This window comes from Neofelis nebulosa, chromosome 3, assembly GCF_028018385.1.
Source record: "Neofelis nebulosa isolate mNeoNeb1 chromosome 3, mNeoNeb1.pri, whole genome shotgun sequence".
Taxonomy (NCBI): Eukaryota; Metazoa; Chordata; class Mammalia; order Carnivora; family Felidae; genus Neofelis; species Neofelis nebulosa.
This window is the reverse complement of record NC_080784.1, coordinates 184,943,503-185,015,591: the sequence shown is the minus strand read 5'-3', so window position 1 is coordinate 185,015,591 and position 72,089 is coordinate 184,943,503. Positions and strand designations below refer to the sequence as shown.

The 72,089-nt window shown below is 38.4% G+C and overlaps 1 long non-coding RNA gene across 1 annotated transcript; it reads left to right on the top strand.

The window, feature by feature from the left end:
- The first annotated feature begins 44,072 nt into the window (after positions 1–44,072).
- Positions 44,073–65,413, top strand: LOC131507717 (uncharacterized). Its single transcript, XR_009259645.1, has 4 exons — positions 44,073–44,382; positions 47,547–47,706; positions 48,528–48,627; positions 63,562–65,413. It is a non-coding gene; the product is annotated as an uncharacterized LOC131507717 (long non-coding RNA).
- Positions 65,414–72,089: the final 6,676 nt, after the last annotated feature.

Sequence of the window (72,089 nt, the reverse complement as noted above, 5' to 3'; positions counted from 1 at the left end):
ACCCTGGAATTCTAGTTGCTTTATCTTTAAAAGACATTAAAAATATTTCTCAGAAACTGGTCTGCATGCATCAAGCTTGTAACTAGGATAAAACAAATTACTTGAAAACATTTTGTAAAGTATAAAGCTGCAAGTAAGTGAGTAACATATTATTTAATTTATTCTTGGATTTACGCATTGCCTGAACAAGAAAGGGACTTCACAAAATGACGCTGTGTAAACCTATTAAGCTTTTTTTTTAAATGATAAAATTTTGCAAACACATAAAGACATAATGGAACCAATGTTAATTCCTAAAATTAAAAAAAAAAAAAAACAACATAGCTGCATGAGGAACATCCAAGTGAGAAACGTGATTGTCTGAGAAGGGTTGCCTAATAGGATGTACTCCAAGATTAAAAGTGCAAACACAATGAGAAAAAGTACCACCTGAACTGGGAAAATTGAGATCAGATGATTCGAATGGCTCATGGCAGAGGCAGGTTGATAAAAAGCAAGCAAGATAAAAGATCACAGAATCAAAGCAGGAACTTTTGATTCTCAAAAGTGAGGTGCAGAGGCATTTGGAGCATGAAAGATGCGGTTGTTATATTAAAAAAAAAATCTATAAAGGCCTTTAAGCCAATGATGTTGTTGTAGGACAAGAGTGAAACAAGTCAGCGAGTTTTATTGTCAGAGGTTGGGAAAAGGAAATCGATGTTTTCTTTATCAAGGGCTGGTTCTCCCTCCTTTGAATTCTGTGTGAAGTCCTAGTCATATGTATAAACTCTACCCAGGGTTGTAAAAAAGAGATCGGGCTTCAAGTACTGGTGCGGGTGAAAAGTTGAGCAGATTTGATTTTTTTCTCAATTCAAAGTGAACATTGTCCTGACTAGACGGGATTTGGGGAATCGAGCGTCCATAGCTCGATCAGAGCACATTCAGTAACTTTGAAAAAACGATGCAGAATGCAAAATGCCATGATGTGTTTAAGAAGTTTTGAGTTGAAATGCTTTGGAGATTAAAACTCAGGCCTCACAAGCAGGCAGAAAGATGAGTTTATTATTTTAATGGTTAAGAAAAAGTACTCCCTGGTGAATCAAAACTCAGCTAACGTGTGACTGAAATGATGCGGCTGTTTTATCATGGATAGAGTATCAGGCTAGAAGAAAATGTTCAAAAGGGCATTGTTTTCAAAAATAATTTTGAGAACGACTACAAATACCATTTTAACCACTCATATAAATTATTTTATAATGCTGTATCAAAAATAGCTGATTTACCAAGTATCTTTTGGGTATAAAATTTACAAAAATACTTTGGATATCCTATTTCTATTTATTAAAACAACACCGAGAGCTTCTTACAATTATTTTACAAACTAGAGATCTGGGGCTAGATCCAACAGGGGTACACAGCTGGATTCTGTAAATGTCTGAGCAAGTAATCAAACCTTCTTTATGCCCAAGGGTTTTTTTTTCCCCTTCCTTTCTCCCTTCTCCTCCTCCTTCTATAGGACCTACTTCCAAAGAAACGCATGACCTTGTAAAGAAAGGAGCAACCAGGCAGTGTATGGAAAAGGCCCAGGGTTGACAGAAACCCTGAATGCTAGTTTTGCTTCTTTCTTTTAGTTAATGTATATTTGGGGAGTTCTGTCATTTCTCTGCAAGAGCGACAATTAAACATGATGCCCTCTTCCCCTGAGCAGTGGAAGTGCATAATTTGGGGGAAGCCTATTGGAATCATCACATGCAAAAATTCACATTTCTGAAACAGGACTTAGTGATGAAAATATGGCCCCAATTCTCAAGCCTTGAAGTTGAGATAATTCAGAACCACTGGTTCTAGGTTTATGACAAAAATGGAAGCCCTCCAGAATCAAACCTGCTAGTACTTAGAAATACTGCATAAATAACATTTTTAAAGCATACATCATTCATTTAATACCAGCAGCCTTCTCAATTCAAAAATGTGACATACATATTAAAAATAGAGGGGCACCTGGGTGGCTCAGTTGGTTAAGTGTCCGACTTTGGCTCAGGTCATGATCTCATTGTTTGTGGGTTCGAGCCCCACATCAGATTCTGTGCTGACAACTCAGAGCCTGGAGCCTGCTTTGAATTCACTCTCTCTCTCTCTCTCTCTCTCTCTGTCTTCCTCTGATCATGCTCTGTCTCTGTTTCTCTCTCTCTCTCAAAAATAAAATAAAAACAAAAAAAATTAAAAAAGTAGGAAGTCATTGCGCTACTTATTAAAGCATTAGTAGTAACTTTCATAAAATGTACACACTTTGTTAATATCTTTTAACAAATTTTAAAAGAATTAATGACAATTAAATATAATTTGAGGAAAAGACTGAGCAAATTATTTCAGAAAACGTTCCTATAAGCTTTCATAATCTGAAACAAACTTCAAAATGAGGTAACCAAATGTACCAATGAGGGGAAATGGCTTTTTAATGAAGACCTAAAGATATCTGTGAAAAATATCTTGTAGGGGTGCCTGGGTGGCGCAGTCGGTTAAGCCTCCGACTTCAGCCAGGTCACGATCTCGCGGTCCGTGAGTTCGAGCCCCGCGTCGGGCTCCGGGCTGATGGCTCGGAGCCTGGAGCCTGCTTCCGATTCTGTGTCTCCCTCTCTCTCTGCCCCTCCCCTGTTCATGCTCTGTCTGTCTCTCTCTGTCCCAAAAATAAAAAAAAAAAAAAAAAAAAAGAAAACGTTGGAAAAAAAAATATCTTGTAAAAGAGTTGGTAGATTTTATCCCAACTATTACACGATGCTCAAGTTTAAGAAACTTAACAAATCAATTAAATGTTACTTGAGTTAGATAGGAAGGAGAAAGGGAGGAAGGATGTGAGGGAAGAAGAAAAGAAGGGAGGGGGGGCGCCTGGGTGGCGCAGTCGGTTAAGCGTCCGACTTCAGCCAGGTCACGATCTCGCGGTCCGTGAGTTCGAGCCCCGCGTCAGGCTCTGGGCTGACAGCTCGGAGCCTGGAGCCTGTTTCTGATTCTGTGTCTCCCTCTCTCTCTGCCCCTCCCCCGTTCATGCTCTGTCTCTCTCTGTCCCAAAAAAATAAATTAAAAAAAACGTTGAAAAAAAAAAAATTAAAAAAAAAAAAAAAAAAAAAGAAGGGAGGGAGTGTGGAAGGAAGGGAAAGAAAGAAAAGAAAAGAAAGCAAGAAAGAAAGAAAGTGCAGCAACTAGAATTGGAACTGAACCTCAGAAGCTTCTGGAGATGGGCATGCATGCCACACACAGCATCGTGATCCTGCAAACCCCAAAGTCAAAGAAAACATTTTAAAAGCAACCAGAAGGGAATGACAGTTTATCTTTAAAAGAGCAATTATTATTAGACTGATAGCAGACATATCGAGACCACCAATTTAAGACAGAGAGGCCATACGATATGCTCCTCAAAGGGTCAAGAAAACAAAACAAATCTGTCTGCAGCACCTAGTAGAACTGATGTTCAGGAACAAGTGCTGTCTTAAGTTGATTTTTCTGAAAAAGCAGACGATGGAATGAAGATTCATTTGAAAATGATTTGTTAGGAAATCTTGCTAGGAAAAATTGGTAGGACTGGGAATGGAAGGGAGATTTAATTTTTTTTTTTTTTTTGAGATTATTTATTTATTTTGAGAGACAGAGAGAGAGGGAGAGAGAGAGAGAATGAGTGAGGAGGGGCAGAGGGAGAGGGATAGAGAGAATCCCAAGCAGGTTTCATGCCCACGGCAGAGCTGATGTGGGGCTCTATCCCATGATCCCGGGATCACGACCTGAGTCAAAATTAAGAATCGGACACTGAACCGACTGGACCACCCAGGTGCCCCTAAAATTTTTAATAAATAGTGTTAGAAAATCAAGTATCCACGTGAATGAAAATAATTAATCTAGAAGGTCTATACCTAAATATGAATTTTAAAAAGCTTCTAGAAGAAAACATAGGAGAATACCTTTATATCTTCGGATAAATTCTTGAACGGAGCACACAATGCACTAATCGTAAAAACCAACTTTAATACATTAGACTTAATAAAGACAGAAAGAGTATCTGTTCACCAAAAGACCCCGTCAATCAAGTACACATACAAGCTACACACTAGGAGAAAAATATTTTCAGCACATATATGTCTAATAGAGAATATGTAAAACGCTCCAAAAACAGTTATTAAAAAATTAAAGCTATTTTTGTAGGGTCACGTTTGGAAAAGACTGCTTCCAGAAGAGTTTTCAATAATTTCACTAGGAAATATCTTTTTTAAACATTTTTTTAATGTTTATTAATTTTTGAGAGGGAGAGTGAACACAGGAGGAGCAGAGAGAGAGGGAGACACAGAATCCGAAGCAGGCTCCAGGCTCTGAGCTGTCATCACAGAGCCCGACGCCACAGGGCTCGAACTCAACAAGCTGCGAGATCATGACCTGAGCTGAAGTCAGACGCCCAACCGACTGAACCACCCAGGCGCCCCGGAAATATCTTTTAAAATGGAGGAAACTCATTGACACAGTCATAAAGCTGGAATATTTTAGGTACCATGGAAGAAAATGAGCAGTTCCATTTTCCTGGAGAAGCATGAATGTAGCAGACCTTAATTGTCAGATCTGGGCCTTTACGTATTAAGGAAGGAGAACCACTAAAATTCCTAAGCCATGATGGATAAATTATGTGTGTGCATGTGTGTGTATGTTGAGTTGTCTATTAATCTGGGTTATATCGCATTCTTGAAGTCACGTTAAAAATACTTTTAGAATTAATGATGTGGTAGAAACAGACTAATGTGGTCTCTAAACTTCCAATGATCATTATAGGCTAGGGTTAGAGATAGACCATTTTTATACCAACTTCTCTTGTAAAAACATTTCATCTGAAGTTTCAAGCAGACCTTCCCCCTAAAGACGGTGTATTATTTTATGAATCTTTTCCCACCTTCCTGAAACTACGTGAAGTCCATAGTAAGATTACTAAATCATAGTTTCGTAAAAATAAAAGTACAAGAATGAGAGAGAAGGAAAAGAGACATTTCAAAATGATCATGGAACTTAGAAAATGCACAAATGAGCACAAAATAATATGGCGGACTTCAAAACACTGAACTCTAAACCAGCAAGAGGAAACTTGAGCACTGACTTACACTGCAGGGCTACCAGAAGGTTCGAGGATTCACAAAGCCAGATAGCTTCCACAAGTGGGATAAAGAGCTGAACATAGTTGCATTGGTCAAAAGTTGCCTAAAGAAATTGGATACTCACGTCCTTGCCATCATTCTGTGTAGCGCAATTCCTGCACTCTCTATTACTTTCAAAGGACTAAATGCTTAGTCTCTGGAGAAAGTAAAATAAGAACGTTTCTGGAGTAGATGGCAGATCAGCCATAAACAGTTTGATGGGAGCTAATAACACAAATTCCAAGTTGCTTCTCCCTGGAAAGAACATTGCCCAAGACCCTGATGGATACTAGAGCAAAACTCTAAATTCTCCATGGAGGAACGATCCTACTGATGGTGCCGGTTGCTCTCAGTCATCTTTGTAATCTCCCACATCTAAGTCTGAGGGTGCAGCCCAAGGTTCACACACAAGCGAGGAAAGCCTCACTAGGAGAGATAAAATCCACAAACACGTGGAAAGAGAAATCTACTTGGAGGAAATAGTCTGTTTACGGAAATAAAACTTAAAAAAAAATAGTATCGTCAGGAACGGAAGACTTTATAAACTATAAAATTATGGAATGTACTAGAAAGTAGAGCTACTAGATAGATTGATGGAAGAAAATAAGAAATGAGAGATCAGAAAATTATGGAACTAGTCCAGGAGGTTCAAAATGAATAAATGCATTACAAACAAACAAACAAACAAACAAATGACAGAGGAAGAAAGAATAATCAACAAAACAAGAGAAGGAAATGTCCAGGAAAAAGGAAAGCCATATATTTCCAGATTGAAATATTTGAATACTGAATATTGAAAGAGACCAAGTGCGCAAAACAAAATTAGAAATTCGGCCCACGCAAGTATATTATGATGAAATGTCAAAACTTTGAAGCAAAGAGATAATCTTGTCAGCTGAAATGGAAGAATATAAAACAATTATAACCACAACAAAGAAATAATTCACACAAAAATGGTGAGGAGTAAAAAGGATATCAAGCTAAAAGCTTGGAGAAAATGTACACTTCAAAAATTGAAAGGAAAAAGATACACATTCTAGAGTTCTATTCCCAGTGAAATTATCGATATGGCATGAGCACAGAATAATTAACTCTAGGCACATACATAAAAAATCTGAATCTAAATCTGCATCCAAACCTATACCTATACCTGTACCTATATCTACCTCCCAGTTGTCCTTCATCAGAGAACTACTATAGATGTATTAAACCAAAACAAAAAGGTAAAACAAAAAAGAGAAAGGGACTGACTACAGAAAATCGGTCATTTATATACAGAAAAAGCAAGTAAAAGGAATACTCAGAACGAAGGTGAAAAGAGAGACCTGTGAACTCTCCTTAGCAAGGAGTCTATCAAGATAATGCACAGCAGGTGACACCCATGTGAGTCTTCTCTAAGAAGATGTGATGGATAGGACTCCTGTGTCATTAGAGAAAACAATTGGACAATAGACAGTTTGGGATCAACTCAGTGATTATGTTGAAAAGTAAGCTAACCAATGTGGTTTGATTATGTATAGCTTTACATAGGCATTGTTAGGTTAATATTGAGTAAATATGAAATCATAGCATGGTTATGTTGTGAGACTGAGAAGGGGACATGAGAAGGACGTGTATGTGCGATGGGTGCAGCTGAAACCTCATTCTCCATTATGGGACATCAATAGCTCGTGCTTAACACAAAATCATTAGATAGCAATATAGGCATGCCCTATAAGCAAATAAAGGTAAATTTCAAAAGAATTAGAACCCAATAGAATCAAAGTGGTTGTCTTTGGGGAGGGGGGATCAAGCTGGGGGATGGATGGCAGTTACTCTTTCTAAAAACAAACATTGTTAAACTGACTCTAAATTATATACATGCACAGCTTTGATACAAAGGACAAAAACTAAAACTGAACTAAGACATTTCAGAAAGGACTTTAGGTAATGCATGGTTATCATCAGTTAGCATAACATGGGGAAAAGTATTCTAGCTTATGAGCAAGATACCACTGAGTTCAAATACCACGTTCACCACTATTTAACTACGTAGCTATGAAAAAAACGACATAATTTATTTAGCCAGTATTCACTGAATACTAGACACCTTATAAAGTTATCATTCTTATCACCCTTAGTCTTTATAACTACACTATTAAATAATTACTATTATTGCTCATATGTTTCAGAGAAAATGCGAGCCTTTAGAGAATTTCTTTTTGAATTGAAGTATAGTTCACACACAATATTGTGTTAGTTTTAGGTGTACAACATAGTGATTCAACAACTCTATACATTATGCGATGCTCATTGACCATTAGTGTAGCTAACATCTGTCCCCATACAATGCTATTAACATACCATTGACTATAAAGCTAGGAAGGGAGAGTTTCAGGCCATATTGGTCCCATGTGTTTCCGGATATAAAACTCTATAGCTGTCTGGAACAGTTAAATGTTTGCATTAGTTTGGGTTTTCACAAAGCAGACTCCAGGCAAGGATTTGAGTATATGTGGTCTGGACAGGAGCAAGGATACAAGAGGTAAGGGTGGCAGGCATCCAGCAAAGGGTATTATTTAGCCAGCAGCCACACTGGGTCACTAAAGCTTAATCCTGCTCTGGAAATTCAGGGATCAGGGGGTAAGACTTGCTTCAGAGGTATCCCACAGAAGGGTCCACAGAGAGGGGGAATTTTGTGTAAAATTCCAGCTGTCATTCGTTGAGAGGTTCTAGGGAGATGGGGTTGTTAATTCCATAGAATTTCTGGGCAGGAAGTGTTTGGTGGCCAACCTTCTGTTTGAAAAAGAAAAGGAAAGGAAGGGAAGGAAAAGAAGGGAAAGGAAAGGAAAGGAAAAGAAGGGAAGGGAAGGGAAGGGAAGGGAGGGAAGGGAAGGGAAGGGAAGGGAAGGGAAGGGAAGGGAAGGGAAGGGAAAGGAAAGGAAAGGAAAGGAAAGGAAAGGAAAGGAAAGGAAAGAGAAAAGAAAAGAAAAGAAAAGAAAAGAAAAGAAAAGAAAAAAAAGAAAAGAAAAAGAAGAAAAGAAAAGAGAAAAGAAAAGAAAAGAAAAGAAAAGAAAAGAAAAGAAAAGAAGAAAAGAAAAGAAGAGAAAAGAAAAGAAAAGAAGAAATGCAAGTTTTGGGCAGTTAGAAGTCAGGCTGGAGATCTCTTACATGGTAAAGGCTGGGGACATGGGCAAGGCACTGGCAGCATTTTCCAGAGGCTACTAAGAAATAACCCCAAATCTCAGCTGATCAACAGAACAAAAGTGTGTTTCTTGTTCCCATCACAACTTAATACAGTAGGGAGTTGGGGGGTGGTGGGCGCACGGTCATTCATAGCCCAGGTTTCTTCCATTTAGGCGTTCTGTGGTCTTTTGGTTTTAGTCTTCTGGATTCATTGCATCCAGCCAGCCAGTGAGCCAAAAGAGGGAATTCTGCAGGAAGTTTTATGGGCAAGTTCTCTAAGAACCTCAACACTTCTGCCTGTACACCTTTGGACAAAACTCAAACACAAGACTGAATCTTGTCAGGAAGCATCAGAAATGTAGTCTCAATGTTTGTCCTGGAAGAAAAAAAAAAAAACCCTCACATTTGGTGAGAGTCGATCACTGTCATCAAATACTACTTCTCATAAGCTCACCTTGATATACTTAATAAGCATGTCTGTGCACACACACACACACACACACACACGTACATATACATACATCTATCGCTCTACCTGGCAATTGCAAGCTATTCAGTAAAAATTTTCCCTCATAGAAACCAGTTTCACACATAGACTCAAAATTTGGTTTCATTTCATATTAGAAATAAACACATTGTATTTGACTGTCCCTGGGTTGCATTTACCTTAGGGTAAGGTAACTCATAGGTTTCATTTGCCTTAATTCATTCAGCAAATTAAGCGACGGCATTCTATAAAGGTATTTAACAAAATTTTATTAAATTTTTATCCCATTAACAAAATTTCATTTGCTATTTTGACTTAAGAAATCAACAAAATATTATTGCACGCGTTTCTCCTAAACATTAAAGAATAATTAAAAATATGTGCTAGCATGAACATTTTCGAAGAGTGGTTCTGTGAACATTTTAAAATGCTATCTATATATCAGCAGAGGCACATTTCCCTGTATTGAGAGTGTTCCCACACGGCAGATCATTTTCACATTGCACAGGACGTATTTTGGCTGTTGCTGTTGAATTCACCTTGCTGTGCTGAAAGCCTCATGTGTTTGAGTATAAAAATATCTGTGGGGCACCTGGGTAGCTCAGTCGGTTGAGTGTCTGACTTCGGCTCAGGTCATGATCTCATAGCTCATGAGTTCGAGCCCCGCATCCGGCTCTGCTGACAGCCCAGAGCCTGGAGCCTGCTTCGGATTCTGTGTCTCGCTCTCTCTCTGCCCCTAACCCACTTGAATTCTGTCTCTGTCTCTCTCAAAAATAAATAAACATTAAAAACATTTTTTTTAATTTTAAAAAATCTGAATTTCAGTGAACTAAAGTGTTGACCTAGAATGTTTTTTTTAGTAAGGATATAATAAAAAAAATTAAAATATATACAAACCATGACAGACTCTTGAAATATTACAACTATAAAGTTAATTTTGAAAAGTGAGAAGGTAGGGCTGTATAAGGTTTAGACAAATCTTATAATATTAACTTCCTGATTTGGCTGCCAAGGACGCAAATTGCACAAATGGAACTATTACTTATACAAAATTCTTCATTTTTTTTTTTCAACAGAGAGAGAAAGAAAGAGAGATCCAAAAGAGGATAGAGGATAGAAATATCAAAATTTGGGCCCATATCATACCTCAGCGAGTTGTCTTTTTCCTGTTTTATGAAAGAAGAGGACAAACACAGTGAATTTTCTCTTGGGAGAGAATCTACTTTATTCATTACCTATGACAGTCTAGCTCTGCAAATGAATGTGGGTGCCATTGCTAAACTCAAACTCAATATTTTTCTAGCCTAATGAGCCATCAGGCCAACACATAAATACCTAGTAGGGTATATATTATTATTACGCTCCGATTTGCTATGGGTGGACAATTTGATTGTGGTTGGAACACTTTGTATGCTCATTGATTTGGATGACCTAGACTAGTGATCCTCAATCAGGGGTGAGTTTTTCCCCCAGGGGAAATTTCTGGAGACATTTTTGGTTGCTAAGACTGTAAGGGGTTGCTTGTGGAATCTAGTGGCCGCGGCCAAGGATACTGCCAATCATCCTACAATATGCAGGACAGTTCCTCACAGCAAAGAACTACGTGGTCTCATGTGGATTTAATGCAGAGGTTGAGAAACACTGACATAACTCTAATATTTCCTATATGTAATGTGTGAAAAGAGTCTCTACTTCATGAAAAGATTAAAACTCAGAGTCAGGCATAAATTCATCAGGTCCTACTTCTGTCATAAAATAGCCGATAACTGATGATGCATGGATTTGGAATTCATTTCTCCCTGCTCTAATCCCTCCCATTGAGAACAAATTACCTACCACTTAATTCTCTTTTGTTTTGCTCTGTTTATTTGTGACCGTCAATTTCTACACACTCTCTAGGCTCGACCCCGCCTGGCACCAATCCCTCTCACAGGTGTGCCGGCCCCGTGTATAACTCAGTGACCATGAACCCTTCAACGTCAGGAGATACACAAACCAGTGGAGTGAGTCCCTTGCGTAGGGAATGTGACCTTTCATTTCTCCCCGGCCCTTCCCCCAATTCCCTCCAGCTTATTTCACTCCATCAAGCAGCCATGGTCATGGGAGAATGAAGGAGACATCAGGCAGGCCAGATGGTTTCGCTTGTTGCTTCCTACTCTCCTTCCTATAGCTTCATCACTTGGCTTCAAAGTCTCACCAGGGGTTCTGATATGGCCGGCTGAGTATTGCATCAGTTCGTTTACGAATGATGAACTTGGTACTTGGTACTAATGTTTCTTATGAACCATGTTGCCTTGTAAATTGGGCAGGTTGTGAAGCTGGAAGTTTGGCTTAAAACCAGCTGGAGGGGCGCCTGGGTGGCTCAGTCGGTTAAGCGGCCGACTTCGGCCCAGGTCATGATCTCGTGGTCCGTGAGTTCGAGCCCCGCGTCGGGCTCTGGGCTGACGGCTCAGAGCCTGGAGCCTGTTTCGGATTCTGTGTCTCCCTCTCTCTGACCCTCCCCCATTCATGCTTTGTCTCTCTCTCTCTCAAAAATAAATAAACGTTAAAAAAAAATTAAAAAAAAAAAACAGCTGGAATGGTCCTATTTTAAGGGTGTTGACTTTGTGTTACTGAGAACGTGGAGAGTTTTGGATCAGGAGCTATCTTATCTGTTTTAATGTGTTGTAAAATTATTTCTATTTCGGCTAGTTGGTTCAACTAGTTGAGGTCAACACCCATGAACTGTTCTGGAAAGTAGTTTCAAAAGTGGGGAAAACTTGTTTAAGTCCTATTTGCAGTCACATGATTACAGAAACACAGCTCATGCTTGTGCCATATAGAGAGTCACATCCAAAAAGTAACCGGAACCTGAGAACTCGAGTTTTATCATTTGAGGAGGGAATATATTGAAAGAGAAACAAGATGTGGGCTTTGAAGTCAGATAGTTCTGACTTCAAATCATAACTCTGCCGCTACCTCTAATCACTACCTATATTCTAGGGAGGGTTATTTCATCTTTCTGAGCTTCAGGTTCTGCATCTGTAAAACAGAGAGGGTACCTCCAAACTCATAGTGTTATAAGCATTATAACGTGAGTGTATAATATTTAGTTACACATCTAAGCATATATAAATATATGCATATGCATATAAATGTGTATACAATATTTACATACATGTTTATACACATGTATATGGACGTGTGCACATGCATGCACACATCCACACATGTCTCCTAGTATAGCTACAGGTGCCTCCAAAAGACTTTGGTCCATTTTCACCTCTATAACAAAGCAAAGTGCAGAACGGTAGAATTGAATAAACATTGGTCTAGCATTAAGACTTAAGAAAAACCTCAATTTCGAGCTTGGGTCTTTTTCTTTCTAGTTGTCTGAATTTAGATAGCCAGCCAACTTCTCTGGGACACAATTTCCTGAGTAGTAAAATAAGGCTACTGGAACATTCAATGGCTTCATACCATTGCATGCTTTTGGACGACTAACCATGGGGCTATATCTTCAAATTGAAGCTCACTTAGAATCCCAATATGTAAAAGAGATAATTTGTGGAACTCTCTAATTCATGGGGGTTGAGAAAGGCTCCTCTGCGGGAGCTGCAGAGTACAATTTGGAAATCATTAAGCTTTAGGACCCTCCAGGGTCTTTCGGTTCTAAAATACCCTAAGTAACAAGTGTTAGCTCAGACTTGGTCCTGCTTAAAGGATTGATTCATGTTATCCTTTTTTTTTTTTTTAATTTTTTTTTCAACGTTTTTAATTTATTTTTGGGACAGAAAGAGACATAGCATGAACGGGGGAGGGGCAGAGAGAGAGGGAGACACAGAATCGGAAACAGGCTCCAGGCTCTGAGCCATCAGCCCAGAGCCTGACGCGGGGCTCGAACTCACGGACTGCGAGATCGTGACCTGGCTGAAGTCGGACGCTTAACCGACTGCGCCACCCAGGCACCCCGATTCATGTTATCATTCTAACTTGACCAGTTGATGTTGTATATGGTGAAGGCTACTTCGATAGCTGAAATGCCTCCATGTTGAGTATGACCTAAATTTTAGACGTTCAGGGACTCTGTGTCTGACATCATTCAAGCCAAATGCTAGCTGCAAAAAACGTACAGAATAATAAACATAGAATGTCTTTGAAAAGTCTGATTTTCTGTGCTGACGCACGCATGAGTTTGTTCCTGGTATTCCTCACTTCCACTAAATCCCCTGTTATCCCCCTATCCTTCATGAAGTGCTTCTGCTTGATTGTAAAAACAGAACAAAAATACTAACAACAAAAACCCCATCGGGTTTTGCTGTGAGCTGAATTCTGTATCCGCTCCCAAAATTTATACGCTAAAGCCCTAACCCCTAGGGCCTCAGAATATTGGAGATAGGGCCTTTAACAAGGTGATTGAGTTAAATGAAGCCCTTAGGGCGTGCTGTAATCTAACCTGACTGCTGTCCTGTAAGAAGAGAAAATTTTGCCACACAAAAAGAGACGCCAAAGATATGTGTGCACAGAGCAAGAACTGTGTGAGGGCCCAAGAGGAAGTGGCTATCTGGAAGTTAAAGAGAGGGGCCCAGAAGAAACAAACCCTGCCAGCACTTTGATCTTGAACTTCCAGACTCCGGAACTGTGAGAAAATAACTGTCTGTTGTTTAAGCCACCCAGTCTATGCTATTTTACATAGTCACTAGCAAAGTAATAAACGTCTCACGTGTCACCTTAAAATACTACTTGAGGGTGGGGCACCTGGGTGGCTCAGTTGGTGAAGCAACGGACTCCGGCTCAGGTCATGATCTCACAGTTTGTGAGTTCGAGCTCCGCGTCGGGCTCTGTACTGACAGCTCCGAGCCTGGAGCCTGCTTTGGATTCTGTGTCTCCCTCTACCTCTCTACCCCTCCCCTGCTCATGCTCTGTGTCTCTCTGTCTCTCAATAATAAATATACATTAAAAAAATTAAAGAAAAAATACTACTGGAGGGTATCCAGAGTGAGGTTTCAAAGGTGACAATTTCTTGTGTGAGTTCTTGGATATAAAAGTAGAACTTAAAATTCAGAACAGATTAAGATTGAAGTCAATTAATGCCTTGTTTTCTCCACATCACCATGCTTATAGTCACTATAGGTCCTCATCAGAATCTGAAATTTGAGTTTTCCTTTATTTTCTACCACTCCATCAAACTAGAACATAATCTTAACGAAGGCAGGACTTGAGTAGTTTTTTCAATATTTTACCCATAACTTACAGGAGAGCACCTGGTGTAAAATAATTCAATAAAAAACTGCTGAATTATCATTGGATCAAACCGTAGAATTTGGAGTAACTTACCATCATAAATTAGTAGGGATACCATGACTTAACTTCTTCATCATGAAGAACTAACCATTGAAACAATCAAAACACAACCCCCAGCAGCCAAGAATTATTCATGGTGGTGGCTTGTCACCTATAATATTCTGCCTTATACACACAAAGAAAGATTGTGAAGAGTTAACAATGGTTGATATACGCTTGGTATTCTTTTAGAATGCAATGTGTTTATCACACATTTGTGAAGTGTGAAATTCAAGGCCATTGCATGACAACCCCAAAACACTTTAGGGTTTTTATAAAGACATCTGAGTTTTAGTAAACATTTTTGTTCAGTCTCTAGATACATTATTTAACTTAAGTCATAAGAGACCTTTGGACCCAACAAACATGTCTCAAGAAGTATATTTTAGTTTATTTGAAGTAGGAAGTAAATGAGTGATAAATTTTGTTTATTTTTCAGCTGTGAGAGAGATGCAAGTTCGTAGCATGATGTTAATTGGCTGGTGAAAATTTAGACTGGGTGTTCAAAGAATTAATATTTCAGCAAGCACACAATATATCAAAATGTGACTATTTTTGAGATGCTGAATTTAAAACCCTCCAAGTACATAAATTACTGGTAAAAGCAATTACGAACCTCTGCTTTTGTCTTTGTAAGATAAAAGGCTTCTTGTGACAAATTTTGAAAAATAATTCATAAACTTCATAAACTGAATTGTATATACAAGTGTACATTGTATTCTGTTGGATTGCAGAGTGTATATATTTCAATTATTTTTTTTTTCAACCGTGAATTTTATTCAATAACCTAATCATGGTTTTCTGGGTTTTCTATTTTAATTATTTTTATTGTATTGCTCTCTCTCATTACATTTGCTGTGTAAGAGTTCAAAGCATGGTTCAGATTTTGGCAGGCTGCAATTATAATGTTAGTTCTGTTACTTGCTAATTGTATAACCTTTCTGATCCTCAACTTTCTTTCTTTCTTTCTTTCTTTCTTTCTTTCTTTCTTTCTTTCTTTTTTTATCTTTATTTTGAGAGAGAGACAGAGTGTGAGCAGGGGAGGAGCTGAGGGGAGGGAGACACAGAATCAGAAGCAGGCTCCGAGCTGTCAGCACAGAGCCCGACCCGGGGCTTGAACTCACGAACCGTGAGATCATGACCTGAGCCGAAGAAGGACGCCTAACCGACTGAGCCACCCAGGCGCCCCTGATCCTCAACTTTCTCATATATTTCACTGTTACCCTGAAGAATAAATAATATGATTTATGTAACACTTTTAGGTGATATTGATGGATACATGTTACATAGTCGATATGTTGTAACTATTTTTATTTTTGTGGGGGTTTCCTGTGTGTGCACGTGCTGCATAAAGGCTTAGTTTACACATTTGCATGACCCCAGTCCTGGGACTTGTAGATGCTAATCAATGTCTAATGTGTTTTAAATTCAAAAATTTGAGGGGCGCCTGGGTGGTGCAGTCGGTTAAGCGTCCGACTTCAGCCAGGTCACGATCTCGCGGTCCGTGAGTTCGAGCCCCGCGTCAGGCTCTGGGCTGATGGCTCAGAGCCTGGAGCCTGTTTCCACTTCTGTGCCTCCCTCTCTCTCTGCCCCTCCCCCGTTCATGCTCTGTCTCTCTCTGTCCCAAAAATTAAAAAAAAAAAAAAATAAATAAATAAATAAATAAATTCAAAAATTTGATAATTTACTCCTCATTAAACTAACATTTTAAAGGGTACTACTTTACAAATTACTTTCTTTGTAGAAGATTGCATGCTATTTTTCATGCCTACTAAGAGAATAACTTGTTTATACCTGTAAGTAAACAACACGACAAAGTTATTTGCTAGTTTTTTTTTTAAATTAAAAGAATTAATACTTTATTTAAAATTTTAAGGCTCTTTTTTTGGGAAACATCATCATAATCTACGCCATAAACAAATCCATCATCTCCAAAAATTTCCTCCTCCTGCCTTCGTAATTATTATTGTCATATTACCTTTTTTATGTTAAGAACACTTAAGATCTATTTCTTAGAGGCTAAGTATTTTTTTTTTTTTCCTATGAGTAGGTTAGGTAGTTTTGTATAGGTCCACTGTAGCAGATTGGGTTTTCCAGGAGGCAAACTTTGAGATAGAAATTTACATGCAGCAACGTTATTCAGTGTCACTCTTAGAATCACCGATGATGAGGAAGGAATAAATAAAGCAAGATTGGGCAGGGGGGGAGATGTTGGGCTGTGATGAGTGACAATAAAGTTTTAGCCAGCCCATGGGTCTTTGTATTCCTGCACAGACTAAAGGCTGCCCTAGGAAAGGAGTATGACCTTGGAGGAGGTGACCTCTTTAGATGAGGGCAATCACTGGGAAGGTGGCAGCTTCAAGGTGGTAAAGCATGTGACAGGAACCTGGATTCCACATTGATGTGCCCATGTCCAACTCTTTGGTTAATGCAAAGGTATTTAACATCCTGTGATAGTAGACTATTAGTTTTTGAATAGTGATCCGTTAGTCTTTGAATAGTGGTGCTGGATTAGGCCCTTCTGGAAGGAAAGGCAAAATCATACTCAGTATATGTATTGTGTCAGTCAAAAAGAACTGATGCTCCTTCTAGAGTAGAATACGTCTAATGGAGTCAGTCTTTTACCAAGTGGCTGTCTGGACTCGTGGAGAAATCATGCCATATTGGGGAGTTAGCATCTGTCTTATTTGCTGGCAGTTGGACTTTTAGCAGCAGCAGTGACAGAGGGAACCCATGTTCTTAGACACAAACATCCATGGTGGCCATGGCTACTCAGTTCCTGGGCACATTGTGCCAGCACCGAGGTGGCTGATGGACAGTGCACGGATGCTGACAACTGACTCAGTCAATCTATTTGGTTGTTTAGCACTTTTCGAGGGTAGATATTTTCTGATATGTGTTGACATGTGATAAAAAAATGGTCACAGTTCATGCCTATTTCCCATATGTCTGAAGTCACAGACTTCATCGTGCTCTCATCTCAAACCTTCCAAGTCCCTTCTTCCTTAGCCAAGCTGCCTACCAATGTTTTTAAGTCTATATACACTATAAAAAGTGGACACATCTCTTTCTACATAAAGCAAATGCTCAGGTCAACCATCTGAATAATTATCCAATGAGAGAATTTCCCCCCTCTGATGTTTTTTAGAGCCACAGTGGGATTACAGGCAAATTCCTTTAAATGTGAGATGCTGATTAAATAGTGGTAGATGACATAGAGGTCCTGGTCACCTGCTCATGGGTAATTCTGAATGAAGCATGTCTATACTATAATGGATTACTGTTAGATACACTTGACCTTATGAAGCAGTGGGCCTGGCAAAAGCCAAGCTTCATGGTCAGTTTATGCATCAACTTGGCTAGGCCACAGTCCCATATTTTTCAATCAAATTCTCGTCTAGCTGTAGCTTTGGGAGTATTTTGTAGATGTAATTAACATCTATGATCAGTTGGCTTTAAGTAAAAAAGATTATCCTAGATAATCTGGGTGTGCTAGATCTAATTAATTCAAAGGCTTTAAAAGCAGAACTGAGAGTTCCCTGGGGAAGAAGAAATTCTCCTGGAGGATTGAAGCCACAGCTTCTGCCTGAAAGTTCTGAGTTATCCTTCCTGATGGTCTGATAGCCAGCCCCCAAAGTCATATAAGCTGGTTTCTTGCAATAAATCTCCTCTCTCTCTCTCTCTCTCCCTTTATCCAGAATGTTAACATTTTATACCGATTCTTCTTTTAGGCCTTGCCATTAATGCCACACACAACCCTTTTTTCCCAGCACAGATACCTCTAGTACTATTCTTCTAGGTCACATGATCATTTTGGTCATATTGGCAGGTCTTCGTGCACCACAGTCCGAGAGCATACTCTTTCTAGGCTTTCCTCAAAGTTGGGGCGCATTTATGGATTGGAATAGTATTCCCAGAGTTGAAATATCCTACCTCTACAACCCAAGAGTATAACAAGCATTATCCTTTATACTGGAGATGATGTTGTGGCATGCCCCAGAACTCCAGAACTTTCCTAAGCCTCGCTAATATAGCCCACCTCCAAATATTCACAGGAATTATCTCATATCACCTGCAGTATATTTGCCTGCCAAGAATTCTGACCTCTTGTCACTTCTCCATCTGGTCTCATTAGAATAAAGTCATTTATCTGTGAGATTTCCACTCTGTAAAGCAAAAAAATTTATATGTTTTTTTTTTTTTTTTTTTTTTTAGTGTTCCCAGACTCCAAAAAGAACGCTTCTTAGGCTTTTCTGGTACCTTACAACATACCTTGCTAACAGATGCACAAAGGAAATCAAACTAAAGCTCAGAGGCTCACAGACACAGCTCATAGCTATGGCAGCTTGATGTCGAGATGCTGAATGTAGTTCCTAGGGAATAAGCTTGGGTGCCACTCTTGTTGTTCCTGGTGTGGGCCTCCTCTATAATGGCTCGCTGCAAAACTAACACTGAATGCTATTTTTGCTTTTCACCCTTTTACATAAAATACAAATATTTTCTGAACTTCATTCAGTTAGCGAACATAGGTAGTAATGTAGGTATTTTGTCAAAGCAAAATGGCATCGTGTGAACTTTTGAAAAGTAGGGGATACCTGTATACTATTGTCGATTCTAAGTGAACACTTAGGAATACTATTTCTGGTCTTTATTCTTGACTGGGATAGAATAGAATATGTTTGCAGGATCCCTGGTTGCATACTCTGTACCTAAGGTTGTGTTACGAGGATCTGGCAAAGCTTTCCTCACACCATACAACTGCAGTTGAGGTCGGTACATGGTTGAGATGGCAGTATTCAATGCCATCTTCCAGAATCCCCCCGGAACTTGAGAGAGACGAATTACGTGGAGACAGAATGGGCATCACTACCCACAGAATAGCACCAATCTCTACCATTCCCTCCAAAACATGATATGGCTTTAAATTTGTCTTGTTTGGCTGGGAAAGGGATGCTTTTGGAGGGTACCATTTGACTATCCCCATAATGATCGCTCTTATTCCACAGGGCAAGGAGTCAATGTGAGACCTGCTAACTATCACGTATATCCATTGCATTTTATATTTGGGGACATAGTAAACTATACTTGTATAGGGAAATGACTACCAGGTGGGCTCATGGATGAAATGGACCCACTGTGAACCAGACTGGGCCAAGATTCCACGTATTATCTGGGCTCCATAACCCTCTACTCTAACACAAGGGCTTGATGATATTTTAGGTCCTTGGTTATTAATGCTGGTTTGGACCTTGTATATGACAGTCCTCAGTATCATTGGGTATTCTGCTTTCCCTACTACATAATTTCTGAAGTCAGTTCTGAAGGTGCCTTTGAAAAAGGAACAGGGGAATGATGGCTGCATATTCTTGTCATAGTGTTGTAAGGTCCTTCCTTCTGGAAACTAGACAGCTTCAGTACATGTTTATCGGGCCCCAAAATGGGCTTGAATTCAGAAACTAGGCAAAGTACTGCAACTTTTTGCTGGGACAGCTACTCTCAATTTCCTGATCATCAATCCCTGATTTCCTCTGTTTGCATAGATTGAGAAATATTCTCATATCTCTATCTTGTTCATAGGGACAACATGTTCTTTTACTGAACTCCATAGCTCTCCGTATTTTATATGGAAACCCCATTGGAACAGCAAGCCTGTTGGGAATAAGAACTCAACCTTCTCAACCTTCTCTGAGTTTCTGCTTTAATTTTAATTTTAATTAAATTAATTAATTAATTAATGTATTTATTATTTTATATTATTTTAGAGAGAGAGAGAGAGTGAGAGAGAGCATGAGTGGGGGAGAGAGGCGGTGGGAGGGAGAGAGAGAATCTTAAGCAGGTTCCACGCTCAGCACAGAGCCTGACATGGGTTTGATCCCATGACCCTGGGATCATGATCTGAGTTGAAACCAACAATCAGATACTCAACTGACTGAGCCACCCAGGTGCCCTCTGCTACTTTTAAGTTACATTCGAGTTTTCTGTCCTCTGGTTTTATAAGATGGGACAATTTTTACATATTGCCAAAGATCTCTTAGGATTTTATTGCTTACCCTTAGGTTTTCATGTTTTTTCTTTCTTTCCGAATCATCAATTTCCCTCAAAGTAGTAATCCAGTTCTATTGCCTTTATAAATACTATTTCTACGCGTCTTAAAAGACTGGTGCATTCCTCCATCTGTGCATTCTCCCTTCCAGCACATACCAGTCCCCAGCAGTAAAAAGTTTTAACAAATTTCGCTGCCACTGTGTGCCAAAATCTATCAGTCCTCTGCCCGCTGCCATTGAAGAGCTTCTAGTTGACAGCTGGCCAGTAGGTGATCCAGTTTGCTTCCTTGGACCTTCTGGCATTAACTTTTCAGATCGTGTTTCCTAGCTTCTGAGACAGAGATTTGTGTGCAGGAAACTTATCAGGTAGTGCCCTCGATAAACCAACATCTGTGATAAAACGGACAGTGCGAGAATGGGTAGAGGGAGAATTAGGCTGCGTAGAGGTCCAGCCAAGACCAACTCTGGAGCTGGAAGAGCCCTGCAGAGTTGTTTCCTCATTGGATGTGGGATGCATCCAAAAAGGGGGTGTTACCTTTAGGAAGGTGGCTCTCTTTATCCTGGGGCAATTGTTGGGAACAGAGGTCACAAAAGGGCTGTCAGCTGTTAAATCCCCAGCAGTCAGAAAGAGGATTATTTAGTCCCAAAACTGCAGGGGTGTGTGTGTGTGTGTGTGTGTGTGTGTGTGTGTGTGTATGTGTGCGCGCGCGTGTGTGTGTGTGTGTGCTCCTGCGCGTGTTTGGGGTGAACTTGATGGTTTGTGTCCACTACATCCGCTTTTGTGTTTCATTCAGTCAGTGGAGTACATGATGATTTACTTTCCACTCTGACTTGTTTCCTTCTTGTTCCCCAAATTAACCCTTCTAGCTACAGTAGACCAACTAGGAAATTAGAGTTTATTTATTTTGAAAGGGAGAGAGAGAAAGCACAAGTGGGGAAGGGGCAGAGAGAGAGGAGAGAGTGAGAATCCCAAGCAGGCTCCGGATGAACCGCCAGCATGGAGCCTTACGCGAGGCTTGAACCCACCACTGTGAGATCATGACCTGAGCTGCGGTCAGGCGCTTCACTGACTGTGTCCTTGGAGAAAGAATTTGAAACCAGGAAAGGCAGTTCAATTTTCCCGAGATGTTGCACAATGTGTTGAGGTAGCGATGCCCTTCTCACTTGAATGAATACGAGGGTATGGACAAGAACAAGGATAAGGAAGAGAAGGTAGTCCCTAGATTTGATGGGATGTCTTGAATACAATCCCATAAAATATTTGATTTGGAACTTTGTGAATTTCCAGAAGGTGATAAAAGCTCATATGTAAGTGTAAGTGCTCACTCCAAATCCAGCTAGAAACATTTTTTTTTTTAAACCCCTGTATCTCAATTCCTTTCCCTTAGAATGGACTATTAAGTTCTGACTGAATGGAGAGAATAAGGTACCGGCAATGGGGAGGAAGATTTAAAACTTGTAAATATGATCTTCTGTTACCTTTCTTCAGTAAACAATAAAAATGGCTAATCTTAAAAGTGATTGTGACATAACAGGGCATTATACCACCGCCTCCTAAAAAAAGGGAATATTTTCTCATGCTTGGAGTTTGTGGATTCAGGACAGTCTGTTTGGTGCTAACCTGTGAAATAACGTGGATAGCATGCATGAAATGGCTCTAGACCTCATCTGGACCAGTTTTGTACTGAGTGAAGTTAAGGGCGAGTGTGTACTTTTCTCTCTTTTAATGCAATCAATGCACAAACTATCCACATTCAGGACGAAGATTCGCTTGCATTCACTCACCATGGGAAATGACACCCACCGCTTCCCAGTTTCCATATGTGATACCTGAGTAGGTGAACACTTTCATTTCAAGTGCTGTCATATATATTTGCCCCTGTGAGCATCTTTTAGGTTGCTGCCACCACATCGGCAAGTTGCCTTCAACGTGTGGTATTTTATCACGTTGCTTCCCCACAGTAAATTCCAATTCTTCCCTGGCTTGGCTGTGACCACCTGTTCTCCCACACCTGTTTCGATTTATAAACCATATGCTGCAGTCACAGCTGAGAACCGCTGTAGACATGATGTGATTTCTCATAAATATTTCATAAATCCAAAGTTTCCTGCACTTCAAAATAATTTGCAGGCGCTGATTTTACCGAAAACTTCACAGAGACTGGCATGCACTCTTTATTATCATCATCGTTATGTAGGCAAAGAAAGATGAAGTTTATAGCCTTATAAAATAACTTGCATCAGTACTAGGATACCGCTACGTCGTATTTATGCTTTTCAACCAACGCAACGGCAGCCTATGGTAAAATAATTCAAGTGCAGTAATTGGTCTGAAAACTACATATGCTCAGGAAGTCTAGGGAAACAGATGTTTTCACACTGCGTTTCCTACATGGAATAAGAGACACGCTTCACAAAACGAAGATTCACCAGAAAATCGATGTATGGTAATTGACATGATGTTTTCATTATTTTGAGAATTTAAACCAAGTGAATTTTTACAAATCATAATTTTCAAGTAACAGAAACCTAAAATCAAATGTGCTTAAAAACAAACAAACAAACAAACAAACAAGAAAATACCTGGCAAGTAACTGAACAGACAGGTGATAGATCTGTTGAATTATAAGCTTGGATTGATTCAGGAATAAAAGAATTGTGCCCAGCATTCTATTTTTTCTATCTCCACTTCTCTGCTCAGTTTCTACAGCATAGTTCTAAGTTTATACTTAGAAAATGGATGCTGTTAGTTCCTCAGAATTCACTCTTTTCCTATGCAAGTCAAGTGGAAAGCGTTTCTCATGGTAGCACCATAAAAGTAACAAACAACAATAAAAGCCAAGACAACAGCAAAGAAGAAAACTCCTTTCTCTTCAGAAGTCTCAAAAAACACTTCTTCTCCTGGGGCACCTGGGTGGCTCAGTCGGTTAAGTGTCTGACTCTTGATTTCTGCTCAGGTCATACCCTCATGGTTCCTAAGATCAAGCCCCATTTCTGACTCTGGGCCGACAGCATGAGACCTGCTTGGGATTCTTTCTCTGCCCTCCCCAGCTCATTATCTCTCTCTCTTTCTCAAAATAAACAAGCATTAAGAAAAAGAAACATTTTGTCTCATTTTATTGATTATAATCAAAATGATTACTTACAAAATAAATATTTTGAATTGAGGACTGGGGTATGTTAAGCCAATCAGGATCTAGCTCTAGGAATTAATCCCTCCGAGACTCGATTGTTGATAATAGGAAAGTGTGAATTCCCCAGTAGAGGATTAGGATACTTTTGTAGGGAGAGAAAAGGTGGATATGAAAGAAGTCCATTTGTTTCGGGGTGCCTGGGTGGCTCAGTCGGTTGAGTGCTGGACTTTGGCTCAGGTCATGATCTCGTGGTCTGTGGGTTCGAACCCCGTATTGGGCTCTGTGCTGACACCTTGGAGCCTGGAGCCTGCTTCAGGATTCTGTGTCTCCCTCTCTCTCTGCCCCTCCTCTGCTCTCTTTGTCTCTTTCTTTCAAAAACAAATACACATTAAAAAAAAAGAAGTCAATTTGTTTGTGCATCTGTCTGTCTCTATGCATAGGTATAGATATATACATATACACACACACACAATATTGAGATGATTCTGTATTATTCTTTCTTGTTCTGTAGACTTGGGATTTTACCAATGAATGCTTTTCCATGTCAATAAATAGTTTACAAAAATGTTATACTTCCATATGAAGAGAAGACCAGGTTTTATTCTAAGTTGACTGGTCTTCCATTTTATGCATAAATAATATAGAACATTTTAATCTTACCCTAGAATTTTTTGAAGAGAGCAGCCCAAGAGTTTTGAAGTAGCATGTTTCTTAATGAAAAAGGACTTGATCAGAGTCGGTGTAATGGCAATTCAGCACTTTCATTTTCCCTTTATTGTAGTATTTCTTTAGTGTATCAATTCCTCTTTTGTGGCAGAAATGTAATTGATGTTATTTCTTTCTGATTTAGTGCTCTATTTGCTTTATTTCGTTATTTGCTCACTATTTTTTTTTTTTTAACTATTGAATCAATCCAGGCCTGAAATTAGACAGCTCTGCCTCTTGTCTGTTCAATTAGTAAGGCAGGCAATTTTCTTTTATTTCAGCCAGTTGGATTTGAGGGTTCTGTTACTTGCAAATCATGATTTGTAAAACTTCACCTTATTTACATTCTCAACCATGAAAAACCTGTACTTTGAATAACACTTATCACTCTGGCAAGGGTATGCCAGAAGCCTGGTATGCAGGCTTTGAGTCTTTTGGCAGATAAGAATCATCATGGAATATTGGTTTTGGATCGTTTCCCCAGAGATCATCTGAGGGTGGGGGGTGGGGAGCCATATTGAACTCCTTGCAGGCTATGTGTGGCCTTGCTAATTCCTTTACTCATTTACATATCACCTATGGCTGCTTTCACACTACAAAGGCAGAGTTGACTAGTTGTCACAGAGAACATATGGCTTGCAAACTCAAAAATATTTACTGACTGGTTGTTTTCAGAAAATGTGCGCCAACACCTGATCTAGACTATGGGTGACAAATAGACTTCCTGTTGCTTGAGTACTGATGTAAACTGTTTTGTTGAGGGCTATTTGGAGAACAGGGGGGGAACCCCATGAAGGTCTGCTCATGTCTGCTAGAAGTGTCCGAAGGGCCAGGGTTTGCACTTAAGTTGCTGTTAGCAATCACCCTCTGTATAAACATAAAGGAGGAAACTTTTGCATGAAACCAATTGTGTTCTAAGATGGAGAATTTGTTTCTATCCATCACTAACTGTGCGTCTTCAGGTAAATCCTCTAACTTCTTGGTCATTGTTTTTCCTCTATGGGGCACATGTGTGGTTCAGTCAGTGAAGCGTCTGATTTTGGCTCAGGTCGTGAGCTCACGGTTCAGTTCGAGTTCCAGCCCCGCATCGGGCTCTGTGCTGACAGCTCAGAGCCTGGAGCCTGCTTCAGATTCTGTGTCTCCCTTTCTCTTTACCTCTGCCCCACTCTTGCTCTGTCTCTCTATCTCTCTCTCAAAAATAAGCGGCAAAAAAAAAAGGAACACCGGTCTTTAAAAATATTTCTCCTCTGTAAACGAAAAAAATGTAACGATGCTTATACATATATATGTATACATACATATTTAGAATCACAGTATATATAATACATAGGCATAGCATAATTATAGAATATGTGTGTGTGTGTGTGTGTGTGTGTGTGTGATTCTAGCGTAATGGTATATATAGACATGTACATTTTAAAGCTTCTTGAATAACAACAAAAGAACAATAATAGGACATCTGTATTACCAATGACAATGATTGAATAACACTAGTCAGAGTGACGCTAAAACATTCAGAATGGATAGAATTTCTCTTCTTTAAATGTATTTGCTTACATGGGAGTATGAGGGTTGATCATCAACATTTATCAAGTACTTAATTCAGCTCAGGTAGTATGATGGGCACTTAACCTATGTTGGCAAATTCAACTTTCTTATTAGTCTGTACGTTAGGTACTATTATGGTTCTCATTTGGCCTATTTAAACCCACGTGGTCTGGTGCTAAAGCCTCGGGTCTCCACTCTGCAATTACTACCTCATGAAGAGTCGCAGCCTATCTAGGGTTTCTTTGCCGATAAAGAACGTCCAAATGGTGCTAGACGGGACGCTGTCATTAATATACAAAACAGGCACGCCAACAAGAGCCTGTACCAAGTTTCCTCACATTTTGGGGGGGTCCAAGAAGTATGCATCTCCAGGAAATACCGTCTTCCCTTCCTGATGAGACATACCTGCATAAAGGAAATCGGCATGGGAATTTCCAACCCAGGACTTGAGATGGGTCCAAGCCCAAATGCCTTAAGAGGCAGGATGATGAAACTGGCTCCTACACTGACCTGGAAAGTTTCTACTTACATTGGAACGAGGAGTTGAAAGTGATGGCGATGAGCCTAATATACTACTTTTCACCTGATAACGTGCGATGCAGTAAGGAACGGAATTTGGAACGGGAGGAATTTGGAAGGTCCCCAGTCAGTAAGATGGCAGGAGCAGGGAGAAAATATTTTAGAGAAAAAATAATACCATAACTGTATTTCAAACATTTCATAGCTTTTCTATTTATGACACTCCCATTCCACTGTTACCCACCATGTTGTACAAAATATGTGTTTATCCCAACGTCCCCCTGCAGTCTGTACTATTATACTCCTACAAGAGCCTGCTCATTTGTCTTAAGCACTCTTGACCTTAAATTTCTTCAGTTAGGGGCGCCTGGGTGGCTCAGTCGGTTAAGCGTCCGACTTCGGCTCAGGTCATGATCTCACGGTCGGTGGGTTCGGGCCCGCGTTGGGCTCTGTGCTGACGCCTCAGAGCCTGGAGCCTGTTTCAGATTCTGTGTCTCCCTCTCTCTCTGACCCTCCCCGTTTATGCTCTGTCTCTCTCTGTCTCAAAAATAAATAAACATTAAAAAAAATTAAAAAAAAATTTCTTCAATTAATACTTTTCCCCTCAACTTTTTTAAAAAAATGTTTATTCTATTTTTACATTAAAATTTTTTTTCATAACATTTATTTATTTTTGAGAGACAGAGAGAGAGAGAGAGAGAGAGAGAGAGAGTGAGCAGGGGAGGGTCAGAGAGAGAGGGAGGCACAGAATCCAAAGCAGGCTTCAGGCTCTGAGCTGTCAGCACAGAGCCCAACACAGGGCTCTAACCCATGAACCATGAGATCATGACCTGAGCCGAAGTCGGTCACTTAACCAACTGAGCCACCCAGGTGCCCCTGTTTATTCATTTTTGAAGGAGAGAAAGAGAGAGTGCTTGTAAGTGGGACAGGGGCAGAGAGAAGGGGACAGAGGGTCCAAAGCAGTCTCTTCGTTGACAGCAGTGAGCCCTATGCAGGGGTTGAACTCAGGAACCACGAGATCATGACCTAAGCCGAAGTCGGGCGCTCAACCGACTGAGCCACCCAGGTGCCCCTGCCCTAAACTTTTAAAATATGCACAGTAGGGAAAATTGAGAAGCACAAGAATCAAAGAACACAAAATCATCCATGATTATAAGCAGTCTATATTTTGGTATATCCTTCTAGTCTCTGCTGGTATTTTCATATTTGCAAGCAGTCATTTTGTGTGTGTGCATTTATTCAAAGGAGTATGCAATTTTTTTTTAGATAGTGCAGTATCTATCTTTTTTTTTTTTTTTTTTAACATCATGGCTATTTATAGTTCAAAGTCTCAAAGCCATGAGGAGTTTGATTATCAAGAATACACTACACTACAACAACCAGGAAATGTAATCCATCCTCTTGTGGGGCAAATACTTCTTAAAAGACAAAATGATATCAGACCTCCAGATGAATGTTGGCTGAGTCACAATTAAAATCCTGTATTCTCTTAATGCTCAACTCAAAATAAGACACAGAACAATAAAGTACAATAAACACAATTCTTCTAGATGATTCTAAAATGTATACTATTAAAATACCAGCAAAAGATACATTACCATTTAATTATCTTAAAATATATTCCTACGAGGGGCACCTGGGTGGCTCAGTCGGTTAAGCATCTGACTCTTGATGTTGGCCCAGGTCACGATCTCACAGTTCCTGAGACAGAGTCTTGCATCGACAGCAAGGAGCCTGCTTGGGATTCTCTCCCTTCCCCTCCCTCAGCCCTGCTTGCCCTTTCTCTGTCTCAAAACAAATAAAGAAACGTTAAAAAATGTAAAAAAAAAATCTATTCATATAGTATGGCCGGAAGAAATTCACACGCACGCCGATGGTTATAATCCAAAAGCATGTGCCTCTTCCCTCGCACCTCCTTCAGCCTTCCATATCATCACAATAAACAGCCTTGATGTATGTTGCTCAGAGATGACTTAACAATTCCACCTTCAGGATGGTTCTTTCCTCTTATACATAGCAAAGAGATATTCCCAAGTTGCTTTATTCACTATTTCTACTTTCTATTATACACCGTCATCTCAAACCACTTAAGAAGCTTAGGTTATTACAAAATAAAGAGAGAAACTTGCTCACAGTAAACTCAGGCACTTTATAAAAGGTGAACATATAGAAAGAACCATGGTTATAATCTGAAGTGGTTTTCTAGATAAGGGACACACTATCAAAGAGTTCTCCTTTTCACCCTCTCTCTCCTCTTTGCCCCTCAGGCCTAAGGAGGGTAAATGATCTCTGTTACGACTATCCCTGTGGTACTGTATTAGTTCTTGATCGCTATCCTAAAACCTGCCTTACAACTTTTTAAATCGTTCTTTTATTAAACTCTCTTCATATTACTCAGTTGGAATGTGCCATTTGTTTACTAATGCAGATTTGAATGATACCAGCTAAGGATTTCAGGTGGTAGCTGACGTCAGGGAGAAAAATCCAGTAGACTGTCAACTTCCTGAGAGCAGACACCATTTATGGCTTGCTAATTAATGTGTCCTTGAGACTTAGCACCAATAGATGTAATATAGAAACACACAACAATATTTTTTTTTTATTTTTAATGTTTTTTTTATTATTTTTGCGAGAGAGAGAGAGAAAGAGAGAGAGAGTGGGGGAGGGGCAGAGAGCAAGAGGGAGACACAGAATCTGAACCAGGTTCCAGGCTCTGAGCCGTCGGCACAGAGCCCAATGTGGGGCTCGAACCCACAAACTGTGAGATCATGACCTGAGCTGAAGTTAGAAGCTTAACCGGCTGAGCCACCCAGGCACCCCCACAAGAATATTTGTTAAACTGAAAGAACTATTTGAAGGAAAGAACATGGGTTGAAAAGATGTACAAGAGGATCCTTGAAGACTTGCGATTCTTCCCAGGACTTTTTGATGATGCTAAGACATGCCATTCTGAAATGATTCTGACACGGATGGAGAACCTTTCATCATTATGATCTGATGACACAAATATAGTTGCACTCGGTTGACTCATGTCCCACCTCTTCTACCAGGTTGATGTCCACCCAGAACTTCAGAACCTGGAACTTATTTGGAAACAGAATTTTTGCAGTTGTGATTAAGTGGAGGCCAGACAAGATTGGGGTAAGCTTTAACCCAATAATCGCTGTACTTGTATAAGACAGAAGCATGAACACAGAGAGATGCGTAAGGGGAAGGCAATTTGAAAAAAAAAAAAAACAACACAGAAAACGTTGAATGAAGATAGAGGCAGTGATAAGAGAGACGTGTGTACAAAATAAGAAATACGAGGGTTTACTGGAAACCACCAGAAGGCAGGAGCGAGGTATGGGACTGATTCTTCCTCTGTCTCCTGTTGAGACCATTACTGTGGTTTTTTGACCTCCTGAACTATGAGAGAATAAATTTCTGTTGACTTCAGCTATCCAGTTGGTAGTAATTTTTATTACTTCTCGGACACAAATACAGTAGTTCGTTTATCCTGCAAATATTGATAAGCGTCTACCACGTGCCAGGTACTAGGCTGGGTGTGGTGATAAGACAGTGTACAAGACAGAGCAAGTCCCTGTCTTCATGGAACACATATTGGAGTGACAGTGAACAAATGACAGTAAATAAATGTACAAATAAGCAACGGACACCATGTCAGGGAGCGAGAGCAACTACAAAGGAATAGAGCATGGTAAGATCTAGAGATCACCGAAGTGTACTGTTTTATGGGACGTAATCCCAGACCGTTTTAACTCAGTTGTATTACTTGATGCAAGATTTAATTCAAATGAAGGATCAAAACATGTGAAGACTTGGAAAGTATTCCTGACCAAGAAAACGCAAGTGCAGAAGTTCTGATGTGTGAACGAGCTTGGTGTATTTGGAAAAAAAAAAAAAAAAAAAAAAAAAAACAATAAACAAAAAACAAAAAACAAGACTAGGGTGTCTATAGGATCATAAACAAGGCAGATGGAATAATGTAAACAAAATAGAATAATGTCACAGAGACCCTCTTAAGACTTAGTAAGGAGTTTTTATTTTATGCTATGAATAATTGGAAACCATTGTAGTTTGTTTGTATACCTGAGGGAGAGTATAAATCACTTACTTCATATTTTAAGAATATCATTCGGGGGGCGCCTGGGTGGCTCAGTCGGTTAAGAGTCCGACTTCGGCTCAGGTCATGATCTCACCGTCCGTGAGTTCGAGCCCCGCGTCGGGCTCTGTGCTGACAGCTCAGAGCCTGGAGCCTGTTTCAGATTCTGTGTCTCCCTCTCTCTCTGGCCCTCCCTTGTTCATGCTCTGTCTCTCTCTGTCTCAAAAATAAATAAGTATTTAAAAAAAAAAAGAATATCATTCGGAAATCATGTGTGAATACTACCAGGCAATGTGGAAGTAGGGAGACTAGTTAGGAAGGCATTACGTTCATTGACACAGGACGACACGATAGCTTGGAAGAGAATTTTGGCGGGGGCGGGGGGGGGGGGGTCATGAAAACAAGCCAAAATTAAGACAAGTTTTGGTAGAAAGGAAAAGAAAATCTGCTTCTGGACATGAAGATGTGACATGAGGTGTGACAGAAAGACCAGGATCAAGGATGAATCCTAATTATTTGGCCAAAGCAGTTTGTAAGTGACGGTTGATTTACTGAAATGTGAAACAAGAGAAACCACGAGTTCAGTGGCCGAGCCGCGTTTGGAATGCCTACAGCATATTTAATGGGAAAGGCAAATAGATGATTGGATATTGGAGTCACGATCTTGGGAGTCATTTTTCTATGAAAGCAAGCAAGAGAAATGAGGTAGCAATTACAAGGGCAAAGTGGTATTTCAGGGAGTTAATCATGTGCATATTTTTAACCTGAGAGACATTGTGGTATGTTTGCCTGATGATGGAAAAAGTCCAGGAAATAGGAATACATTTATGCTTAGGAGGGACAGGAAAGCTGTCCTGTAAAAGCGGTCACGGAGGCACGTGGGAAGGATCCAATATGCAAACAAAGGGCAGGACTAGGAGAAGGGTCAGGAGACCTACTTTAGCAGAAGGAAAAGGCAGAATAGAATGATATAGACCTAGGCTATTTGGTTCTTTTGCTGTTGCTAAATTAAGTAGTTTTTTTCCTATTTGCTTCTATTTTCCTTGAAGCCAGGGAAACCTAGAATGAGGAGTGGGGAAGAAGGATTAGAGAGTTGAAAAGAAAACAGTCATTAAAGAACTATGTGGGAGAGTAGAGAATAAAATGCAAAATTAATAATGAAGGTGATTTCATGGTCCAGCAATGCCAGCGGGGTTCTGTGATTTTCTCTGGTTATGCAACTGCTTAGGCACAAATGAGGAGGGGTTAGCATTGGGTTTTCTTGGATTCAGATTTTGTGAAGTCAGTACAGTGAAAGTTAGGGAATTATCTATGTGTATAAAGTGTGACTGGCTTTGCAATTTAAACTAGTAAAGAGGGGAGTAGGGACACCAGGATGGTGAAGGACAGTTAAAATATGGTATTCAAAAATGGTAGAGTTAATTATTATTATTTTTTTACATTTATTTATTTTTCAGAGACAGAGAGAGACAGAGCACAAGTTGGGGAGGGGCAGAGAGTGAATGAAACACAGAATCCTAAGCAGGCTCCAGGCTCTGAGCGGTCAGCACAGAGCCTGATGCGGGGCTTGAACTCACAAACCGCGAGATCATGACCTGAGCCGACGTCTTGATGCTTAACGTACTGAGCCAACCAGGCGCCCCTGGTATAGTTAATTATTGAAGGTCCCAGTGGATGAGAATTTTGTTAGACTCATAGATGTTAAAGTAAGTGATCTAGATTAATAAGTTCATTTCAAATCTGCAAAATAAATGTGAAACAAGACAATTAAATTGAATTCAAGAACACACACACACACACACACACACACACACGTTTTGATTAACTGGTAAATTAGGGAAACCTTCAGACACTATTAAAAAAATTCCTCCAAAATTTATAAGTAGAAGTTGGTTTAAAATGAATGTTATTTTCCTGAGGTCTAATTCATTATGTTTTCTTGTTCCTTCTTAATTTAAAATTGTAGGGTATTTGGGAAAAACTGTTCAGCAGCATGAAATGTTTATGTGATATTCGTAAGAAACAATCACTTCTTCACATGCAAGTGAGCTATGATTATTCTAGAATTAAAAGTCTGTATAGTTTTCAATAAATCCCTTGATTTAGTTTTTGTTTACCTGTCACAATGCAGCAGAAGGATTTAATTTTTTATGCAACAATGCTATTTGCATCATGACCAAAGTAGGTAACAAATAACTCTTCCATTCTCAGAAATAAGCCTTATATTTTGGTTCAGATCTTTTGGAACTTTTTTTTTTTTTTTCTATTTTCACACTTATTCTTTCAGTGTTTTAAGAAGAAATTTAAATTGGAAGCCCTAGGCCATAGTGAACATTATAATAAATATTTCTCAATAGAAAGGGATGCTGATTTTCATTGCTTGATGTATATGTCATCATAATATACTATGAGAAATCACATTATTGTGTTTTATCTCTGTGCCATCAATTTTTGCCAGTTAAAGATCAATTCATTATCAAGGACAGCAGACTGGTAGGTTGTGTGTTTTATACCTTCTCTTAACCTAATAATTGATTTATTTCATTGATGGCGGTTTTCTAGACAATTGGGATATCAATATGGGTTTTAAATGCCCTTTTTCATGGTCATATTTTACTTTAGTCCACTCTTTTTTATTTTAAAACTTAAAAATGAAGTTCATAGTTTCTAGTTTTTGTTTTTGTTTTTAAATAATGTAACTCCTTTTCAAAAGGTGGTTGTTGAGGGGTGCCTGGGTGGCTCAGTCGGTTAAGTGTCCAACTCTTTTTTTTTTTTTTTTTTTTTTTAATTTTTTTTTCAACATTTTTTATTTATTTTTGGGACAGAGAGAGACAGAGCATGAACGGGGGAGGGGCAGAGAGAGAGAGAGACACAGAATCGGAAACAGGCTCCAGGCTCCGAGCCATCAGCCCAGAGCCTGACGCGGGGCTCGAACTCACGGACCGCGAGATCGTGACCTGGCTGAAGTCGGACGCTTAACCGACTGCGCCACCCAGGCGCCCCAAGTTAAGTGTCCAACTCTTGATTTCAGCTCAGGTTATGATCTCATGGGTCATGAGTTTGAGCCCCATGTCGGGCTCTGTGCTGACAGTGCAGGAATTCTCTCTCTCCCTCTCTCTCCCCCACCACACAATCAAACTCTCTCTCAAAATAAATAAACTTAAAAAATTGTCAGTCATTGAGACTTTGCATTCTTAGGATGTAGAAAAATGAAAAATAAAAAAAACAATATTGCTCCCACAAGAATGAGAAAAAGAAGGATAATCTACAGAATCATGTTTTCTTAACCACATCAGAGAAGTGAAGTTGCAAAGAAACAAAAGTACCAAAAGAGGTTAGAACTTCCAATGACAGATGGGACCACAATGATCTCACCTTTGGTAGAGCACAGAGAAAGATGTGTCCATCATACGAGTGGGTAACAAGAAGTCAGCTAAAAATTCAATGCATTCTTAAAAAGGCCAAGTGTGGGTTAGTGATGATTTGGAATAGCAGAAGGGAAGCTCATAATCATTTCCAAGCTTTGCCCCCACAGACCTCTACCAGGAGACCACATTAAAGATGAGAGACAGCGCAACGAGAGCTCTTCTCCACGGAACATGTATGGAAGAAGTGGTTGTGCCGGGCAAAAAGCTTCACCTACATGATGATGTAGGCCTCTCTCCCTCTCTTCAATAAAGCAAAAAATGATAAGTCACTGGGGCAGGAGCTGCACGTGCTCCAACCCCTAGGGCTTCCGCAGGAATCCAATGCTTCTTGGGTGGAATAATAGCAAAATCCATCTGCCTTTGGTGACCTGCTCCTGAAGAAGGAGGGATAGAAAACCTTAATCAAGACACCAAGATCTATTGCTATTGGGGAAGGGATAGAAACCAAAAAGTCTCTAACCCTGAAATAGAGTCAGGAATTTGTCTGACGAATTCTTACAATGATAACACATAGAAGTCTGTACATATACAGAGAGAGAGAGAGAGAGAGAGAGAGCGAGGGAGAGAGAAAAGAAGAAAGAAGAAGGAGAAGGAAGAGGAAGAGAGAGAATGAGAGAAAGAGAAAATGAAAAAAAAGAACCTCAGTAGGTGTGGAAAAAGAGCTGAATAAAATCCACATCCATGTATGATAAAAACTGTTACCAAACCATGAATGGAAGAGTATTTCTTTAACTTGATAAGCAGCATCCTTGAAAAAAACTGTAATTAGTATACTTAATAGTGAAAGAATGATTAATTGCTTCCCCACTTAGATGGGAAGCAAGGTAGAGATTTTTACTCTTGAACTCCCAGTTAGTATTGAACTGGAAGTCTTGGCCAGTGAAATGAGGCAAGATGAAGAAGTAAAAAGCATACAAATTGTTAAGGAATAAATGAAAGTGTTTTCATTCACCGATGGTATGGTTTCTACATAACAATTCCTAAAGAATCTATAAATAAAACTATAGAACTCACAAATGGTTTTACCAAGATCTTAGGGTTATAGGTCAAAATTTAGAAAATGATCGGGTCTATATACTACTGGAACTGGAGAAGTGGAAATTCAAATAAAAAATCAATGCCAGTTACAACAGCATTAAAATCATGAAATACTTAGTGATGCCTCAGCAGAATACATACAAGAATTGCATGGCAAAAAGTAGAAAATATTGGTGATGGAATTTAAAGAAGGCACAAAGACTTGAAAAAATATAGCATGCTCATGTTTCAAAAGACTCAACTTGTTATGATCCTAATCCTTCTAAAATGATTCTACCTAGTAAATGCATGGACATTCAAAATACCGGCAGGCTCTTTATTCCTGGTAGAAATTGGCAAGTTGATTCTAAAGTTTACATGTTAGTGTAAAACATCTAAAACAAACAAATAACTTTTAAAAAATAAGACTGCAGATGACGGACAGACTACTTGATTTTCAAGGATTGAAGTAAGGCTACAGTAATTAAGCCAATGTGTTATTGGAGAAGGATAGACACATAGATCAATGTAACAAAATAGAAAGCCCAGAAATAAACCCACACATATATGGCTAGTTAATTGTTTTTTGACTCATTGTCAAGATAATTCAATGAAAAAAGAATAGTCCTTTCTACAGAGACCAATCAGATATCCATATGTAAAAATGACCTTCAACCCATGAAAAATTAACTCAAAATGGGCCATGAATATAAAGGTAAAACTTCAAATTATAAAACTCAAAGAAAGAAATGGAGAAAAATTTTCTAATTTTAGACTAAGGAAGAGTTTACATATAAAATCACAAGCTATGAAATCATACGTTATAAAAGAAAAATGATAAGTAGAACTTCATGAAAATTGAGTACTTGTGTTCATTGGGAAACGATGTAAAAATTATAAATAAATAAGCCACTGACATAGGTAAGTTTTTTGCAAACAAACACATATATGATCAAGTACTTCTATCCAGATCACATAAAGAACTTTTAAAAATCAACACCAAAAAACCCCCTCAAAACATCAATAGAATATTCTATTAAAGATTTGAATATGCGTTTTATTAAAAAATAGACATAGGTGCAAGCAAACACTTGAAATGATCCTCAATATCAGTATTTGTTGAGGAATTGGAAAATAAAACTGCATATGATACTGGTGTCTGCTATGGGCTGAATTATGCCTCCTTCATTGTTTTTAAAGTTTATTTTTATTTATTTTGAGAAAGAGAGAGCCAGCAGGGGAGGGGCAGAGAGAGAAGGAGACAGGATCCTAAGCAAGCTCCATGCGGTCAGCGTAGAGCCTGATGCGAGGCTCGAACCCATAAACCATGAGATCAGGACCTAAGCCAAAATCTAGAGTCAGAAGCTTAACTGAGCCACCCAGGTGCCCCTAACCTGAAGATTTATTTTATTTATTTGAATGAATGAATGATTTATTTATTTATTTATTTATTTATATTTTGAGAGAGAGAGAGAGAAAGAGAAGGGAAGGGGCAGAGAGAGAGGGAAAGAGAGAGAGAGAGAGAGAGAGAGAGAGAGAGAGAGAATCCCAAGCAGGCTCTGCACTGCCAGAGCAGAGCTCAGCATGTGTTTGGTGTGGGGGGTAGGGTGGGGACATTGAACCCACGAACCATGAGATCATGACCTGAGCTGAAATCAAGAGTCAGACGCATAACTGACTGAGCCACCCAGGCGACCCAACCTCTTTCAAATTCCTATGTTGAAGCCTTAATCTCTTAATGCCTCAAAAAATGTATTTGGAGCTAGGGCTTTTTAAAGAGGTGGTTATGTTAAAATGAGGCTTTTAGGATGGGCTCCAGAAGAATCTGACTGGTGTCCTTATAAGAAGAGGACATTTGGACATACAGAGAGACACCTGGGACGTGCATGGACAGAGAAAAAGCCTCATGAGATGCCAAGCAGAAGGAAGCCATCTGGAAGCTGAGCAGGGTGACCCGAGGAAGAAAACAAACCTGCTGACTCCTTGATCTGGGAACAGCTGGACTCCAGAACCACGAGAAAGTACATTTCTGTTGTTTCAGCCACCATGGTAAAATCAGGGCATTTTACCAGCCCTGGCACACTAATACCACATTTTTCCTTTAATGACAAAAGCAACTTTTAGCCAGGATGTGGAGGAATCAGTATTCACGCATATTGATGGGGGGAAAGCAAAATGATACAACCAGATTGGCAATCAGTTTGTCAGTTTCTTACAGTATTAAAGGTACACTTTATGGCTCACAAACCCACTTCTAGGTATTTATCCAGTGGGAATGAAAATATATGACTACACGAAGACCTATGCCTGAATCTTTATGGCGTTTTTATTTGTAATGGTCCCAAACAAGAAACCATCTAAATGTCTGTTGACTGATGAGCTGATAAACCTGGGGTACGTCCATACTATGAAATACGATGGAGGTACCAAAAAGTGTGGACCATGAATACATGCAAAATCATGGACAAATCTTTTCTTTTTAATGTTTTTAATCTTTATTTATTTTTGAGAGAGAGAGACAGAGCGTGAGCAGGGGAGGGGCAGAGAGACTGGGAGACCCAGAATCCGAAGCAGGCTCCAGGCCCCGAGCTGTCAGTGCAGAGCCCGACGCGGGGCTCGAACTCCCGAACCGGTGAGATCGTGACCTGAGCCCAAGTCGGACTCTCAACCGACGGAGTCACCCAGGTGCCCCAAAGCATGGACAACTCTTAAAAGTCTTATACCGGGTAAAAGAAGGCTGACAAGAAAGACTACATACTATATGGTTTTGTTCCTATGGCATTCTTGAAATGTAAAACCAGCGGTAGAAATAGAATTTTCAGGTGCTTGAGTTGGGTTGAGGACCTTGACTACAAAGTGGCACAAGGAGGCTTGTGTGTGTGGGGAGGGGTGTAAATATCCTGTATCTTGATTATAGTAGGGATTATGACGGTATACACTTTTCAACACTCTTAAAACTGTACATCTAAAAAAATAGTGGTTTTTGCTTTATATAAATTGCACCTTAATACACCTAATATATTTCTTTATTTTAATTTGAGAGAGAGGGAGAAGAGCAAAAGGAGAGAGAGAGAGACAGACAGACAGACAGAATCTTAAGCAGGCTCTATGCTCAGCACGGAGCCCGACGGGGGGCTCAATTCCACAATCTTGGGATCATGACCTGGGCCAAAACCAAGAGTCAGGTGCTGAACCAGCTGGGTCACCCAGGTGCCCCACTCCTGATATGTTTCTAAAGGAAACACTAAATGTAGAGAATAAAATGGGGTAAGAAGACGGTCTGTAAACTTTGATACATTGAATTAAACAATAGCGTAACAAGAACTAACATTATGTTAGGATTAAAGAAACGGTTGTATACTTACTAAAATTCAAGTAATATGTATTTAATACATAATTAAACCTAAACCTTCCATTAGGAACATCATAGGATATAGAAAAAAATGTAAATTAGAGTTCTTGCCTTATATTCATTGATTAAAGGAAACATTCTTGACTGCAAATAGCTACAATAAAATATACTATGTTGGACCTGTTCTCTAAGTGCTATAATATCACTGAGAATAGAGCAATTAGTTCCAATTGAAGATACTGAGAAGGGCTTCATTGACATTTATATTGAACTCTGTAGTTTTCTGGTTTCTTTCTTTTTTTTTTTTTTTTTTTTACCAATCTCTTGATATCTGGAAATCTATATTTGCATGATGCAAAATCACAACATATATCCATATAATTTTGTTCATACATAAGGTGTTTAGTGCGTTTGAATTTGCAGGACACTTGTAGCTGTCATTAAACTCTTTCTTTTCCAAAGGTCATCTGTTTCCGTAGTATAAACTGAATTTCAAAGTGAACGTCAACACTGAAATCACTCAAGTAGTGCTCATAAGCCTCCGAGTTGGCATGTTAGCCGAGATTTATTCTGTTTAGAAAAATGCTCATCTGTATTTTCTTCTGAAGGCTCCATCTATCATCCATCGATTGTCTTTTCTGTAAGAACATTTCAAGAGAAGCGACAGCATCTCTGTTGGTACAGAGATAAATAAGCAAGAAAAAAATACTTGTTTCCTCATGTACTAGTCGGGCACGGTGGTTCTTGGTCCACGTCGCCTGCACTCCACTATTTCATTTATTAATTAATTAAAGTTAATTAATTCAATGCATAGTGAGAATCTACCATGTACTAGGTGTTATATATATATATATATATATATGTTAAATATATATTTATTATATATATTATATATTGTATATAATATTATATTATATATTATATATTATATTATATATTAAATATATATTTAATATATAATATATATTTATATTTATATATTTATATATTTATATATTTATATATTTATATATTTATTATATAAGTAAGTTATTCCAAACATATTCTACCAACACAAGAGCCTATTTATATATATATAAATATATAAATATATATAAATTAAAAATAAATATATATAGCCTTATATAAATATATATATATATATATATATATATATATATATCTAGCCTTATAATTGCCTTTGAGTAGATATTATGAACTGTGTTTTATAGATGAAGAAACAGAGTCACAGAAGTTATATCATCACCATGATCCCATTAATAGAGGATTTGATGAGGGATACAGTATATACTGCTCTTAGGTTGACAGGCGCTCTACTGGAGGGTAGCCTCTGACATCTCAACATCTGTCTTCTGTTTTTTTGTTTTTTTGTTTTTTTTCAACTTTTTTTATTATTTATTTTTGGGACAGAGAGAGACAGAGCATGAACGGGGGAGGGGCAGAGAGAGAGGGAGACACAGAATCGGAAACAGGCTCCAGGCTCCGAGCCATCAGCCCAGAGCCCGACGCGGGGCTCGAACTCACGGACCGCGAGATCGTGACCTGGCCGAAGTCGGACGCTTAACCAACTGCGCCACCCAGGCGCCCCTGTCTTCTGTTTTTTAACTAGACACCAATCTATTCTGGCAAGGGTTTCCAGGTTCAGTGTGAATGCCTACTATAAATGCAGTTATCATGAAACTGGGCAACACATTTGTCCATGAAGCTGCAACTAGCTTTTAAAGATGCGAAACAGTGTAGGGAGAAATCTTGTCTTTGACGTACTGGTTATTAAAAGCGGTATTCTCCAGGGATCAAGGGTAGGGCTCCGCAGGCCCTTCTTTGACTACCTTTTGATATAAAAGCTGTGGAAGAAAGAGCACCTAATGAGATGATCAAGTTTACAGATGAAACTATGGCCTCCTGGGCTGAGAGGAGTGCCAAGCTAATGGGAATAAACTGTGGCAATTGTTGGTGAGGCTGTGTGAATGCTCAGAGCAGGGATAAAGTTGGGAGCAGGCAGGCATAAAGTGTTACTTTTAGTCAAAAAGAACTCAGACCAAAGAGATGAAATTAAGACCTCTAAGTGGTATATATGCCCTGGGAAAACATTCTTTCATTTGCTCCTGGCCCAGGATATTTTCTCTGAATAAAAGAGAAAATTTGAGTAACCTTAGGCAAAAAAAAAAAACAAAAACAAAAACAAAAACTACTCCTTTGCTCTAGAATTCTGCATGCAGTTTTGGGTGTTAGACTTTAAGAAAGAGAAGGTCTTGCTAAAGGCAATGGATATGGAAACCAATTTGACAATAAATTATATATAAAAATAATAAAAAAGAAAAATTAAAAAAAAAACCCAAAAATAAAAAATAAAGGTAATGGAAACGACCAAAAAGTTAGAACAGTTTTGTACCATAAGAGTAGTTAAACAAATATAAACATGGACTGTAGAGGCACACGTTTAGACTAAGAACATAATTTTTTTTTTTCAAGTGGCAAAGTACCATCCCCTTAGTAAAATTCAGCTCATTACTTTCGAATTAAATTCAGATTTTTAAAGTTGTGAATTTTATGTTCAAGAAACATTTGATAGAAAAACACGTAAGTTATTCCAAACATATTCTACCAACACAAGAGCCCATGAAATGGAAAGAAAACAAAACAAACCCAAAAAACAGAAACAAAAACAAAAAAAAACAACCAGCATCCATCCAACTTAGAGCTCTCACTTTGTTCTTATGTAGCTCTTTCAAAACAGTGGGATGTAGGATTCTTATTCCTTTTTGGGCGTTTAGGAAATTAGCTTTCAGATAGCTTAGCTGTATTTCTTCTCATCAAATAGGGATCCCGGGATATAGCAAAAGCTCAGGCTCCTTCAGTTTCCAAATCCAGTGCTCTTTGTGCCTCTTGGACAGTTCATTAAGCAGAGGGAAATGGGGAGTTTTCAACGCTAAGCGTTCAGGAACCACGCCTGCTCTGTGTGTTATTCAAGTAACTGTGGGTCATTTAGCTCATAATAAGGGACGGAGTCCCACACACTTTTTAATCTGTATTTTTATCACTGCTTTGATGATAAAAGCTTTCTAACTCGAAAATTAACATACTTTTAAGTATTATTCGTATTCGATAATATAGATACTTACTTAAACGGTACTAAGAGTAATTTTTATTTTATTTTATTTTTTAAATTTTTTTTTTTAACATTTTTATTTGTTTTTGAGACAGGGAGAGACAGAGCATGAACAGGGGAGGGTCAGAGAGAGGGAGACACAGAATCCGAAACAGGCTCCAGGCTCTGAGCCGTCAGCCCAGAGCCCGACGCGGGGCTCGAACTCACGGACCGTGAGATCGTGACCTGAGCCGAAGTCGGCCGCTTAACCGACTGAGCCACCCAGGCGCCCCAAGAGTAATTTTTATTGCCCTTCTACAAAATGCTTTCGATATATGATTCTCTTTAATCTTCACAGTAATACTATGAGCAAGATATTTTTATTAACTAAAAACCTGAGCGAATACTGTCAGTGCTTCCTCTCTAATACCCATCTCTCAGATCTTTATTTTTTTTCATCCCTGCTGCCAATGCTCGTCCCTGAATTACTCCCCTATGCTTAGAACACTGCTCCTGCCTGCAGTCCTGCCCCATCCAACCTTCCTCCACATGCTGTCCAGTTATTTTCTTAAATGCAAGTCTACGCTTACTAGAATACCTATTGTCTATGAAGGAAAGTCAGCATTCTTGATTACATACTTCCCCCTTCTACTCTGCTTATTCATATCTTCATGTAGTCAGTGAATATACGTTATTCTTTGAATTAGACAGGTTGGGAAGGGAAACGTATTGATTTAACTTTAGACTGATGGAGAGGTAGCACTAATAAAACACATTTTTGTACTTCCTGTTTGGATTCAGGGTTAAGAATCAGTGGAGCGAGAAAGAGAATGAACATGACTGGAGGCATGAGGTTTCAGCGGATCCATTTGAAGGATGGAAGTATTAATGCCGATGGGTATGGGAAGGTGTAGGTGCATTTAGATGAGATTGAGTGTGTGTGTGTGTGTGTGTGTGTAAGCACACACACACATATAACTTATAGTGGAGGAAGGACTGTAACAATTTCTGCCTCATAAAGAGACTACATAAAATATGAATAGAGAAGACAATTGGACATACTTCATTTCAGCAATCCCCTGATAAGCTTAGTCTTTACAAGCAGTAATTCAAACTAAAGAAAAAAAAGTTGCCTCAAGCGTTTGAATCTTTTCATTATTTGTTTTCAGTCTTGGGTGGCCGATCCACGGTTTTATTAGACAATTTGAGCGCATGTGTGTGTGTTTGTGTGCAAGAGAGAAACGCAGAACTTTATTTTTAATACCTTTTATTTAATAAATAAATAAATAAATAAATACCATTTTATGTTTTTAAACATAAACATGTTTTATGTTTTGGTATTTTAATAAATACCATTTATGTTTTTAATCAAAAAATCATTTTCCAGGGACCTAAACAATGATGCTGAAGCATCCAGATTTAGTTTTAGTCAAAATTTTTCCTGAATATAGAATATATATCCAAGTCATTTTGTTAGTGATATATATTTTTTAAAAGAATAAAAAATATTCGCAAGGTGCCTGGGTGGCTCAGTCACTTAAGCCCCCAACTTCTGCTCAGGTCATGATCTCGTGGTCTGTGGGTTTGAGCCCCACATCGGGCTCTGTGATGACAGCTCAGAGCCTGGAACCTGCTTCAGACTCTGTATCTCCCTCTCTCTCTCTCTGTGCCCCGCCCCCATGCTCTGATTCTCTCTTTCTCAAAAATAAATAAACTTTAAAAGGTTTTAAACAAACATATATACAATTCTTGTTTTCGAATTGTGTATGTACTTTAAAGGGTTAAATAATTTTGCAAAGTCTCCAATAAAAACGAATTTGTGGTTCTGCACGTACTCCCAAGCCTAATTCCTGCTCCACAAAGGCAGCCATACTTTTAGTTTTTATTTCCAGTATTCACTTCCAGTTTTCTAATATTTCTTCAAGGCATTTTTATATTCCTGCTAAAATTATTTATTACTTATTACACCCTTAATGAGGAAGCTTTAACCCTAATAACACTTCTCATACCCGTTCATGTGCACACATGTCTCATGTGAAAATCCAACCCCCCTCCTAAATTTATTGCATCAGAATTTTGGTTATATCATTATTCACAGTCTGCATCATCATGGATATCTAAAGGGTATTCATTTCTGAGACATGTGATTTTATTTCCTTTCAGTTAATTATTTTTATTCGTTTAATTGAAAAGTCATTTTCTTATCCTTAAGTCCTAGTCAAACTTTATAAATCAAGTGCAATTTCATTCTTAGTTTGTTCCACTGCATCGAGGCATCTATCAATGAGCCCCTCTGTGTTCTTCCTTAACGTGGGCTTGTTTTATCTCAGGCTTAATTTGTAGTTTTCATATTCTTTTTTTTTTCAACTTTTTTTTTTTTTCAACTTTTTTATTTTTTTATTTTTTTATTTTTGGGACAGAGAGAGACAGAGCATGAATGGGGGAGGGGCAGAGAGAGAGAGAGAGAGGGAGACACAAAATCGGAAACAGGCTCCAGGCCCCGAGCCATCAGCCCAGAGCCTGACGCGGGGCTCGAACTCACGGACCGCGAGATCGTGACCTGGCTGAAGTCGGACGCTTAACCGACTGCGCCACCCAGGCGCCCCTGTAGTTTTCATATTCTTACATTTACCATCACTGCGGGGATTTTATTTGCCTCTACTGTGTAGTAAATACTTTCTGGATCCGGGTCCTTCCGCTTTGTTGGTAAAACGACCTGTTTTGGTGGAGCACATCTCTTGGGAAATTCCTGACCAAGGATGTATGGATGTTAATTTTTAAGACTATGTGTTTGGGCGAGGAATTACCCACCCACTTAGGCTTTTGGTATTTCTTTAAAAGGACTCACAGGATTGAGAGGTAGTTTTGATCACAGTTATGGGTTATTACAGTGAACAGCAGGATCAGCACGGGACAGAACAGAGAGGCATCAGGAAGAGTCTGGAGAGGAGTCCAGACCTTCCAAAGGTCCCCATCATGGGATGACGGGAAGGGAGGTCCCGGACAGAACATTGTTCTTTCTTTAGCAGAAGAAATGAGAAAAATATATCCAAGGTTTCTGCCTCAGGAAGTCTTCTTAAAACTCAGAGTGTGGGGATTTTGCTGAAGACTTGTCATGTAGGCACTTGTTGCCTGAGCAACCAATCACTGTTACTAAAATTCCAAACTCCGAGAAGTAAAGTGAGTGTTCATCATAACTTACATTGTTTGCACAAGCAATCTAGGAGACTAATATAGCAGAATTCAGTCTCCCAGTCACATAAAACTACTTATCAGTGCAGAGTCTGGCAAATTCTACAGGCCAGGTTTCCAGAAATCTTCCCAAAGGTCAGTTTCTCAAGCTGGTCCTCCTGGAGATAACAATATCAATTAGGCTAAGTTAACTCTTACACAACACCAATGTCTAAAAAATGTCCTCCTTCTACTTTTACACTTGATAGATACATTGTCTGGGCATACAGAGTACCAGATTTTCATTCATTTCTTTATGGAACTTGGAAAGTATGTGTATATTCTTTTAACTTCTATTGTTACAGTACAAAACCAGATACTACCCTTATTCTCAAGCTTTGTATGTGACCAAATTTTGTTTCTTCCTTCGTTCCTTCGTTCCTTCGTTCCTTCCTTCTTTCCTTTCTTCCTTCCTCTTTCTCTCTTTTCTTCTCTCTTTCTCTCTTTTTTGGTCTTTCTGGAAGCTTTAGGTCTCTCTCTGTAAACTCCATTTTCTAAAATTCCAGGTTCTAAGACTTTGAGAATGTTAAAGGTTATTTTTGCTGGACAAGTAGCAGTTTCAATCTGGAAGTCATGTCTTTTAATTTGGGGATATAATTTGTGTGTGTGTGTGTGTGTGTGTGTGTGTGTGTTTAATGCTTATTACTTTTTTTTTTGAGAGAGAGAAAGAGACACAGAGCATGAGCGGGAGAGGGACAGAGAGAGGGAGACACAAATCTGAAGCAGGCTCCAGGCTCTGAACTGTCAGCACAGAGCCCAAAGTGGGGCTCAAACTCATGAACTATCAGATCATGACCTGAGCCAAAGTCAGATGCTTAACCAACTGAGCCAACCAGGCGGCCCTTTGTGTTGATTTTTAAATTGTCCTCCCCTCTGCTTTTTTTTCTGTTCTCTTCTCTCTTATCCCATTATTCAGACTTTATACTTTTAGAATTAGTCAACTTATTTTCTTGAGGTTTGTCTCATATTTTCCATGTCCTATATAAGGTATAAAAAAAGAATTATGAAAACTCAAACAATATAAATAAAAACTTCATCTCAGGGATATATTCTTTTGAAAAATGTAAAAAAATAAGAACATTCAACTGAGAAAGTACATAAGGGAGAAAAGTATATTTTAGCATTAACTATAAAAGATAAAGCACAGATGTAATAGAGTATAAACCAAAACAAACTTATTTTTAAAGATAACTTAAATGGACAAACCTTTATCCAAAATGATCAAGAAAATTATATGGCACAAGGGAACATTAGAAATTTGAAATTATGATAATTGAGGACATGCCAGAGATTTCAAATATAGTAAGAATATAGCACAAACCATCATACAATATTGTTCCCGGAAGAGTGAAGTAGTATAAATTCAAACCCTAAACCTATGTGAGGTACAGAGCTACAGCTATCAACTCAGAGGACAATTTTGGCTCACTCAGAGCCCATACCAAACTAGATGCGCTTCTTCCTTATCTTTATGGCACATACCCTGTCCCAAATTCTTTATTATCCCTCTGTCGCCAGAGAGTGGGTTTTTCTGGAGTTCTCCAATCTTTCTCCAAGGATGTAGCCCTTCAAATGGGCCAGTCTGTAGGTCTCATCTACTTGCCCATTCCACACAGGCATGGATTCATCTTTGCATGTAAGCTTTAAGATTTTGGCCCTCGGATGACAGAAACCGGGTGTGGCCCTCCCCTCCCAGGCCAGGGTAACTGTAGCGTCAGCTAAAATCACACTGGCTCTTAGTTTGCTTTTTGTTTCTGACCCCAGGAAATGTCCCCATCCTTTCTTGCTAAGTAGGCTTACCACTCGAAAGGAGACTGGTTACATTTCATCCTAAATTTCCACGTTTGACTTGGAAGTCTGCCCGGTACTTTAGTCTGCCATATGGACAGAACTCAACGTTTCCGCAGTTTTATTCACTTCTACAAATGTATTTCAGACATCGTTTTCCCTACTGGAAAACAAACGGTGTAGACGATGTCCTATTTTGTGTCTCTTAGTACACATATATGAGACATTTAATAAATACTTTCATAAGATAATTGAAAGGATCGGTGATATGTTACTTTTTTTCCTGAAACATACTGAGCCTTCCAGTAAAATGGGTTGACTGACAAAAACATACAGGATGAGCACACACAAAGTGTGATCACTGGACATCATGCAGTTTACATGATAACGACCTTCATTGAGGAGATCACCTCCAAATCAGACTTCCTGTGGAGTATTACCTTCTTGTTAGTTATTCGTTGCATGGGCTTTGGAACATTATAAATTTAAGTTGAGTAATTACAACTTTTTAAAAATGCTCAACCTTGAGGACAAATGCAAATTCAAAAATACGCAATCAATCCCTGAAGATATATTGTAATCTAGCCCCGAGTAGCTGTCCTGCAAGCTAGATAGTAACTTTTGGTAATGACATTTTATTGCCTACAATGAAAGTTTCCTATCTTGAACATAAAATTTACCAAGGAGGTATATCTGCTGCCATAATTCTAAATATCATAATCCTTGGGGCGCCTGGGTGGCGCAGTCGGTTAAGCGTCCGACTTCAGCCAGGTCACGATCTCGCAGTCCGTGAGTTCGAGCCCCGCGTCAGGCTCTGGGCTGATGGCTCGGAGCCTGGAGCTTGTTTCCGATTCTGTGTCTCCCTCTCTCTCTGCCCCTCCCCCGTTCATGCTCTGTGTCTCTCTGTCCCAAAAAATAAATAAAAAACGTTGAAAAAAAAATTTTAAATATCATAATCCTGAATAAAACAGTGGGAGAATAATTCGGTAAAGGATTTCAGTGTATTGGCAGAAGGTGTGAATCTTGAGTAGTAGGTAATTCACGTCCAAAATGCAATGCAGACGTGCATCCATTGTGATAAACAAGGAAAATAAAGCTGTTTGGCATTAATGACAGAGGCAAGATGAAATCCCCTTCCCAAAAAAAAGGTAGCCATGTGGAAGTCACAGCTTGAAAATTTCACACTTCTAAGGAAAATATACTAATCATACAATAGAATCATGTTGTTTTACATATGAAAAATAATAAACATGGGGGAAAATGGAACACAATTTCAAATGTATTACATAATCATGCTGAGTGATATGTAAGAGAAGGAGTCCAAGAAACTTTTGAATACAATATTTTGAATATATAGCTTCATGGTAAAGACAAAAGGAACTGCAACTAAATATTGCAATCTAGTAAGTATATTTCCTTTTCAGTGTATGAATTGGCAATTCTAAACTTTTTATTTATATCCTATGATTAAGATTCTTTCTAGATTGGAGAACACTATGGAAAATGATAGTTAAGTGAACACATGACCCTGGAATGGACTATGAACCAGAATGAAGCAATATATTTTACTACAAATAAGAGTAGTGAGGCAACTGACAAAGTTTGAACACCCTTGGATTGGATAATATAACGGTATCAGTATTCAGTTCCAAATTTTGTTACTGTGGTTATAAATGAATAACCTTTTGGTTTTTGTTTTTTTAGTAAATACATATATAATACATACTGTATTTATAGGTAAGGAAGCTTGGTAACCTGCTCTCACCTAAGGAACCATTACCTATATCTGTCTATAAGTAAACAGATGCATGAATATATGTAAGAAATGGTAAAACAAATATGATAGAACATACGGGGCTCTGTGTGAAAGACATTAAATGGTATTTTGTACAATTTCTGAAATTTTTACTAAGTCCAAAATTATTTCATAATAAAAGTTGAAGCAAACAATAGGCTTTATATTTATAAACAATAGCCAGATAGAAGATACAAAGACAAAACTTTATTTACAATAGAAATTTAGAAGACAAAATGCTAAGGAATGTTTAACAAGAAATATTAAATAGCATTTTATGAAAAATATTTGAAACAAGGCACAGAGTATTTGAACAAATACAGTTCTTGTCTTAGATGGAATGGCAAAATATCATAAATACGTACATGTTCCCTAATTTAATTTGTAAATTTAATGCAATAGCACTAAATTTTACCAGCCATTATTTTCTAGAACTTTTCCAGAACAAATTATTCTAAAATTCATATACAAAAATAAATATGAAAACATGCATAGGAAAAACTGAAAAAAGAAAAAAAAAACAATGAGGGGTGATAAATATATCCAGTATAAAACACATGAAGATGTGTTCAACTTCATTTTTTTTCAACTTCATTCATAATATCAGATATTCAGATTGAAAGTTACTGACATACTCTTTCTCACATTTTCAATTCAGGAGAAGTAAGGAAACGTCATAGGTGAACGTAAATACTAAAGGGAGATTACACCAGGTAGACACTTCGATCCTTGGAAATGAATGCAGATCATCAGAAATGGTAATTTTCCTCTTCATTTGTTATAATATGTATGACTGTTTAAGGCAAAAAGTATATTATTGTGTGTCAGGATTTTCAGTATATGTGTGAACCATACATATGAAAACTCTAAGCTAAGGAGAGACTGCAAAGTTAGTACACTTTATATGAGTTGGCATAATATAAAATATAAGCATGCTAGATTTGTATATTGTAATCCCTCGAGTATTCTCTCTGTCTCTCCTCTCCCCTAAAATATAGCCAAATAATCTAGAAGCCAATGGATACATTAAAATAAGACACTGAATACATTCAAATAATTTCAGAGAAAATTGGAAACGTGGAAAACGGGAAAAAAAATCCAAAAAAGACAAAAACTTACATGGTAACCTAAGTAATCAATTAATTAATTGGGTAAAATACTAATGGTCTAAGCATTCTAAAAGGTGGAGATTAGCACAACAAATTAATATAAAATGTGAACCAAATATACGTTGCCTATAAGAGACGTACTTAACAGATACAGACACAGATGAGTTGAAAGTAAATGCCTGGAAAGAAATACAAACCAACCTTTTGCAAATAGTAAAATGGTTAGACTGGCTATGCTAATGTGACAAAATAAACCCTAAACACCTAAAGAGACAGTGGAGGATATTACATTATAGTAAAGGGGGAAACTCACCAGGAAACTACAAATACTGTAAATGTTTATACATCTGATAATAAAACCTCAAATAACATAAAGCAAAATTTGACAGAATTAAAAACAAAATTAGACAATGCCACCATTATAAATGGACATGTTTACACATTTTCTGAGCATTTAATAGGAAATTAGACACAAAACCAATTTAAAAAATGGAATCTGAACACTCCTTGCCACCTTAATCTAATTGACATTTATAAAATATTAAGTTAACTGCATAAATTAACTTCAGAATACAAATTCTTTTAGTCGCACATGGAATATTCACCAAAATAGACCCTCTGCTGGATGATCAAACATGTCTCAGTAAGTATAAAAGAATCAAAATTACATAAGGTGTGTTCTCTGACCACAATGAAATTATATTAGGTGTTAATAACAATAAAATTTCCAGAAAAGCTCCAACTTTCTGGAGATAAAACAATATATTATGACTGGGTCATGGCCCAAATAAAATAAGGAAACAGTTTGAACTGAATGACAATAAAAATAAAATATATCAAAAATTGCGGGTTGCAGCTAAAGCAGTGCTTAAAAGGAAATATAGCGTTTTAAGTGGTTACATTACAGAAAACAGAAGTTCTAAAATCACTGACCTAATAGTCCACCTTTAGAAAATAGGTTAAGAAAAACAAACTCAAGTAGAAGAATGAAAAGAATAAATGTAAGAGCAGAAATGAACAACATATTTTAAAGTTAAGGAAAAAAAACCCACAAAAGCTAATAATATGAAAAGATCAATAAAATTGCCATACACTTATTTAGACTCATCGAGGAAATTAAAGAGATGAGAAAGAAATTATCAAAATTAAAAATGCATGAGTGGTTCTTAGTACAGATCCTATGGGCAGTGAAGGGACAAGAAGAGAGTATTGTGAACAACTCGATGAAATCAAACATGCGATTTGGATGAAAAGGCTAATGACGTGTGAAATAACAACAATTGACAAAAAAAAGAAACAGACAACTTAAATAGCCTTGTATCTATTAAACAAATTGGACTTGTTATCAAAAAAAGTCAAAAATTCCAAGCCTAGATGGTGTCACACATGTGTTTACTCAAATATCAAGGAATAATGAATGCCAAATTTATACAAATTTTTCAGAAAACAGAGGAAAAACGCTGCACAAATCATTCATGAAGCCAGCATGACCCTAATACTAAGTTCTAACAAAGATAACAAAAATAGAAAATTAGACACCATTATCCCTCATGAACATAGATTCAAGGGCATTAACAAAACATTAACAAATAAACTCCAACAAGATGAGAAAAAGGTAAACATTGTGCTAAAGTAGGGATTATATCAGTAATGCCAGGTTGAAAATCAATTAATGTCTTTTCCCATATTATGATAATGAAAATGTTAGAACTTAGAATGTATTGTTTAAATTTTTTAAACATTTATTTATTTTTGAGAGAGAGGAGGCAGAGTGTGAGTGGGGGAGGGGCAGAGAGAGAGGGAGACACAGAATCTGAAGCAGGCTTCAGGCTCTGAGCTGTCAGCACAGAGCCTGACGCGGGGCTCAAACTCACAAACCGTGAGATCGTGACCTGAGCCAAAGTCAGACGCTTAACATACTGCATCACCCAGGTGCCCCAGAACTTACAATATTTTTAATAAATGCAGAAAAAAGTTCCGACAAAATTTAACATCAGTTTTCATCAAAAACTCTTGAGCAAACTAAAATGGGGTGCTATCACAATAAGGCAAATAAAATACAATTCATAAGATAGGCAAGAAAGAAGTAAAAACTCTCCCTATTGGCATCTATTAGTTTATACAGCAAATCCCTGTGAACTGACTGGCTACTGGAATTAATAAGTAAATATAACAAGGCCAAAAAGTACAAGGTTGGTAAACAAAAATCTGTTGTATTAATATATATCAGTAGCACACATTTGGGGAATTAAATTTTTAAAAATGCACTTCAAATAATGCCAACAACTATAAAATATTTAAGACTGAAAGTAAGAAAATATGTACAAGACGACTGCACTGAAAAATAAAAGCATTTCTGGGAAAAAATAAAGAAGACAAAAATAAATGCAGAAATACATCCTATTTTGGAGTTGGAAGACTAAAACAAACAAACAAGCAAACACAACCAACTTTGGCATGCTTCCAGATGTAATGAGCAGAGCAAAGGAAGAGGAAGGGAGAGGCTATCGCCGGACCTCAAGTTCTCAACTGTAACACATCAAGGTGGGAAACCGTGGAATGAAATCTGCAGATCAACTAGATGAAAGGAATATAACCCTAAGTCCCATTGACAGGTAAGGCACTACTCACTTGTCATGGAGAGAAAAATACGATTTTGTAAGAAATCAGAGAATATGTCACTTATAAACCTAATCTGAAGATATTACCAAACTGTGTAACAAACTAAAATGGAGACTTCAGAGTAAAGATGTCTTAAACAATAAGGAAAAGAGATTTGAGAAATGAGCTTTGGCCTATAGGAATTCGATGCTAAACCATTGTTAGAATCCATCTTTTTGAAATAAATGTACCAGCCAATAAGGGCAGATTAACTAAAATACTCATAGTATAATAGTCATAACTGACAACAGTGAATCTCCATTGGTAAGAGAATGTAAAGCCTGTGACAATCCATACCATGAAATTGTATGCAACAATTACTAAAAGAAAGAATTTGATCTATAAGACAATTGGGAAAGATTTCTACAACGTACAATACTGGGAACATCAAAAACAAGACCTAAAGGTGTAAAACATAGTGTTGCATTTTTGTAAAACACCACAAAAATTAATAGCCCAAGTATTATGTATACATGATTGTAAGAACATTGAGAAGGGTGCAAAATAGTACACACCGCCTTATTATTGGTTAAGTTTGAGGGAATGTGGGTGAATTTATGACCTGAGTCCACTATGATTTGTCATCTCATAATTCTGTGGGCTGGTAATTTAAACAGTGCTTAGCTGGGTAGTTCTTGTTTTTCCTGACCTTAGTCAAATATTCTAAGATAATGGTAATGCAAAATGTACGTCACTTCTTATCAAAACCAGTATAGATTCAGAGTGCAGAAATAGATTCCTAGCGTTTTTCTTTTCTTTTTTTTTCTTCGTGAGTGGCAAAGTCACACTGCAAAGGATGCATCTAGGAATCAGAGACATTCTCGCAACCACCTTTGCAAAACAATCTATCACAATGGAGAAATGGGGGGATGATTGGGAAAGGAGGAGGGTGACAACAGATTCAAAATTTAAGGCCAGGGTTTGAGCAATTGCACTAATGAAAATAGAATCTCAACAAAAATTGTAATAGGGTTTTTAGTGAGAGTGGACTAGACAGTCCTCATATAAATGCTGAAAAATAAATTATTCAAGAATAACCAAGCTATCCTAATGAATAAAAATGAGGAGAAAACCCGTCTTACAATATACTGATTTATTATAAAAGTAATTAAAATGTTATCATATTGCTTCAGGGGTAAAGATATTAATGGATAAGAATATGACCTCAGAATGAAACTTACATGTATATGAGGACTTAGTGTATGATAAAAATGGCATTAGTACTAAATGAGGAAAAGGAAAAAGCTCTTTACAAGAAGTTATAACAGGTAGTTAATATAAGAGGAATCTTGAATCTGTTAAACATGTGACAGATACTTAAACACACTAGTAATCATAGATAAGAATAGATACCATTTTTTCCCGTTCGACTGGTAAAAATTAAAATGCTTGAAGATACCAAATTTGGCTAACGTCAGGTAAAGTTGACTCCTCATTCACTTGACATAGAAGACTAAATTGATAATTCATTTCAATAGCAGTTGACTAATCTAGTAAAGTTGATAACGTATGGGATGTATGGAAAAGTAATTTAACTGCTTATACGTCCGTAAGAATTTCTTGCATGTTTTTACAGTGAAACGTGGCTGAGCATGTTTATTGCTGCACCTTATTTTTCAAGGTGAAAAAAATTATAAATTATTCACAGGGTTACAGGTGAACTATAGTGTGTTCATATGAGAAAATAATACATAAAATTAAAATGAATGAATTATAGCAAAAGTAGATCTCAAGCGATAATTCTGAGTGAGAAAAGTAACCTTAACAATAATGTTTAGGATAACATTTATATTAACAATAAAAACACGCAGAGAGTATGTTGTTTTTATATATTAAAATTCTGGGTGATGTGAAAAAGGATATTTGTTATATTATTCTTCATTTGTCTGTAGATAACATAAAAAACATTGACTTGTAGTCATTTAAACTGTTTTAGCTATGCAAATAAAAACTGATCCAAGAAAAGTTTGGTATTAAGAACAAATATTCATTGGATGTATGCTGTATTCGACAGCATATAAAATGTTATCTCGGAGGAGTTCCGGAAGATGGCGGCGTAGGAGGACGCTGGGCTCACCGCGTGTCCTGCCGATCACTTAGATTCCACCTACACCCGCCTAAAGAACCCAGAAAACCGCCAGAGGATTAGCAGAACGGAGTCTCTGGAGCCGAGCGCCGACGAGAGGCCCACGGAAGAGGGGAGGAAGGGTGCGCGCTCCACGGACCGGCGGGAGGGAGCCGGGGTGGAGGGGCGGCTCGCCGGCCAAGCGGAGCCCCCGAGTCTGGCTGGCAAAAGCGGAGGGGCCGGACGGACTGTGTTCCGACAGCAGGCGCGACTTAGGGTCTGGGAGGTCAGAAGTGAACAGCTCTGCTCGGAAAGCGGGAAGGCTGGAGGACAAAGGGAGGGAGAGCTGCTGAGCCCCCGGACGGCAGAGCTCAGCTTGGCGGGGAACAAAGGCGCTCGCCAGCACCTCCTCCCCCGCCCATCCCCCAGCCAAAATCCCAAAGAGAACCAGTTCCTGCCAGGGAACTTGCTCGCTGTGCGCAAACACCCAACGTTGTGCTTCTGCGGAGCCACCCCTCCGGCAGCGGATCTGACTCCCTCCCGCTGCCACAGGGCGCCTCCTGAAGTGGATCACCTAAGGAGAAGCGAGCTAAGCCTGCCCCTCCTGCCCCCGTGCACCTTGCCTACCCACCCCAGCACCACAAGCCTGGCAGTGTGCAAGTAGCCCAGACGGGCCACACCACCCCACAGTGAATCCCGCCCCTAGGAGAGGGGAAGAGAAGGCACACACCAGTCTGACTGTGGCCCCAGCGGTGGGCTGGGGGCAGACATCAGGTCGGACTGCGGCCCCGCCCACCAACTCCAGTTATACACCACAGCACGGGGGAAGTGCCCTGCGGGTCCTCACCACTCCAGGGACTATCCAAAATGACCAAACAGAAGAATTCCCCTCAGAAGAATCTCCAGGAAATAACAACAGCTAATGAACTGATCAAAAAGGATTTAAATAATATAACAGAAAGTGAATTTGGAATAATAGTCATAAAATTAATCACTGGGCTTGAAAACAGTATACAGGACAGCAGAGAATCTCTTGCCACAGAGATCAAGGGACTAAGGAACAGTCACGAGGAGCTGAAAAACGCTTTAAACGAAATGCAAAACAAAATGGAAACCACGACGGCTCGGATTGAAGAGGCAGAGGAGAGAATAGGTGAACTAGAAGATAAAGTTATGGAGAAAGAGGAAGCTGAAAGAAAGAGAGATAAAAAAATCCAGGAGTATGAGGGGAAAATTAGAGAACTAAGTGATACACTAAAAAGAAATAATATACGCATAATTGGTATCCCAGAGGAGGAAGAGAGAGGGAAAGGTGCTGAAGGGGTACTTGAAGAAATTATAGCTGAGAACTTCCCTGAACTGGGGAAGGAAAAAAGCATTGAAATCCAAGAGGCACAGAGAACTCCCTTCAGACGTAACTTGAATCGATCTTCTGCACGACATATCATAGTGAAACTGGCAAAATACAAGGATAAAGAGAAAATTCTGAAAGCAGCAAGGGATAAACGTGCCCTCACATATAAAGGGAGACCTATAAGACTCGTGACTGATCTCTCCTTTGAAACTTGGCAGGCCAGAAAGGCTTGGCACGATATCTTCAGTGTGCTAAACAGAAAAAATATGCAGCCGAGAATCCTTTATCCAGCAAGTCTGTCATTTAGAATGGAAGGAGAGATAAAGGTCTTCCCAAACAAACAAAAACTGAAGGAATTTGTCACCACGAAACCAGCCCTACAAGAGATCCTAAGGGGGATCCTGTGAGACAAAGTACCAGAGACATCACTACAAGCATAAAACATACAGACATCACAATGACTCTAAACCCGTATCTTTCTATAATAACACTGAATGTAAATGGATTAAATGCGCCAACCAAAAGACATAGGGTATCAGAATGGATAAAAAAACAAGACCCATCTATTTGCTGTCTACAAGAGACTCATTTGAGATCTGAGGACACCTTTAGATTGAGAGTGAGGGGATGGAGAACTATTTATCATGCTACTGGAAGCCAAAAGAAAACTGGAGTAGCCATACTTATATCAGACAAACTAGACTTTAAATTAAAGGCTGTAACAAGAGATGAAGAAGGGCATTATATAATAATTACAGGGTCTATCCATCAGGAAGAGCTAACAATTATAAATGTCTATGCGCCGAATACCGGAGCCCCCAGATATATAAAACAATTACTCATAAACATAAGCAACCTTATTGATAAGAATGTGGTCATTGCAGGGGACTTTAACACCCCACTTACAGAAATGGATAGATCATCTAGACACACGGTCAATAAAGAAACAAGGGCCCTGAATGATACATTGGATCAGATGGACTTGACAGATATATTTAGAACTCTGCATCCCAAAGCAACAGAATATACTTTCTTCTCGAGTGCACATGGAACATTCTCCAAGATAGATCATATACTGGGTCACAAAACAGCCCTTCATAAGTTTACAAGAATTGAAATTATACCATGCATACTTTCAGACCACAATGCTATGAAGCTTGAAATCAACCACAGGAAAAAGTCTGGAAAACCTCCAAAAGCATGGAGGTTAAAGAACACCCTACTAACGAATGAGTGGGTCAACCAGGCAATTAGAGAAGAAATTAAAAAATATATGGAAACAAACGAAAATGAAAATACAACAATCCAAACGCTTTGGGACGCAGCGAAGGCAGTCCTGAGAGGAAAATACATTGCCATCCAGGCCTATCTCAAGAAACAAGAAAAATCCCAAATACAAAATCTAACATCACACCTAAAGGGAATAGAAGCAGAACAGCAAAGGCAGCCTAAACCCAGCAGAAGAAGAGAAATCATAAAGATCAGAGCAGAAATAAACAATATAGAATCTAAAAAAACTGTAGAGCAGATCAACGAAACCAAGAGTTGGTTTTTTGAAAAAATAAACAAAATTGACAAACCTCTAGCCAGGCTTCTCAAAAAGAAAAGGGAGATGACCCAAATAGATAAAATCATGAATGAAAATGGAATTATTACAACCAATCCCTCAGAGATACAAACAATTATCAGGGAATACTATGAAAAATTATATGCCAACAAATTGGACAACCTGGAAGAAATGGACAAATTCCTAAACACCCACACTCTTCCAAAACTCAATCAGGAGGAAATAGAAAGCTTGAACAGACCCATAACCAGCGAAGAAATTGAATCGGTTATCAAAAATCTCCCAACAAATAAGAGTCCAAGACCAGATGGCTTCCCAGGGGAGTTCTACCAGACGTTTAAAGCAGAGATAATACCTATCCTTCTCAATCTATTCCAAGAAATAGAAAGGGAAGGAAAACTTCCAGACTCATTCTATGAAGCCAGTATTACTTTGATTCCTAAACCAGACAGAGACCCAGTAAAAAAAGAGAACTACAGGCCAATATCTCTGATGAATATGGATGCAAAAATTCTCAATAAGATACTAGCAAATCGAATTCAACAGCATATAAAAAGAATTATTCACCATGATCAAGTGGGATTCATTCCTGGGATGCAGGGCTGGTTCAACATTCGCAAATCGATCAACGTGATACATCACATTAACAAAAAAAAAAGAGAAGAACCATATGATCCTGTCAATCGATGCAGAAAAGGCCTTTGACAAGATCCAGCACCGTTTCTTAATAAAAACCCTGGAGAAAGTCGGGATAGAAGGAACATACTTAAAGATCATAAAAGCCATTTATGAAAAGCCCACAGCTAACATCATCCTCGACGGGGAAAAACTGAGAGCTTTTTCCCTGAGATCAGGAACACGACAGGGATGCCCACTCTCACCGCTGTTGTTTAATATAGTGCTGGAAGTTCTAGCATCAGCAATCAGACAACAAAAGGAAATCAAAGGCATCAAAATTGGCAAAGATGAAGTCAAGCTTTCGCTTTTTGCAGATGACATGATATTATACATGGAAAATCCGATAGACTCCCCCAAAAGTCTGCTAGAACTGATCCATGAATTCAGCAAAGTTGCAGGATACAAAATCAATGTACAGAAATCAGTTGCATTCTTATACACTAACAATGAAGCAACAGAAAGACAAATCAAGAAACTGATCCCATTCACAATTGCACCAAGAAGCATAAAATACCTAGGAATAAATCTAACCAAAGATGTAAAAGATCTGTATGCTGAAAACTATAGAAAGCTTATGCAGGTAATTGAAGAAGATATAAAGAAATGGAAAGACATTCCCTGCTCATGGATTGGAAGAATAAATATTGTCAAAATGTCAATACTACCCAAAGCTATCTACACATTCAATGCAATCCCAATCAAAATTGCACCAGCATTCTTCTCGAAACTAGAACAAGCAATCCTAAAATTCATACGGAACCACAAAAGGCCCCGAATAGCCAAAGTAATTTTGAAGAAGAAGACCAAAGCAGGAGGCATCACAATCCCAGACTTTAGCCTCTACTACAAAGCTGTCATCATCAAGACAGCATGGTATTGGCATAAAAACAGACACATAGACCAATGGAATCGAATAGAAACCCCAGAACTAGACCCACAAACGTATGGCCAACTCATCTTTGACAAAGCAGGAAAGAACATCCAATGGAAAAAAGACAGTCTCTTTAACAAATGGTGCTGGGAGAACTGGACAGCAACATGCAGAAGGTTGAAACTAGACCACTTTCTCACACCATTCACAAAAATAAACTCAAAATGGATAAAGGACCTGAATGTGAGACAGGAAACCATCAAAACCTTAGAGGAGAAAGCAGGAAAAGACCTTTCTGACCTCAGCCGTAGCAATCTCTTACTCGGCACATCCCCAAAGGCAAGGGAATTAAAAGCAAAAGTGAATTACTGGGAACTCATGAAGATAAAAAGCTTCTGCACAGCAAAGGAAACAACCAACAAAACTAAAAGGCAACCAAAGGAATGGGAAAAGATATTTGCAAATGACACATCGGACAAAGGGCTAGTATCCAAAATCTATAAAGAGCTCATCAAACTCCACACCCGAAAAACAAATAACCCAGTGAAGAAATGGGCAGAAAACATGAATAGACACTTCTCTAAAGAAGACATCCGGATGGCCAACAGGCACATGAAAAGATGCTCAACGTCGCTCCTTATCAGGGAAATACAAATCAAAACCACACTCAGATACCACCTCACGCCAGTCAGAGTGGCCAAAATGAAGAAATCAGGAGACTATAGATGCTGGAGAGGATGTGGAGAAACAGGAACCCTCTTGCACTGTTGATGGGAATGCAAATTGGTGCAGCCGCTCTGGAAAGCAGTGTGGAGGTTCCTCAGAAAATTAAAAATAGACCTACCCTATGACCCAGCAATAGCACTGCTAGGAATTTATCCAAGGGATACAGGAGTACTGATGCATAGGGGCACTTGTACCCCAATGTTTATAGCAGCACTCTCAACAATCGCCAAATTATGGAAAGAGCCTAAATGTCCATCAACTGATGAATGGATAAAGAAATTGTGGTTTATATACACAATGGAATACTACGTGGCAATGAGAAAGAATGAAATATGGCCTTTTGTAGCAACGTGGATGGAACTGGAGAGTGTGATGCTAAGTGAAATAAGCCATACAGAGAAAGACAGATACCATATGGTTTCACTCTTATGTGGATCCTGAGAAACGTAACAGAAACCCATGGGGGAGGGGAAGGAAAAAAAAAAAAAAGAGGTTAGAGTGGGAGAGAGCCAAAGCATAAGAGACTGTTAAAAACTGAGAACAAACTGAGGGTTGATGGGGGGTGGGAGGGAGGGCAGGGTGGGTGATGGGTATTGAGGAGGGCACCTTTTGGGATGAGCACTGGGTGTTGTATGGAAACCAATTTGACAGTAAATTTCATATATTAAAAAATAGAAAAAAAATGTTATCTCAGCTAATCCTCAGAATAACCTTATGTAGTGGATAACGGTTGTGTTCCCATTTTATAGGTTAAAAAACTGAGCTGCAAAGAGATTAGGTTTAGTGTCTAAAGTCACGGATGTAGTTAATGGTAGAATTGGAATTAGAGGCAAGACACTAAGACTCCAGCATCTGGGTATTATTTGAGATTCATTCTTGGACTTTAAGTTCATTGTCCCATGAAAAATAAGTGAGGAGATTTTATTATACAAGTTGGAAGGCATGACATGAATGTACTGGAAGAATTTGGGCTCTATTAGGCAGGGTTTGGAAATTCTAAGGTTGCTTATACAGGGCTGGAGATGAAAAGAGTTTGGGAATTTGCCATTTGGTCCAGAGGGAGGGTGGTATTATTGGCAAAATAGAGCTCAACCTCTATCCTGTCTACTCATAGGAGGATAGATAGAATGATTCTTGCAGGATGAAATGACAGGTTGCTGTTGATATCAAGTGTCAGACACATTAGGTCATGGATAGATGGAAATCAGTGGCTAAAGTACAGTTACTGGACAGAACAGAGAGAACAGGCAAGATATTCAGAAACTTTGAGGAATAAATTTAAAGAAGAGTCACGATTTAGTCAAGATAGGAAACTCAACTGTCAGCAATACTGTTCTAACGTTGATGGGATCATTCCTGCACCAAAGATTTTACATTACTCCTGTCTAGAACTTGGGATGTTGATGACAAAGAGGAAGGATAGCAATATAGTTTTGGATTAGGGACGATATAACTGACTTTTGGAAAAACAAAACAAACATAAGAGAGAACCAGGTGATTTCCTCTTCATGAAGGGAAAGAATGTTCTCTCAAAACACATCTCTTTGTAACATCTCCCAAAGTTGAATTCTTGGCCGAAAAGATGATCTAGGTATTAAACCATTGGCAAGGTGGGTCTTGAGAAGGACTGTCCAATCATTTTCTGTTTCCCGGAGTTTTATATCATTCGGAGAAAGAATTATCAATCACATGAGATTCAGGGGATCAGTTTTAGGACTTATAAGGATAAATTGAAAAAAAAAATTAATTGAGCTTATTTCTCTAGACATAGGCAGATTTGGGCGTCATTGGGCCTTCCTCAAAGAGAGAGGCCTTTTTAACCTGGCGGAGAGAGGAAAATCTCTACATGTCAAGGATAAGCCAGTCTTCTCTGCAAGAAAGAAAGTTGCTGAGCCTTCTCTATTTCTTCTTCCAACTTAACCCACAAATAGGAGCGGAGACAAGGAGGTAGAAAATAGTTTTCCCTTCTTTCTCTTCGCCTGAGAAGTGGATATTCTTTCTCTCCATGGGAACAGGACGAGGTAAAAGCATGTCTCACTAAAATATTTCTTACATTGACAGGGAGGTGAACATAAGAAAGAGATTCTTCTCTCCCTCACCCATTCAAGGAACACAGCCCAGCAAAATAATTGAGTGCATTGTATTTCCTTGGCTTTGTTTACTATCCAATGCCAGAGTAAATGATAACAAGCAATCTTCTAACAAAGCAACTGTTTGAGTTCAACTAATCCATTAAAGAAAGTTGTGCTGTATTTCATTACTTCATGTATCGCTTTGTGAGAATGAAGGCAGATTTCATGACATTTGCACTGCATTTTGTAAATCGTAGTTTTAGGCAAATCAAGCTGTTAAAGCTTTTTAATTAGAAACTGTAAGGATTCTTATTTTATTCTTAAAAACTAAAACCGTTAATGATTGCTAAGGTGTTGAATTTCACAGGATGATGGTCATAAGCATCAGGTTTGAAATCTGATATTTTTTTTTAATGACTGATAATATTACATGACTTACTGCCACATAATCTTTATGACGTTTTCTCCAATGAGCTCACCTACGTCCCACAAAATAAGCTTTTTAAGGTAGTGTGAATTATGAAAAAAAAAGTGAACTTTGGTAAAGAGATACTGTTTGAGACATATTGAAACTTACCTTATGTGTGGTTTAATTATGCTGTGTGGAAAATGCTGGCAATTGGACTTTTCATTGGTTTGTGACTTGAAAAAGCAGGTCAGCGATAGGAAAAGAAGAAACCAGAGGGTAAAATATACTTAAAATGGTTTTTAGGAAAGTTTAAAGATCAAGTTGAAAATTTTCTGATATATTCTCCTCATTTGAACCTCCATTATGTTTCTTTAATCTTATTTAAAAGTATAATATCCTAACTTTTATAGTTTTTCATTGTGTTCTTTTTATAACCCATGTAGACCAAGTCATTTGAGTTCAAGAACTATATCATACACTGTTGACATTCCCACCTACAACTGAGTAGAAGTCTTTTCTTCCTGATACAAGCTTAATAGGTATTCTTTAAAATTATTAAAGAAAATATGATCCTAAGTTTCTTTAGGATAAATATGAGAGCATTGTCTACAAACTATTCTTATGCCGTATGGACACAAAGGAAAATTGAAACGTGTCTTATCACAACACAGAGCCTCATGGGCAATGCCAATACTCCCAGCCCATCTTGACCAGACCATCTTTATTCTACATTGAGGTCACAGATGGCATACCTAGCCTAGCTAGGTTTATTATGAGTATCAACTGTTGGTATCTAGAGTGAAGAGGAAGATTGAATATTACAAAATAATAGTCCTTACTACAAACTAGAAGTTTTTAAAAATTATGATGATTTGGTGTCTCCTCAGTATAAAGACACCACATCATTATTAAATTTATAACAGACACAAAAATAAGAACTCTCATTAGTAGGGAGCTAGCTTAGGAGAATATAGACTAGCAATGTCCAATAGAACTTTCTGTGGTGATAGAAATGTCCTACATCTGTGCTGTGCCATATGGTAGCCATTATACACATGTGGCTATTGAGCTCTTGAAAAATAGCTAGTGTGACATAGAAACTAAGTTTTTAATTTTACTTACTTTTAATTAATTTAGATGTAGATAGCCACCTGTGGCTGGTGCCTACGTATTGAATATGCCAGTGGGACCATTTTGCAATTCAAATTCCATATTCTAAGTTACTTTGACTCTGAACCCTGGGGGCATAAACTTTAATGCCATTGTGAAGCAGTAGAAAGAAAACATTATTTAAAGGTTAGGCATGGAGATTTTGAAGAATGTACTACAAACCAGAGCTGTAAGAGACTCTTAAATACAGAGAACAAACTGAGGGTTCCTGGAGGGGTGTTGGGTGATGTGATGGGCTAAATGGGTGATGGCCACTAAGGAGGACACTTGTTAGGATGAGCATTGGGTGTTAGATGTAAGTGAGGAATCACTAAATTCTACTCCTGAAATAATTATTACACTACATATTAACTAACTTGGACTTAAATTAAAAAACAAAACAAAACAAAACAAAACAAAGCCCCTGTAAACCCAAGGGAGAAAAAAAACAGGGCTGTGATAATAGTTAATATTAACTGGAAATGCTTTCTACATGCCAGATGTTGATTAAAAGGTTTTACAAGGGTTAGCTCTTTTTTTTTTTTTAAATCTCATAACACCTTTTGAAATTAGTACTATTATTTACCCTTTTATTGATGAAGAACATAAGGCACAGAGAAGTTAAGTCACTTGTCCAGGGCATAAGTGTTGGGAGTCTGGATGCAAACAGACTGCCTTACCCAGAATAGAACCTCCAAGTATGGTTTTCAGCTTTCCTGGGATATATGTAATAATTTACCAAATCTAAAACACTGTGAATTTAAGATCTTCCATTATTTTTTTCACCTCTAAGAAAAGAAAAACAACCACAAATATTGCCAATTAACTGACAGGCCACTAATCACAAATGCAATCAGAAATGTTACGACATGGAAAAAAAATATGACTTAGCATAAGGAAATATTTTAGTGCTGCTGATAAGATTCAGGTCTTTTTAGTTATAAGTAATCATCTACTTCTTTTTCAGAGTCAGAATGTTTGATGTTTGAATGAAGGTGACCTGTGACTGATAGAAAGTTCTAATTTTTCAGAGCACCCGGCTGGCTCAGTTGGTGGTGAATGTGACTCTTGAAGCAGGGAAGAATATCCAATGGAAAAAAAGATGGTCTCTTCAGCAAATAGTACAGGGAAAACTGGACAGTGACATACAGAAGAATGAAACTAGACCACTTTCTTACACCAACACAAAAATAAATTCAAAATGGGTGAAAGACCTAAAGGTGAGGCAGGAAACCATCAAAATCCTACAGTAGAAAAAGGCAGCAACCTCTTTGACCTCAGCTGCAGCAACTTCTTCCTACACATGTCTCTGGAGGTAAGGGAAACAAAAGCAAAAATGAACTGTTGGGACCTCATCAGGATAAAAAGTTTCTGCACAGTGAAGGAAGCAATCAATAAAACTAAAAGGCAGCCTACGGAATGGGAGAAGATATTTGAAAACGACATATTGTATAAAGGGTTAGTATCCAAAATCTAGGAAGAAATTATCAAACTCAACACCCCAAAAAACCAGATAATCCAGTGAAAGAATGAGCAGAGGATGTGAATAGACATTTTTCCAAGAAGACATCCAGATGGTTAACAGACACATGAAAATATGTTTCACATCACTCATCATCAGTAGTCATCTACTTTTGAGTACAATACATGAAGCTGGGGTTGTTACCATGCCCTGAAGATAAGAGACTAGAACAAGTAATAAGATTGGATTTTAATAAAACTTTTTCAGGGCTACATCTTTTACTAGAAATAAGGACAGAAGGGGATACATTTAAAGTTGATATTTGTCAACTATGATTTTTCACTCTGGAATCCGTGTGTGCACCAACTCTCCGTACTTAGCAAAGGAGGAATACAGATGCCTCAACTGCATTTTTAGGGAAAAACCAGGATCTCCTTGATTTTGATGGGACCGCATTCTAATATGTATCTGCCTCATCATAGACTTGCCAAAAACAAGGACTGGAACAACCATGAGGCAGGTCTCTGCAACAGTGAATCCACTGTGGCTGCTTGAGCGTGAAATATTTAGAGAAGAAGAAAACGTTGGAAAAATTTCTTTAATTTAGTACACTGTCTCAATGTCTTCTTAATGATACCCATGTACTTCACCTGGAAAATCTTCCTTGTCTCCCTAGGCAGGTGTGTACTTTATCCTAAGCTCCAATGGGTCTTTATGTAAAAATGATGTCATGGTGCTGTAATTATGTGTTTTCAAGTCTATCTCTCTTTTACCCAGTATACTTTTTATATTGTATCTTCTCATCTTAAGACTTCAGCATACAGAAAACTCCTGGAACATATTAGAAAATGACTTTTACTTAATAAACAAAGAGTTATCCAACCATGGGCACTTAAGGACTATCAGGCAAAGAAGAAAAATTAAGCACTCTTAGGTGCCTTATGACACTGCCTGAATATATTTGGACACTACAGAACTTCACTAACAATCACTATTACAATAGCTAATGTGGCATAGTGGATATATGTTGTGTGGTCTGGTCAGAATCCGTTCTCCCTTCTAGGATGAAAGGCTCCCTTTTGGGGTGTGTGTTGGCGGGTTGTTGATGTGGTAAGGGATGGGTCTAGAGTTTCTTATAGCCTTTTGGCTTCCATGTGGGGAGAGTCTGCATGAAAACGGAACCATCACAAAGGAAAAGAGATAAGGAACAGAAACATAGAGTTCCTGTAGCCTCATTTGAGCACCTACGTCTAATAGGAAGTGGACTTTTCAAATATTTAAGCCAATAATTTCTTCTTTTCTCCAAGCTACAATGAATACCAGGTAACTCACTCGTTGACTTGGAAGGTAGCCTTTTCAAGGATGCTGTATTGAAACAAAATACTTCATGTGCCTTTCTTCAAGTACCATTAAACAACCATCATGCGCCAGCACTTATGTTGTTTAAAATGGAAGATTTTATTTATCGGTCCCCATGTTTAAGCCTTTAACATGTATCGGCTACTACTCGGTGGTCAGTCTCTCTCTGTAAAAAGTGGCATTCCCTTGACAGGGTTTGGTAGAGCAGCTGTAGGTAGAAGTGTAAATATCACAAGAATCTCCTGAAGTACATTTCATGCCATGGACCATGTCCGTCCTACAGAAGAATACTGCTGCTTATCTCTTTCAGCCAATATTTAATTTGCATTTTTGTCAAAACATTACGATAGATACTAATTTTTGTAAACTAAATAGGAGCCCATGATCTAATAAATATTGTTTAGCTCTATGGCTTTTAAGAAAACAAGACCATAATTTTTAACCTACCAAATAGCTAATTAAGATATGTGTGCACACTAGAAATAATGGCAGAGTGGGGTAAACACTTGAATTTTGGCCTAAACTTGAGATTATCATCACCACCAACAACAGCAAAATTGAGGGTTATTTGCTTAATCTTTCTGATTCATGTTTAAGAACAAGTATATAGGATTAGATTATGCCTAAGATTTCTTTAACCTCATATAATCAAAAAATGTGGAATGAGGTCCTTAAGAGGTCATCTGTGAGAGTTCTCTGATTCTGAATAGAATTATAAGGACTCTCATATTTCATTTTACTTTATAAATCTTCTCTCTGACTCATGTATTCCATGTTCACTAAATGAGAACACCTCCCTAGTGTTGTTAGAATATACTTTCTGAACCAGTGCTAACCAATTTTTAATTGACATTGATAGCTATGCTAGTAACCTGGCTCATGGAACTAAATTAAATAATACTAGAAATAGGATTTAGAAAAAGCTCTATGTAATTTACCTCTGAAATGTTCTATTCCCAACATGAATACATTTTTACCGTTGAAAGACTAAGAACAATTCTTAAGTAGGTATTATTAAGATAAATTAGGTATTGGGACGCCTGGGTGGCTCAGTCGATTTTGCGTCTGACTCTTGATTTTGGCTCGGGTCACGGGATCAAGCCCCATGTGGTTCTGCCCGGCATGGAGCCTCCTTAAGATTCTCTCTCTCTCTCTCTCTCTCTCTCTCTCTCTCTCTCAAATAAAAAATTTAAAAAAAAGATAAATTAGATATTTTTAGGTAATGAGGATCGATCTATATCTCAGGACCTGTGCAAACTGCATTATGTGACTCATGTCATTTCATTTTCATTTTAATTGTTGATAAACATAATGCTTAATGGGTGAAAACACGGGCTGGTTAGTGTTTGTGCCAGAATTCAATATCTGGTCCATTTGCCCAAATTTAAACATGAGTTTCCAAACCAAAGCTAGATCCTATTAAAATATTTTCCTTATTCTCACAATTTACATAGATTTAAAGAATACAGTATTTTCTGTTTTATTCGTAACCCCAGAGAAAACCACAGAATTGAGAAGCGTACAATTTAAGGTAATTTCCAATCAAAACAGTAGAAATTATCCTTTTGGGGTGTACTGAAAAGGTTCCTCTATCTTAGAGTGCCTTGAATGTTTTATTCAAGGTGGCTTAGATTATGCTGTGGTAAAGAATAACCTCAAAAATGTCGGCAGTGTTACATAACAAAGGGTCACCTTTCATGTAAAGTCCACTGAAAATCTGAGCAACTCTCCAGGGCAAGCCGTCTCCATGGTCCAGGCTGAAGAAGCCTCCAATATCCTGTAGCTACACCATCTCATTGGTCCCCCTTGGTCAGGAAAGTGGACCACTGGCAATTAATTTTTTTCAGTCTAGAAATAAAAAAGTGTCACTTTTACTTTAAACTCATTGGCTACAACTGGAAAAGGGGGTTTTGGAAATAACCTTCTATGTGATTAGAGAAGCAGAAACTGGATATGGGGGACACTAGCAATGTCCTCCACAAGCATCCTTAACACAGGATCTCCAAAGCCATTTCGCAAGTCTGTTACCAAGTTGGCAGAGAGTGAAGGAATGGAAAGGATCACGGGTGAAACATTAATTTGCCTTAGGTTCAGGAGTAGCACTTCAGCTAGAATCTGGTCATACCTAACTTCAAGGAAGGCCAGGAAATATAATCTGGATATGTGGTCAGAGGTGAAACAAAATATGAAAGAAAATGAATTTGGAAATGGTCCAGCATATCCCGTCACATGGCTTTGTCCTATCCTGGGATCACTCTCCACCCAAATCTTAATTTTAATGTTTTCTTCTCTTCCAGCTAGTATAAATATTTAGCACAGGTATCTCTCCCACGTTCTCACTCTTACCAAATTGCATATATCAGAATCATGTCCACAACTGAATACTTGACTTATCTTAGCACACCAACCTACTCCACCCAGTTCGTATCCCGTCAGCCTATTTTCTTAGATCTACCTTCCAGTATATCCAGAATTGGAGTGCTCCTCATCACTTTCTTTGCTGGTGCCTCAGCCAAGCCACCACCTTCTACTGGGATGATTGCAAAACCTTCTTAACTGGTCCATCAGTTTTTATCCTTGCCCTTACGTTCAGTCTCATTACCAGAGCCAGAATAACCGTAACGCATGAATTGGATTTTGCTACACTGCATTTTCACACTTAGGCTGGCGACATCCCTTTCTATGAATTGTTCCATGCACCTCAGGCAATAAAAACATCTGCTGCTTTGAAGGGGAATAATTAAAATGTGCTCACTCACGGTCAAGATTTGTAGACCAACCTGATTTCTCCTTATTTATTTTTTTTTTTCTGCAACGTTCTGTTTCCCGCTTTCACTCCCAAAATAATTGACAGTGATTGCATAGAATAAGAATTTTTTCTTTCTTCTTTGTGACTTTGGGGATTAGCTGTCCTCTGTTCTCTGATAGCGATATTATAAATTATAAGGTATGTAATACTTTTAAGACATTAAACAAGCCACAGAAACTGAGAAACATGCCACGCTTTTGTTCCAACCTTTACTATAATTTGTTTAAGTCATATATTGAGAAAGCAATAGCTCAGATCTTACAGTACTGTTTTCCTAAAGGCAGTTTATGTCTTCCGTATGACAGTAGACATCGTAGGGAAAGTGGTTACTATTTGTCTTTGAACTCAGGCACACATTCAAACATACACATATACCTGCACATACATGAAATCTTCTATTTACATTATATGCGTGTATATCTCCAATAGCTTTTTATTACATGATATTGCTAACTTTTAGTATTTCCCATGATGCACATGTCTTATTTTAATATATGCAGATATTATTTCACCACGTTCCTTAGAAATGATTTAATCATGGGATGAGATATCCTTGTCTGTATGTGTTGGGGAGTACTTTGCTGTATTTTTGTCTTTTCAATGCATTTTATTTTCAATTTTATTTTATTACATTTATCAAAGTGAAGTTTCAAAGACCATGATGCTTTATTGCAATGGTAGAGAGATCAAATAAAATTCTCCGCAGCATCGAATATTGTTTACTTTTATTTTTCCGGCTTTTGAATTTGCCAATACATTTTTACATTTGTCCATTTCACTTGGTCTTTGCTACTTTATATAAGCATGACTGATTTTTTTTTCTTTAAAAGTCAATGTAAGCCTTGTACATGATTTTTAAAACCACATAGTATGCGAGGAGTTATAAGAAACACTATTATTTAACTTGCCTGATTGGAAAGATAGACACGGATTAGGCAACTGTCACTTTTTGTCGTCACATTCTTGAGGAGCCAGTAGGGAACACTTTCCTAACTATGGAGCAATTTTCTTTTAATATGCAAACAGCTGTGTTGAAGAGCATGTAATACACGTTGGAAGACTGTGCTTCTACCAAAACGATTGGAGTTGCATGCAAATCGTAGTGACCGTCTAGTTTATGCAGCTGTTTAGCAGACGTGTGCAGTGTTACCATGAGTAACACTTTGTGTGGAGACTTGCTGAACGATCAAATGGAAATTCCATCTCGGAGTTTGTCCTCAACAGGTTTGGAGTCCAGAAGGGAAACAAGAAAGGAAGCGAAGCACACACAGGACATCTTGCCCGCTCCACCCCTTGTGTGTGTGTGTGTGTTTGTTGTTGTTGTTTTAATTGAAGTATAGTGGACAAACCATGTTACATAGCGATTTGACAAGTTTATATGCTATGCTGTGCTGATCACAAAAGTGTAGCTACCATCTGTCACCATACAATGACATTACAATACCATTGACTATATTCCCTATGCTGTGCCTTTATCCCCCTGACTTATTCATTTCATAACTGGAAGCCTATATCTCCCATTCCTCTTCACCTGCCTTGCTCACCGCCTCGACACCTTCCCCGCTGGCAACCATCAGTTTGTTCTCTGTATTCATGAGTTTCTTTCTGTTTTTTGTTTGCTTATTCATATGTTTCATATATCAGATTCCACATATAAGTGAAGTCATATAGTATTTGTCTTTGTCTGGCTTATTTCACTTAGCATAATACCTTCTAGGTCATCTATTTTGTTGCAAAAGGCAAGATCTCATTCTTTTTTATGGTTGAGTAATATTCCATTGTGTTTATACGTGTGTGTGTGTGTGTGTGTGTGTGTGTGTGTCTATCACATCTTTATCTATACATCTATCAGTGGACGCTTGGGTTGCTTCCATATCTGGGTTATTTCAAATAATGCTGCTGTAAACATAGGCATGTATATATCTTTATGAACTAGTATTTTCATTTTCTTTGGGTAAATAGGTAAATACTCAGGAGTGGAATTATTAGATCATATGGTATTTTCATTTTTTTTAAATTCTTTAAGGAGCCTCCATACTCTTTTCCACACTGGCTGCACCAATTTCCATTCCGACTAATAGTGCACAACTGCTCCTTTTTCTCCACATCCTCACCCACACTTGTTATTTTTTGTCTTTTTGAGTCTAGCCGTTCTGACAGGTGTGAGGTGGTATCTCATTGTGTTTTTGATTTGCATTTCCCCGATCAGTGATGTTGCACATCTTTTCATGTGTCTGTTACCCACCTACATGTCTTCTTTGGGAAAATGTCCAGTCGGGTGGGACTAACAAGGAGCTTTTGATGAATAGGTTATGTGTGCCTATACACTTCACGGAAAAAGTGTTTCGGTACAACAATCTGTTTTCCTATGTTAATGCTTTTCAGATGGATGCTCAACGTGAAGAGGTAGCCAGATAACCGCCATCATGACAGTAGCCATTTGAACTAATTTAAACTTTGTATAATTGGTGACAGGTGTTATACTATTTAAAAATTAAATAAAATGGGAAATGTGAATTCAACGGGACACTTGAATTTTCTACCATTATCAATTACTCCTTTGAAAAAATATTGACCTCTCACGAGTGGTCCATAATAATTCCAACATAATAATTAACATTATGGACCTTGGATTTAGACATCTTTGTCTGTACTTTAGTTTCTTGTCATTGTAACAGGAATAGTACTATCTTATAGGATTATGTGATGATTAAGGACTACATATTTGAAAACCACTTAAAACAGAGAATGGCCCAAGTTGTTAAACTTGTCATAGTTACCATGTTTCTCACTGTTATTATTATTATTATTTTTAATTTTTTTTCAACGTTTTTTATTTATTTTTGGGACAGAGAGAGACAGAGCATGAACGGGGGAGGGGCAGAGAGAGAGGGAGACACAGAATCGGAAACAGGCTCCAGGCTCCGAGCCGTCAGCCCAGAGCCTGACGCGGGGCTCGAACTCACGGACCGCGAGATCGTGACCTGGCTGAAGTCGGACGCTTAACCGACTGCGCCACCCAGGCGCCCCTCACTGTTATTATTATTATACACTTTTAAACATGCTATTTACTTTTTCTAAATCTCAGTGTCCTTACCTGGATGAATGGACTATGTCGTTTACACTAAAGGGGTTTTATGTAAGTATAGATTAGCTATTATTAGTTCATACACAGCATTATATAAATCATAGCCAATGTTTTGTTTCATTATTATGACTATTATTATTTCAGTATACTTTATTTATTTACCAGCTATGTGAATCTTTGGCAAAATTATTTAATCTCTCTCTGCCTTAGTCTCTTCATTTGAAAAACTGGGACAACATTTTTTTTTTAATTTATTTAAATGTCTATTTATCTTTGAGATGGAGGCAGAGTGCGAGTGGGCAGAGGGGCAGAGAGAGAGGGAGACACAAAATCTGAAACAGGCTCCAGGCTCTGAGTTGTCAGCACAGAGCCCGAAGTGGGGCTCGAACCCACAAACCCTGAGATCATGACCTGAGCTGAAGTCGGACGCTTAACCGACTGAGCCACACAGGCGCCTCTGGGACAACATTACTGTACCTTAGGGACTTTTTTATAAAGGCAAACAGAGTTTATAGTAAGCATTCTACAAATAATGACTACAATTATTTTCATTTGTTGTTGCTATTAATGTAGGTTATTGTGATGATGTAGTGTGGAGTAACCACTCATAATACAAAACAATCTGCTTTTCAGTCAACTCAATGAAATTCTATCCATCAGCTAGAGAGATTCAGTGATTAAAAATACCAGATATGCTGTTTCCCATAACCAGACTGTTTTAATATTCTATCAAATATATTTTGTTACACATATATTTGCAAATGGATGAGACGAGACGAAAATATTTTTCTTTTATTTACTATCTTGTTTTTTTTGTTGTTGTTTGTCACTGTTTTCAAAT